A 70,766-nucleotide genomic window follows, 5' to 3' on the forward strand; every position below is an offset into this window, starting at 1 on the left:
AGTCAGTCAGTCAGTCAATTGACTTCTATCCCACCCTTAAAATGCAGTCCAGGGTGGATTACAACCATCTATTAGGACTAATAAAAGGAAACACTTCTTCACGCAACGTGTGATTGGTGTTTGGAATATGCTGCCTCAGGAGGTGGTGATGGCCACTCACCTGGATAGCTTTAAAAGGGGCTTGGGCAGATGTATGGAGGAGAAGTCAATCTATGGCTACCAATCTTGATCCTCCTTGATCTGAGATTGCAAATGCCTTAACAGACCAGGTGATCAGGAGCAACAGCAGCAGAAGGCCATTGCTTTCACCTCCTGCACGTGAGCTCCCAAAGGCACCTGGTGGGCCACTGCGAGTAGCAGAATGCTGGACTAGATGGACTCTGGTCTGATCCAGCTGGCTTGTTCTTATGTTCTTATGTTCTTAGTGTTCTTTGGTTTCCAGGCTGTCTGGCCGTGTTCTGGTAGCATTTTCTCCTGACGTTTCGGCTGCGTCCGTGGCTGGCATCTTCAGAGGACCTTAAGGGGCAGAAAGAGAAGATTAACAGAAGGGGTGGCAGGATGGAGAGAGAGAGAGAGAGAGGATCCAGCTTTGCGAACAACTGTCTTCTAGCGCCCCCTCTTGGACTGATGATGCAACCCCATTTGGAACACCTTGTGCAGTTTTGGCCACTGATTCTCAGAAAGGACATTGCAGAGCTGGAAAAACAACCGGGGGGGCGGGGGGGGCGGGGGGGGAACCAAGATGCTTAGTGGATTGGAACACCTCCCCAGTGAGGAAAGGCTAGAGAGTCTGAGATTTCTCAATTTAGAAAAAGAGATGACCAAGGACATGAAAGAGTTTTATAACATATCGGGGTGGAGAGAGTTGACAAAGCGAACCTTTCCCCAAATACTGGAGCTCGAGGGTGTCCAGTTGTTGCCACGGAAGGTCGCAGGCAGGCGTACCCAACTCCCGACAGGAGGAATGGGGAATATCAAGAGGCAAGAGCAGTGGTGGGATCCAAAAATTTTAGTAACAGGTTCCCATGGTGGTGGGATTCAAACTGTGGCGTAGCGCCAATGGGGCTGGATGGGGGCACAAGGGGGGCGTGGCCGGGAATTCTGGGGGCAGGGCATTCCTAGGCGGGGCTGTGGCAAGGATGCAGCCGCTGTGCCGGTCCTTGGGCGGGAAACGAATGCATGCAGGCGCAGGCTGCCATGCACGCCGGTGCACCTCCTGCTAGACTGCTTCCAGTTCTGCGTGCTGCTGCTGAGAGGAGGGGCGTAACTAAGGCAAAAATCAGGTGGCAAAATCACCCATTAGTCACCCCCCCTCGGCACACACCAATAATTAGGAACCTACTCTCGGGAACCGGTGAGAACCTGCTGGATCCCACCTCTGGGCAAGAGGCTTGAGAATCATTCAAGAACATTTTATTGAATCCGACCACACCTCTGGTAGCAACTGTCGGGGATCAACGAACTGTTGAAAAGCAGAGGGGTTTATAGGAAAAGGTATGGGAGGGAATGTCTCCGAGACAATGCAAACATCTGAACATTAATGCATCCATCTGCAGATTATCGACACCTTGATGACAACATTTAAGATTATGACATCTGTTCTGTCAGTCAGTACCTGGACATCCTGGTTTCTTGATGATATTGCTACTGGTAACAAAGGGACACTTTATATCACTCAGAGGTACTTTACAAATGCAGATGCTTGCTGTACTTGAGGGTTAAGTGCATTTGATTGAAGAAGGCTATGTGCAGTGGTGGGTTTCAAATAATTTAACAATCGGTCCCAGTGGTGGGATTCAAATAATTTAACAACTGGTTGTTTACAAGCACCATTTTAACAATCGGTTCTGCCGAAGTGGTGCGAACCGGCTAAATCCCACCACTGGCTACATATATCCTCTGGCAACATTGGGAAAGAGGCAGGGCAGCTTATCAGAGGCTGATTCCCCACTGGCAGAGTCGATCTAGGTTCGACCTAGGTTCGTCCCAGCAACTACCCACTGCTGCTGAGTTTGACCTGGGTTCGTTTCAGTTCTGCCCCCCTCAGAACTGGAATTTCTGATTCCAGTTCTGAGGTACAGCTTTTTCCCCGAACCTAGGTCAAAATCAGTTGGAAGCTAGACAGTGGGGAATCGTCCGTGGTGACTCTCCTGTTCAGCCAATCAAGAGCTGTGTTTTGGGCATCCACAGAACTGGAGAGTCACGGTGGGGAAAAGCACGCCTTTAAAAATTTTTAACTGCTATTTTCAAAGCCACATAGCTGCAACATTTTTTTAAAAAGCCAATCGGGAACGAGGAGCAAAAGAGGTACCGAAGATGATCCCGCCCTCTGAGCTCTGTTCAAGTTGGACGAAATGAGTTGAACTCAGTTGCTGTGGGGAGTGCCGAGAGTCGACCCTAGGTCAGTACCAGTTAAAGGAACCGTGTCGAACCAAAATCGACTATGCAGTGGGGAATCAGCCAGAGAGACAGAAATTCTACTTCAGTTTAACAAGCATTCCATAAGTCATCTTCATCTCAATTAACAAGCGAGTAATATCACAAGCATCATTTTCCTACAAAATGCGAGCATACAAAAATAGAAATACAATGTGTTAAAATGGGGACATCAGGGTCTTCGGGACTGAAAGAACGGATCCTTTGAACAAAATAAAATAATTCCTCTTTAGGCACACACCCGGTATTCTCAGGGGCCCCGTGGGGCAGACTACCTGGGTCTGGGGTGCATTCCTTCAAGGGGGTGTTATGTATTCTGCAAGTCAAAAGGACCTCTTAATCTTCCATGGTCTTTTGTTATCACATCCTTGCTTGTCAGCACTCAGATGGGGTAGGGGTTTTTGAGCTGAGTATGGCTCCATGTGGGATTCTGGGATATAATGTTGGCCGACTTAATTAAAATAAGAGAGAAATGATTATGTGGTTACACAATGAAGCTGACAGGCTGGAGGTTCAGGACAGACAAAAGGAAACGGTTGTCTACACAGAGAATGATCAAGATGTGGGATTTGCTTCCAGAGGAGGAAGTGATGGTCAAAGGCACAGACAGCTTTGAAAGGGACTGGTGGACAGATCGAAGAAGAAGAAGGAGGAGGAGGAGGAGGAGGAGGAGGAGGAGGTGGTGGAGTTTGGATTTATATCCCCCCTTTCTCTCCTGCAGGAGACTCAAAGGGGCTGACAATCTCCTTGCCCTTCCCCCCTCACAACAAACACCCTGTGAGGTAGGTGGGGCTGAGAGAGCTCTGAGAAGCTGTGACTAGCCCAAGGTCACCCAGCTGGCATGTGTGGGAGTGCGCAGGCTAATCTGAATTCCCCAGATAAGCCTCCACAGCTCAGGCGGCAGAGCTGGGAATCAAACCCGGTTCCTGCAGATTAGATACACAAGCTCTTAACCTCCTACGCCACTGCTGCTCCTACCAGCGGCTCCTGGCAAGAGTGACTGGAGGGAACCTCCACATCCACAGGCCGTCAACCTCTGGATCCCAGGGCCAGGAGGCAGCGTCAGGGGAAGGCCTTGGCCTCCACGCCCTGTTCCTCTTCCAGAGGAGCCGACCACTGTGTGAGGCCGAATGTTGGATGATACAGACTGAAGACCACGGCTCTGATTCTCATGGCCTTGTTTCCTTGCGCTCTTTCTCCCTCTCTCTTTAATCAAACCCTGTTGCTGTAATTTAAATCGAATCAGTTTTGTTTGCCAAGAAGCAAACATTACTATTTCCTATAAATTCCACTTGAATGACTGCATGGAAATGGTTGATTTCAGCGTCTGCAATTATGCCGTCACATGAGCAAAGTAACAAATAATCAAAATCAACATTAAAGTAAACAACAGTGTATGAGCCCAAAATGTTAACTCTTCATGGCCGGGGAAGACTGGGGAAGACGAAGGAAAGGCGCCTCAGTGGGTGAAGTGGCGCCTGGGTGCGAGCTCTGCTCTCCCACCACAAAACTCGCCAGACGGTGCCGGGGACTCTTCAAGAAGAAGAAGAAGAAGAAGAAGAGGAAGAAGAGGAGGAGGAGGAGGAGGAGTTTGGATTTATATCCCCCCTTTCTCTCCTGCAGGAGACTCAACGGGGCTGACAATCTCCTTGCCCTTCCCCCCCTTACAACAAACACCCTGTGAGGTGGGTGGAGCTGAGAGAGCTCCGAGAAGCTGTGACTAGCCCAAGGTCACCCAGCTGGCGTGTGTGGGAGTGCACAGGCTAATCTGAATTCCCCAGATAAGCCTCCACAGCTCAGGCGGCAGAGCGGGGAATCAAACCCAGTTCCTCCAGATTAGATACACGAGCTCTTAACCTCCTACGCCACTGCTGCTCCTTCAGCTGCCCCTCGGCTCTTCCTCATGCAAAACATCTGCAGGTGCAGCCCACCCCCAAGGATTCCTCAGTAACTGCTTGGTGGTGGGGGAGGGGCACCAGCCCAACTCAATGCCCCCCCCCCAAGACAGGGACATGGAAGGTGGCTGCGGCTTCTTGCCTCCTAGGGGTCCAGGGAAGGATGAGGAGAGGGTAGTGTGGAGGGTGGGTGGGGGTGGGGCTGCTTCTCACCCCAGGGGGAAGGGGAGGGGCAGGGCTGTGGCATGCTGATTGGATGAGAGATTGGAGGGAAGAGGACGGGGGTGGGCATCTTCCCACCTCCTGGCAGCCCAGCAGGAGAAAGAGTTCAGCTGACCCCCACGGGCTCAGTCAATATGAAGGGGACCACCACAAGTGTGTGAATGGGCAGTGCTGTTCTCCCCTTTGAGCGGAAGTGGCGAGGGGGGGAGGGGTATCAGTGCTCTCACCTCAGAGACCGCATTACCCCATTTGTCCCTACTCGGCCTCTGCGCTCAGCAGAGGCCAATTTGCTGGTGGTTCCCGGCCCCTCAATGATGCGGCTGGCCTCCACACGGCCCAGGACTTTCACAGCCCTGGCCCCGGCCTGGTGGAACACCCTTCCTCCAGCTGTCCGGGCCCTGCGGGACCTTGGTGAATTTTGCAGGGCCTGTAAGACTGAGTTGTTCCACCGGGCCTTTGGAGTGTCCAGTCGTTGAAATGTGCGCCCCCCTCTCTATATTCGATTACCACCATATGCTACCCTCTTAGAGGGGAGTCCGGCCGTTCCCTTTCCTTAGGGAGCCCTCTAATTAAATTGGGTTTGGGGGTGCCTGATATCTTTTTACTGACCGCTGCTTTTAATAGATTTTAATAGATTTTATTGGTTTAATAATTTTACTGATTGTAATGAATATTGTTGTGCACCGCCCAGAGCCCCCCGGGGATGGGACAGTCTACAAATTCAATGAATGAATGAATGAATGAATGAATGAATGAATGAATGAATGAATGAATGAATGAATGAAAATGAATGAATGAATGAATGAATGAATAAATAAATAAATAAATAAATAAATAAATAAATAAATAAATATTGGTAATGGCCTGACATTTTCTCTTTGAAGCGGTGGGCTTTGCTGTTCCAGGTCTCTTTCCTGCTCCCAGATTAGAGAAACACGGTTGATAGAGGCCAAATTAAGAAACGAAATTAAAAGGATGCCTGGCCCTTTACTGAAAGGATCCCCACTCACTATGCCCTGCAACGCTGACCTGAGCGCCTGCTCGTGGGGCACCGGGGGCGGGTAAGCGCCCAGGTCTCCTCACCCTCCGAAGCACTCTCGGCTGCCTCGTTTGCAGAGCTGTTTTCACTGTTGTTCGCTGAGCCCTCTGCAAACACTCCCCACCGCTGAAAAGGCAGCCGGCCTCATTCCCCAGGCAGCTCAGGCAAGCCAATTAACACCACCGTGGAGGCTGCGGCAGGCCGCTGCCGGATCAGACAGGCAGCCCCGTGTTGGGGAAGAGCGAGGTGGGCCGGCTGCGCCCACAGTAGCCCGTCTGCGGCTCTCTTCAAAGGCTGCAATCTCATTAGGAGTCACAGGGCGCCGTGTGCTCGGCATCACTCGCTTCCCTTATGCAAAATATGTCATCTACAAACGCTGGTGAACTGAAGCGGGTGCGAGGCAAAGCCCAGCCTACCTGGTGTCTACAGGAGCAGGACTGAGCAAAGAAGTCCTTGTGAGGCGGTCCACGGCTCAGGTGGTCCACGGCTCAGCAGCAAAATGCTCTCATATCATGATCCATGGCCCAGCTGCAAAGGGCTCTCATGTCATGATCCTGGCCCAGCTGCAAAGGGCTCTCATGTCATGATCCTGGCCCAGCTGCAAAGGGCTCTCATGTCATGATCCCTGGCCCAGCTGCAAAGGGCTCTCATGTCATGATCCCTGGCCCAGCTGCAAAGGGCTCTCATGTCATGATCCCTGGCCCAGCTGCAAAGGGCTCTCATGTCATGATCCCTGGCCCAGCTGCAAAGGGCTCTCATGTCATGATCCATGGCCCAGCTGCAAAGGGCTCTCATGTCATGATCCATGGCCCAGCTGCAAAGGGCTCTCATGTCATGATCCATGGCCCAGCTGCAAAGGGCTCTCATGTCATGATCCTGGCTCCAGCGTGCACGAGGCTAATTCATGTCATGATCCGTGGCCCAGCTGCAAAGGGCTCTCATGTCATGATCCATGGCCCAGCTGCAAAGGGCTCTCATGTCATGATCCATGGCCCAGCTGCAAAGGGCTCTCATGTCATGATCCATGGCCCAGCTGCAAAGGGCTCTCATGTCATGATCCTGGCCCAGCTGCAAAGGGCTCTCATGTCATGATCCCTGGCCCAGCTGCAAAGGGCTCTCATGTCATGATCCCTGGCCCAGCTGCAAAGGGCTCTCATGTCATGATCCCTGGCCCAGCTGCAAAAGGCGCTCGTAGTGTTCATGATCCATGGCCCAGCTGCAAAGGGCTCTCATGTCAGCGATCCATGGCCCCAGCTGCAAAGAGAATGCTCTCATGTCATGATCCATGGCCCATTGCTGCACCAAAGAAGGGGCTCTCATGTCATGATCCATGGCCCCTGGCTGCAAAGGGCTCTCATGTCATGATCCTTGGCCCATTGCTGCAAAGGGCTCAGCCATGTCATGATCCATGGCCCAGCTGGCAAAGGGCTCGTAGTAAGCATGTCATGATCCGCGGGCCCAGCTGCAAAGGGGCTTTCTCATGTCCATGATCCGCGGGCTCCAGCTGCAAAGGGCTCTCATGTCATGATCCCTGGCCCAGCTGCAAAGGGCTCTCATGTCATGATCCCTGGCCCAGCTGCAAAGGGCTCTCATGTCATGATCCCTGGCCCAGCTGCAAAGGGCTCTCATGTCATGATCCCTGGCCCAGCTGCAAAGGGCTCTCATGTCATGATCCCTGGCCCAGCTGCAAAGGGCTCTCATGTCATGATCCTGGCCCAGCTGCAAAGGGCTCTCATGTCATGATCCATGGCCCAGCTGCAAAGGGCTCTCATGTCATGATCCTGGCCCAGCTGCAAAGGGCTCTCATGTCATGATCCATGGCCCAGCTGCAAAGGGCTCTCATGTCATGATCCCTGGCCCAGCTGCAAAGGGCTCTCATGTCATGATCCTGGCCCAGCTGCAAAGGGCTCTCATGTCATGATCCCTGGCCCAGCTGCAAAGGGCTCTCATGTCATGATCCGTGGCTGGCTGCAAAGGAAAATATCGCCGTAAGCTGATCCGTGGCTGCAAAGGAATATAAATGTCATGATCCCTGGCCCAGCTGCAAAGGGCTCTCATGTCATGATCCCTGGCCCAGCTGCCAAGGGCTCTCATGTCATGCTCCCTGGCCCATGCTTCACAAAGGGCTCTCATGTCATGATCCCTGGCCCAGCTGCAAAGGGCTCTCATGTCATGATCCCTGGCCCAGCTGCAACGGGCTCTCATGTCATGATCCATGGCCCAGCTGCAAAGGGCTCTCATGTCATGGTCCCTGGCCCAGCTGCAAAGGGCTCTCGTGTCATGGTCCCTGGCCCAGCTGCAACGGGCTCTCATATCATGATCCATGGCCCAGCTGCAAAGGGCTCTCATGTCATGGTCCCTGGCCCAGCTGCAAAGGGCTCTCGTGTCATGGTCCCTGGCCCAGCTGCAACGGGCTCTCATATCATGATCCATGGCCCAGCTGCAAAGGGCTCTTGTGTCATGATCCATGGCCCAGCTGCAAAGGGCCCACTGTCCGGCCCGAGGGCCTGTTCTCATGAAGGCGGCAGCCAGGGGCATACCACCCATGAGAACATAGGGGGTCATATGTCCCCAGCAGCCGCCATTTAGTCACGTGAGGGCGGACAATCGCCCCCTTCTCCTTTTTCCTGGGCCCCTCTGGATTTTTCTTTAAATTTCTGTTTAGAACGGGGATCAAAGAAAACGATCCTGGAGGTGCAGCAGGGCCCGATCCAGGCACATGAGCCCAGGCCACAGCCCTTCCACATTCCAGTCCGCCCTCACCCCAGACCAAGAACGCCCTCACCGCAGTCCGCCCTCACCCCAGTCCAAGAACAGCCCCAGCATGTCAGCTGGGTGCAGCCCTGTAGCCCACCCTGCTGGGGGACCATGAAGAGGAGGAGGAGGGCCAGCTCCAGAGGTGCGTCCTGCTGCTCCACCTTCTCCGCCTCAGCAGGAAGGAAGCCTGGCCACCACCGCCACTTCCTGGGCAAACTTCCCAGCCTGCGGGCAGTCCCCAAGGCAAAGAGGTACGGCCACCCCGCTGCGAGGTATTGTGCAAAAGCCGGGCCAACTCTCCCCAGTGGCTGCCCATCAACCCTCCACCCTCCAGTGACCTCCTGTCAGGAACGACCCCCGCCCCAGCGCTGCCACAACCAAATGCCCTGGCTTGAGGCATGGGCCATTATGGGGAAGGACCATAGTCAGGATTTGGCCCCAACAAGGCCCTGCTCTAGACCAAGCCTCCCGCCTGACTCTGCAGCTTTCCTAGGCACCAGGGGAGGGGCCCAAATCCCCTCCACCATGCCCACGTATCGACACAAATGGAGCCCAGAGCAAGAAATACGTTTTCCGCCAGGTGGTGGGGGAGGGCGCGGAGCGGGCAGAAGACTCATTTCTTGCCCCAGGCTCCATCGTAAAACATGAGGAATAAATCAAAAACTTCAGCATCCTCCTCACCTCCTCTTATTTTCTCTTTTCTGTCCTGTTTTTATTATAAAAAGTAAAAAAAAATACAACTGAAAAAAAGACCCTCGTCCTTTTCATCCTTCCGTGGGTTCAAAACAATGACAGAAAACGAAGAAGAAAGTTGCACATAAAATATTACAATCCATGATCTACTAATTAATAAACAGTACGTGGTAATAACTGTTAAAAAGTATGTAGTATAATAATGAACACTGAATAATTATTGTTGTTATAGACTAACAAAAATCATATAACACCCTTTCCAGTATCTGATGTAGCTGATGATGAGGCTACTCCTATATGATGGGTTATGACATAATAAGATGATAAAGACGAATAATATTTAAGAACATAAGAACTAGCCTGCTGGATCAGACCAGAGTCCATCTAGTCCAGCATTCTGTTACTCGCAGTGGCCCACCAGGTGCCTTTGGGAGCTCACATGCAGGAGGTGAAAGCAATGGCCTTCTTATACATTTCTAAAGATATTTCCCAATTTTTAAAAAATAAAATCCATATTATTGTATTATCATAATCTATTCACAAAGTTTGTTAGCTTTGCCATTACGGCACATTCAGCTAGTTTACTTGTGCTGCTTTCCATTTGGCCGCCGTTGTCACCTATCGAAACAGTTCTTGTGATTTTTTTGGAATTTATTTTGGCAACATGCCTAATAGCATACTCTTGGCACCAATAGCAAATTTATTTATTTTTTTCTGAATTTCAGCATGTATTTCTTTCCAATTTTTGTTTTTCTACACATCCGCCACATATGGGAAAAAGTACCACCCACTTCTTTGCATTTCCACCATGATCCCTGGCCCAGCTGCAAAGGGCTCTCATATCATGATCCCTGGCCCAGCTGCAAAGGGCTCATATCATGACCCATGGCCCAGCTGCAAAGGGCTCTCATATCATGACCCATGGCCCAGCTGCAAAGGGCTCTCATATCATGACCCATGGCCCAGCTGCAAAGGGCTCGCTGTCCAGCCCGAGGGCCTGTTCCCGTGAAGGCTTGTCTATCTCAATATCCTGTATAGAGTGATGTAGAGTGATGTAGATGACATATTTACCTGCAATAATGCATCTTATACCAATTTTCTCTTAATGTTTGGTTGGCTGTGAATGTTAGACGTTGTCCCTGTGGTTTCCCACTGTTGAAGAGATGTTTCTTCCCCAAATTTTGCATCCATCCTTCCGTACATGTTTTAACTTGTTCTGTTTCTGTACCAAATTAAAGTAACAACTTGTAGATTCATCCTAATATTATTTTTTGTTGCGGTATCATCTGTCCAAATTCAATCAGCACCGATATTACATATCTTCCAGTGTGAATAACCTTTTTGAGTCTTGAAACTAGTTTAAAATATAACAGCCTTTGTACATTGTTACCTTCATCCTTTACCTTTTGTCAAGACTTAATTTCCCCTTGAGAGTTTATTGTATCTCCATATATTATAGAAATCATTATTTTTTTCCTCACATACTTATCATAATATGCCTCTGTGGGCGATATTAAAGGGGATACTGGAGGACTTATTCTTCTTAGGGTGGATTTTCAAATCCCAAGTAGTCCATCTCTGATTACATGGCTTTTCTTCTGCATTGTATCTTCCTTTAACTGACTTTTTAAGTCCATAGATAATTAGGTAGACTTTCTTCCAAGTCTGTCGTTTCCAATTTTATTACTCTCTGCTCTGAGTTTTGAGTACAACCCACAATCCAGGCCACTGGCTGCTTGATAAAATAAGCTAATATTGGGTACAGCAAGCCTCCTTCACCCTTTCTCTCATCTTGTAAAACCTCTAATCTAATTCTCAGCCTTTTGTTTTTCCATGTGAACTTAGAAAAGCTGAGATATTAAAGGGAATTGAAGCTCCCACCTTCGACGGGGTTCAGCTGACCCCATGGGCTCAGTCAAGAGCCACCAGGCTACACTGAGAAGTTAGTTCACCCAGCTGTGAAAATGCTTCCACTCAGCCCCATTTCACCTGAAAGACGGCTCCCTCCCTCTGCTCCCCCAGTCGGGGCATATGGATCCAGGCCACGGTGACTCTGAGACTATGGCCATGCAGTGGAGAGGGGGGTGGCTCAGTGGGGGGGGGGTCCAGGGTGAGGGGCTAAGGCATTGGACAACCCCTCCCCACCTCCTGGCAGCCCAGCAGGAGAAAGAGGAGCTGAGCACCCTCTCCCCAGGCATCTAAAGCAGAGCCATGCAGAGCCATGCATTCATTTGAGGTGGCCAGCACGTGCCCCGTGAAGTCGTTACAAATCAGCCGCAAAGGAATGGCCGAGGGCAGCAGCTGATATCATCCCGGTGGAGAGAAATAGCCAGTGGCGATGTAAGCGTGATCGATGGATCCTGGCTAATCTACTGCCGAGCTGGGGTCCCTGGCACCTTTTATTTACCATAGGTTTAGGGGAGGCGGGAAATTTGGAGAAGGTTGCGCATAATTCATAGCCTGCTTGGGGGGAGAATTATGCGTGCAGGAAGAAGCGTCTCCCGTCTCCAGGTCGTTGCACATCTAGGGTCTTACTTGACTTGCATGGCTCAGAGCATCCTGGTGACCACCAGTGAGTCAGGGGGATCTCGTGATGTGCGTACGTGGAAGCCCAGGAGGGCACAGATGGCGCAGGCATTCCTGTGCACTTTCTGAGGCTCTACTGAGTCCTGCTGATGCATCCCTACACCCCGGGAGCCATTTTCTTCAGGTCCGCCACTGCAAAGCATATTGCTCCTTGTAACACTCCTCCAACCTTCTGCCTGGGGGAGAAGGACTCTGAGGTCTCCATTCCAGCTGGTATCTGATGAAGGAAGCTTTGATGCTCGAAAGCTCTCTCTCTCTCTCTCTCTCTCTCTCTCTCTCTCTCTCTCACACACACACACACACACACACACACACACACACACACACACAGCCCTCTTGGTCTCTGGAGGTGAATCCAGCTGTTCTGCAGACCCACACAGCCACTCTCTGAAACTGTGACTGTCAGGTGGATTAAAAGGGCCAGCAGCAGCTCACCTGTTACGCTCTGGTGCTGAGGCTCCGTCAGAGTTATTGGTTGTGTGGAGGGTCTGTCTCCAGGAGCCGCATCATGCTTCCCTTCCTGGGAACGATCTGTGAGATTCCTGTGTGTTGGATCCGAGGGTCAAACAAGAATCTTGCAATCTGTGGCAAACCTGGGTATTAATTTTGAAAATAAGGAAGGAACCCAAGTAGTAGATTTGTGAAAATCCCTGATAATCTTCAGGGCTTGTCCTGCTCGGGTGCAAACAGCCGAAACAGCAGACACCGCGGTTCCTGAGCGACAATGTGGGTTTCAAAAAGAAATTACACTTGGAATTCCTGATGCCATATTTTTGTTGAAGTTGTGGCTCCCTCCTTACCTCATCCCTGGAAGGAGTGTTGTGAATGAGGCCGGTCCCTTACAGAGACCCTCACACTTCTGCACCCCCCAAGTGCCCTCTAATGTAGCTGCTAAAGCCCTGCATAAAATGAGGTTGGCTTGCGATCAAAACAGCGGCCCCTGGCCTGGCACAGACGCCCTCCAAACAGGCTGGAGCAGGAGCGCTCACCTGCCGGAGTGCTGCAAACAGCACATTGATTAAAGGCCTATTATCCGCAGTGTCCAGTTACACTCAAGACTGATTGACTCGGGATTGCCGGTTAATAGCCTCGAGCCACAGGCCTCTTCCTCGTCCAGCCGCCACAGCAATTCGATTCCGAACCTCGGGGAATATCGTCAAGTTACTGCTCGGCCTTTGTAGGACCTGTCAGGGCCGTTCTCCGGTTCTGCTAAATCAATCGCCTCACTTAAACACCTTTTTTCTCCCTCGTGCGCTTCGTACCCCGCAATCTTGATTTAAGCCTGCCGGTGGACCATCCTCCCCAAAGCCCTCAAAAGGGGGCATCTCAGGCCCCCACAACGTTGTCCTCTGTGCTGCTTCCGGTGCTGCCTTCGGGATTCTAGCCCCTCCCAAGGAGCAGCAGTGGAGTCGGAGGTTAAGAGCTCGTGTATCTAATCTGGAGGAACCGGGTTTGATTCCCAGCTCTGCCGCCTGAGCTGTGGAGGCTTCTCTGGGCAATTCAGATTAGCCTGGGCACTCCCACACACGCCAGCTGGGTGACCTTGGGCTAGGCACAGTTCTTCGGAGCTCTCTCAGCCCCACCCACCTCACAGGGTGTTGGTTGTGAGGGGGGAAGGGCAAGGAGATTGTAAGCCCCTTTGAGTCTCCTGCAGGAGAGAAAGGGGGGAAATAAATCCAAACTCTTATTCTTCTTCATGTTGGGTTTTGTATCCAAGCAGAGGCAGGGGGGGAATGGTGCCCAGAGCAACACCTGCTCCAGGCACCCCACCCCCATGCCCCCCCTCACGCCCCACTTTCATTAGCCAGCAGGAGCCGGTCGTCCCTCTTCCCTGCCCCACAGAGGCCGAAGGAGCTGTCTGGTGGGGCTGGGTCAAGGGGAGGGATGTGGGGGCAATTCTTTGCCCCCCATGTGACCAGCTGGCGTGCGCCCAGGGACGTGTGACCCCACCTGTCCCCGTGAGCACTTCGCCTCTGCATCCAGGTCGGCTTCCCCAGCCTTGCAGCTCAGTTGCTTCCTGTTGCTGATTCCCTAAAATGCCTCCCTTTGGTCCTGGCCTGGCTCCCCCACCCCACCCCACCCCCACCCCGCCAAGCCAGCTTCCCTTCTTTCCTGCCCTGGATCACAGACAACGGATAATGCATGATTCCCTCTCCACCCTTTATTTCCCCTGAGAGTTCATGTTCGCACTTTGATTGGGCAACAACCAAGGGAGGCAGAGTCGGGACCGCAGAGCTGTGTGTGTTGCAACCTTGTTTTCTGTTTTTACTTTCCGTACGTGTCGTCGTTTGGAGCCTGGGGTCTTGCGAGGGGAATAAGGATCCGTTTTGAGATTCTGTGTCTCAGTTTTCCTTCCCCATCAGAGTGCTCAACCCAGGTATACACCAGGCCGTTTGACCCCAAAATAGTTGCTCTGGTGATGCCGTCTGACCCTACACGTGTAAAGGACGTGGTGTCTGTTATGAGCCTTGCTCGTGTATCTATTCGGACAACTGGTGCCATTGTAAACTAGCACAGAGCACCTAGGTAGAGAATTGTCAGGGAGATGGTATTTATGTGATTGAGGTGAATCCGTAATCCAATGTAACCGCTTTAACCAAACAAAACAATACTGCTAAAAGGTATATGTAACCAGTCTGCTCAATGTAACCGCTGCCACCTGGGGCATTCTTTCCTTGATCTTTACTTTATGGCTTCACATGCTTTGTTGATAACTAGGCTTCCCCTAACACCCCAGGCCCATGAGAAAAAGAATTACATCTGTTATCTTGTGGGGCAGGAAGCCAGGTGGCTCTCTTCCACTATCTGCCGGCGACCTTGGGGGCACCTCAACTCCAGGGGCTGTTTTTCACAACTTCTTGAGAAAGCGGGAGCGGGGACTTGCTATGGGGATAAAGGGAATGACAAAGGCCGGGTTTGTCAGAACTGGCTTTGCCAAGCTTTGGTACTTTGATGCCTCATCAATAAACGCCACCAATCAACACTCCAGAGTTTCTTTATTGGCTTAAGGTTCCGAGACCTAACATTGTGAGGCAGGTGGCCCATTTCAGCTGTACAGTCTCCAAGGCATTCCGGCATACATCTCTGGAAGGCTGCAGGTGCATTGGTCAGTCCAAAGGGAATACCAGCCCAAGGTGGAGCAAAGGTATTCAGGTTGAGCCTTTGTTATGAGATGTTTCCTTGTCGATCTCTAAAATGCCACTGAACTCCAAGGCAGCTATTTAATGGAGGCTGCAGCACGATCCTAACATGGTCACTTGGTCATCCCTTGAGAAGGGGAAGCCGCTGCAGCTTTTGTGCAAATGCAGGGTCAGGAGTTGCTTCTGGGAAGGTAAACAGGAAGTACTTCTGTCTCTAATCCAGCAGCTTGACAAGGAAATCTTGGGGGGGCTCCTGGGGTTCTTCTACTGGTTTTGTTGACATGAAGCACAGTTGTATTGCATCTTTTTTCTTGATAACAAGGACTCAACCAGAGGTGGGATCCAGCAGGTTCTCACAGGTTCCCGAGAGTAGGTTACTCATTATTTGTGTGTGCCGAGAGGGGGTTACTAATGGGTGATTTTGCCACGTGATTTTTGCCTTAGTGACGCCCCTCCTCTCAGCAGTAGCGCGCAGAACTTGGAGCAGTCTAGCAGGAGGTGCACCGGCGTGCGTGGCAGCCTGCGCCTGCGCATGCATTCAGTTCCCGCCCAAGGACCGGCGCAGCAGCTGCGTCCTTGCTACAGCCCCGCCCAGGAATGCCCCGCCCCCAGAATGCCCAGCCATGCCCCTGCTGTGCCCCGCCCAGCCCCATTGGCGCTACGCCACAGTTTGAATCCCACCACCATGGGAACCTGTTACTAAAATGTTTGGATCCCATCACTGGACTCAACATATACAACCAGCATGGTGTTATGGTTAAGACTGACAGACTCTAATCTGGGGAACCAAGTTTGATTCCCTACCCCTCCACATGAGTGGCGGACTCTTATCTGATGAACTGGATTTGTTTCCCTGCTCCTACACATGAAGCCTGCTGAGTGACCTTGGGCCAGTCACAGTTCTCTCAGAACTCTCTCAGCCCCACCTGCCTCACCAGGTGTCTGTTGTGGGGAGAGGAAAGGAAAAGTAGTTTGTAAGTTGCCTTGAGACTCCTTATGGTTGAGAAAGCCAGGGTATAAATCCAAAAACTCTTCTTCTTCCATTTGTGGAGCTGAGATCCTTCCTTTCTCCTTCCAAATAATCCCTGAGATGAAGGCGAGGAAAAATTGCCTTGATGACAGTTTCTACGACCTCTGCCTCGCTGTACCCTTTTAAAACTCCACTTCTAGCTAAAATTCAGCCTCTCTCTTTACTGAAGGCTGCCACTTATTTTGAAATCTTCACCCTGGATCGCTTGCAGCCCCTCCAGCAGCCTCCGATTTTTTTCCTGTTTATCTCTTTTACCTTTCCCACCCCCCCTGAAATGGAGCCTCCAAAAGTTCCTCCACTCCTTCCCTCGGCTACAGCACCGAACTCTGCAACCTGCTCTTTATGTTCCAGTCATGCAGACATATCCTCTGACCCTCTTGTTCTTTAGGTCAGCCCCGTTCAAAGGCTGCACTATATTTTTGAGCAAGGCAAAGGGGCTCGATGGGGCAGTCTCATAGCAACCTGCTGCCCCAGAAAGGCCGAGCAGTTTGCCCGGATGCTTCAGACTCCTTCGCTCGTCTGCGAGGCCTCTTTGCCTCTGAGGTTCCCTCCACAGCTTTGTAAATTCATCTTTGGGTGGTTAAAATCCCCTCATTACAAACCCTCCTGGCTAGCCTGGCAAACGTTATACATTCAGTTGGGGGAGGGGGCGGGAAATGTCATGAATGTCCCAATTTGTTTCTTAAAACATGAACCACAAACAGAGGTGGGATCCAGCAGGTTCTCACAGGTTCCCGAGAGTAGGTTACTAGTTATTTGTGTGTGCCGAGAGGGGGTTACTAATTGGTGATTTTGCCACGTGATTTTTGCCTTAGTTACACCCCTCCTCTCAGCAGTAGCGCGCAGAACATGGAGCAGTCTAGCAGGAGGTGCACTGGCGTGCGTGGCAGCCTGCACCTGCGTGCATTTGTTTCCCACCCAAGGACCGGCCACAGCCCCACCCAGGAATGCCCCGCCCCTGGAATGCCCGGCCACGCCCCCATCGTTCCCCGCCCAGCCCCATTGGTGCTACGCCACAGTTTGAATCCCACCACCATGGGAACCTGTTACTAAATTTTTTGGATCCCACCACTGCTCTGACAGCTAAGTGAAATTGAGTCTGGGACTCTGTTTCCTTTCCCAGCCACCCTCGGCCTGCCAATTCCTTCCTGGGAAGTAGGGCCCGGATTTCATCATGACCCCATTGCAGAGGACGAGCTGCTGTTCCCTAAGAATAATATCCCTTTCAGCATCCCTTCAGGCTTGCTTATTTATTTATTAAACTTATCTCTGCCCTTCCCTGGGAATCACAGAGCAGTTTTCAACATTTAATAAAACAGTATAAAAACATAATAAATACTTTAAAACAATCCTACAAAATCATATAAATGGAAGAGGAGGGTATGATAGATTACCTCCCACAAGGCACTTTATATTCAGGAAGTGTCGACACTCAGTAATCTATTTCTGTCCGTCAGAGAAACATTAAATTGGCACCAGAGGCATGCAGAGTTCAAACAAAGATTTAGACCTTTCTTTATTTACAAAGAACTTGAAGTAAACCAGGAAGGGTTTTAAGCCAAAAATTTGCATTAATAAGTATATACAAGAAGCTGGTTCAGAAAAGATACTCATTTACAAAATTGGCCATCTGTCAGGGGTGCTTTGATTATGTGTTCCTGCATTGCAGAGGCTTGGACTTGATGGCCCTTGGGGGTCTCTTCCAACTCTTATGATTCTATGATTCTAAGATGTTACAGTATCTTTAAATTGCTATTGCAAGGGTAAAACTGGTCACTAACTCCAATGCCTTCAAGTTTGTCAGTCACTTAGGAAAAAACTACCTAATCCTCCAGAAGTGGGGGGAGGGGTTTACTGTTTGGAAATCTCTAGTTCTCATGCTCATAAGACTTAATTCTTCGCTGAAGTTAAGAATAACCAACACAGGTCCTACACCACTAACTCCTATGCCAGGGGTGGCCAACCTATGGCACTCCAGATGTTCATGGACTACAATTCCCATCAGCCCCTGCCAGCACCATGCTGGCAGGGGCTGATTGGAATTGCAGTCCATGAACATCTGGAGTGCCATGGGTTGGCCACCCCTGGCCTAGGCTATCTCCCTTATCTGAGACGTCTGTTTCAAATGGTGCTTACCAGAGAAGGACTTGTGATTTTCCTCCAGAAAACCTAATCTTTTCTCTGTTTACACTTCCAGCACCCTGAGGAGCTTCCCTGCCCCATATCTGGGTGAATCCTCCTCAAAGAAACCAAACCGAGTCACCAGTGGGATTAACTAGAATCTCTGTGTGATGGTTACCTACAGGACCCTGGCCCAGATCTCTTTACAGAAATCCGCTCTCTCGCGTAACTGAAGGCAGCGCGCGTGAGTGAAGGCAGCGCGCCCATTACTATTTTGACTTCCTTAGCCAACCCCAGTAAACATACGCGTATTTTGGCCTCTGCACTTGTGGACTCAGGTTGCTCCCACTGTCTTATGAGACCGCAAGAGTGGCCGAGGAACTCGGTTTAGACCGAGGGATTCACGCTTGGTGAAAGCCATCTTCCTTTCACCCAAATGGGCCGGTATTTGCACCACTGATTGGCGAGTCCAGCCGGTTCAAAACCAACCCGGTACTTCTCGTTGCAGCGATCATTTGGGAAAAGATTAGTTTCATTCTTGCTCAGTTACCGAAAGCACTCTCCATTGTAATGATAGGTATGCCATGGCTTCACTTTTACCTGCGAACCAACCCTTCCGTTTGGAAGGAGACGAGATCCTTCAATTCTCAAGATTCCCCTCTGCGGAGATCCCATGGATGGGGAAGATCGTCATCGGTAGGGAGGGAAGCAGCCAGCGCCATACAGCTTTCAATGTACTGTCGGCTCCTTGCTGTAGAAATACCACCAAAGAGGCGTTAATCAAGACCTATCAGAGTTTTCCAGGAACAGGAGTGTGATCAGCTTCCCCCATAGAGATACGATTGCCCAAAGATCCTGCTAACAACCCGGAACCCAATTACCTAAGGGAGTAGGATCCTATCGCGCCATGAGTCCACACCGAAGAAAAGGAGCTCCAGCCTTCTTAAGATAAAGAATTTAGCCCATGGATTCATCACGGCCGAGCCACAAAACTACACCCATGCAGCCCTGTTTTATTTTGTTAAAGAAAAAAAAACCGATTCGTTTAAAAGACTTTGTACCCTGATTATCGTGTAAGACTAAATGCTGTTTTCCATCCTCCAACAAATATCCTTTGCCCATAATAAAGGACCTCTTGGAATTGCCCTAGGCAAAGGCGGATTTTTTACCAAGTGGATTTTCGCGGGAAGCTTATTATGCGATGTCCGCGCCATGCGAAGTCCACGAACATTTAACAGCATTTAATACGAAAATTCAGGGCAATGTGAGATATTTAATAATGCCCATGAGGATTAGCTGGGGCCCCAGGGCTTTCATGGCCCTCATAAGCGAAGTATTACATGATTTTGTTGGCGCTGCACAAAGGGGTAGTAGTCGTATATTTGGATGATGTTTTGATTTACTCACAGACCCTGGAAGAGCATGAGGCTTTTAGTCCGAGGAAGTTTTACAGCGTTTACTTGATAACTCACCTCTTTGCCAAGTTGTCAAAGTGCTGTTTTCACCAATCCTCCATAGACTACCTGGGCTTATCGAATAATCCTCTGACAGTCCTAGAAATGGATTACCCGACACAAAGTGGCATGCCCAGTGGATTGACTGGCCTGCCCCCCACCAATAGAAGGGAATTGCAATCTTTTCTTGGGGCTTTGCATAACTTCTATCGTGACTTCGTTCCCCATTTTGCCAAACTTTATACGGCTCACTGATCTTTTAAGCTTTCTAAAGGGAAAGGGCGTAGCGGCCAAGCCAAGGAGCCCCTCACATAATTAGCAGGAATGCCAATTAGCGTTCCAGCAGCTGAAAACAGCTTTCTAGCCAACTGAGCCAATTCTGACACATCCCGACCACTGGAAGCTTCCTTTCATGCGTTCCGCGTGGACGCAGCGGACAAAGTAGCACCAGGCTGCCCTCTTGCAGAAAAATAAAGACAATAATGAAATTGGTACGTGTGCTTATTTATCCAAAAAATTTTCTGGTTCCTTCAAACTTAAATTGGACATATCGGAGATAAGGACGCAGCTACCCATGCCATCAAACTTCGCGTTGAGCACTTGGCAGCCATTAGGTTAGAAGGATGCCAAGCACCCCTTTCAAGTCTGGTCGGATCATAAAATTTGGCTGCGCTTTCCACCACGCCTCAAAGATGTCAGCTAAACAATTCGTTGGGGCTGATTTTACTCGCTTTTCGCTTTACGGTCAACATTTTTTCCCTGAGTAAAGGAAAGCAATAAGCTGGCTGATGCACGTTGTCCGCCTCCCCGGGGAGGGGGGAGACGCATCCCTACGGGATATTCCACGCGCCGTTCTCTCTCCCTCCCAGCTTCAGGATTGGCTGTCCACCAGCTCACAATCCTCTATGTCACCTTACGCCCATCCCAGCCATCGTCTCCCCCCTTCCTCCAGGAATTCAAGGAGGCGGATGATTACGCGAGCTGCCAACAGAGGAAAAAGATGCAGCCTTCGGCGGAGGATGAATTAATGTCTGGAAAAGGGGTGTTGAGTACCGTTCCTACTCCTCCGAAAGCTTAGGAGTTCTTCAGAAGCATGCCATGACTGCTGCGTCAGGCTGGAGCAACCGGGTTTGTGAAAACCGCTTCATCCTAGCCCGCCCGCCATGGATTTTGAGTGGCGCTCTATCGCGCAAGGGCGGTTGAAGTGCTTACATTAAAGAATTGTTCCATATGTGCGGAGGCCAAGTCAATACGGGGAAAGCCTCATGGGTTACTGAAGAACTATCGTTGCCTCCCGACCCTGGCAGTTTCTTTCAATGGATTTTTTATCCACTGACTTGCCGAGGAACCAGTCCGCGGGAACTTTTGTTTTGTGGGTGGTGAGTGGATCCTCTTTTCCAAACAGAAGGCATTTCATTCCCTTGCACCACCATACCTTCAGCTCCCCAAAACTAATGCCCGGTTGTTCATTCAACGCTTACATCTACCGTCTACATTCCTCTCCTGAGGAAGGTGGTATGGAGGATCGTATGGCCCTCAATTCATTTCTCGATTTTTGGAAGTCTTTCCTGGAGTTATATTTGGGAACCACACCAGCAGTTAAAGCAGCCCTACCACGTTCAAAGTGGCGGGGCAAAGTGAAGACGGACGAACAAGAACACTAGAGCAATATTTGCGTTGTTATACAAAACTACCATCAGGACAACTGGCTTTAATTGAATTGGCTACAACCTACGCCATGAGTATAGCTTACAATGAAATTGCAATTCATAGCAGTGCGCAGAAAAACCATTAGCGAAATAGTCTCTGGCCGATCCTTCCCGCCGTTGCCCCAGCTGCCCGAAACGGAATGTTAATACCAGAATTCAATCAATGGATTTTGTCACTAGCTGAAGGCTGGAAAGACGAAAGTTCAGTCTGCACCTTAAAACAGGCTCAAGAAGCCCAAAAGTTTCGAAGGCGATAAACACGGCTCAAAATTCCCCTTCACATTAATTTAGGGGCTTGGGTTCCATGTTGTCCCACTAAAACCTTCAAGAAGTGCACAAATACTCAAAACTTGGCAAGAAATTTGTGGGTCCCTTTCAGATTTACAAAAGTGATCAATGATGTTACTGCTAAAACTTAGATCTGCCCTGAATTCACTAAGTAACATTCATCCCGTCTTTCATTTCCAGCTTGCTCAAGGAGGGCTCCCGCTTCAGATGCCTGGCCACGCGACCACTCCGGAGACACACCCGCCAGTTATAATTGAGTGGACATAAGCATTATGAAATAGATGCTACTTCATCCTGGACTCTAAGCTTCTTTGATAGCGTCTACAATATCATCTGAGTGTGCATGGGTTGCGCTATTCTTCTGGCCATAATCAATAGGGTGTATAAGGAAGAATATCGATGCCCCCTCTTTGTTGCTGCATTTCACCAAGCTTTTCCGGACAAACCGGAGAGGAAAAAAGGAGATTTCTTTTAGGAGAGAGCCAAGAGTGTAAGGATCTCAGTCGATTCTTGTTCCCTTACAGCCTAACTTACTGGCGCTTGTGGAAATTCTCTTTTGGCCGGAGCGTCGGGCCGGGATACTGCACCAACCTTGTGAGAATGCTTATCTCGCTGTTGCGCCATAGTAGAATTCAGTTCTCTCGCTGAGGCCAGGGCAGGGAGGATGGGTTAGTCAGCATTATAACCTGTTGTTTGAGCGGGGTTGCTCATTCCTGCCATGTCGTGTGTGTGTGCTTTCCAGGATGTCTGAATAAACGGACTTATAATCAAAAGCCTTTTTATTTCTGCTCCTTGGAATTCCTTACATTATCAGAATAACTCAGTCACTCTGGCGTCCTCTGCACCAACGGCACCCAGGAATTCTCTTTATCCAGTCAGGCTGAGGTCTCCAATAACTGTTTAGGGTCACAACATTCTAAGGTCAGAATGAGCTTAAGTGGCAGTATATATTACAGAGGGGAATAAAGAAGAAGAAGAAGAAGACGAGGAGTTTGGATTTATATCCCCCCTTTCTCTCCTGCAGGAGACTCAAAGGGCTCACAATCTCCTTGCCCTTCCCCACCTCTGGCTCTTAGAGCACCACTGAGTGGTGGGTGGGAGCTGAAAGGAAACTTCCAAGAGAAAGCTGTGACTAGCTTAAAAGGTCCACCCCAGCTGGCGTGTGTGGGAGTGCACAGGCTAATTTGAATTCCCCAGATAAGCCTCCACAGCTCAGGCGGCAGAGCTGGGAATCAAACCTGGTTCCTCCAGATTAGATACACGGGCTCTTAACCTCCTACGCCACTGCTGTAAAATGGGAAGAAACAAAAAAGGAGAGATGGGGCAGGGGAAGAGGATGGAGGAAGGGAGTCAGTCGGAGGGGGAAAGGAAGGGGAGTTCCCTGCCACCTGTGGCAGTGAGTGAGGCATCCAAGGCTGAGGTTTCAGCCAGTGAGTCTGTGACGTCCACGCAGAGCCTCTTTGGCAGGGCCTCTGAGCAGAGAAAGGGTCCTTGTTTCCCCGACAGACGCCTCGCTGTCCTCATAGGTTCCTCGCCACTCATTCATGGGATTTAGCACAAGGCATCGACTGTGTGCAATCAGTAGCTGAAATAGCTCAACACCACGACCCCGAATCAATCTGAACAAGAAGCATTTTCAGACTCCACTGAAGAAGCTAAAAAGCCCTGCAGACAGAGGCAGAGAGGTGGGTGGGATACTCTGGACCAGGTGAAGACCCGGAACGGCAGGTGCAGCGGCCAGGGGCCTCCTGTCGGCCTGTCTATTCTGGAGCCAGCCCGGCAACTTCCTCTTGAGGGGGCCGAGGCGTGTAAAGAGAAGCCCCCCAACCATCTTTGCAAAGGCTCAAAAGCAGCAGGGATCACGTGAATCAGGAAGGCAAGAGGGAGATTTATTTAATTTGTTTTAATTGCTAGTTGCCTCAAGCAGGAGAGGCAGCGTTGGCCAATGTCAATCAGTGAAGCTCTGGCCAGAACTTCCACTGATCCACGCCCCTCCTCAAGCCCTCCACAGCTGGAGACGGTTCAAGAGAAGGACACCTCCCTTTCAACGCTGCTTCTGAGGGAAGGAGTGCAACCCCCACCCCTTCTCACTGGTCTTTTGCACACGCCAACCAAACACCTTGGGGGGGGGAGGAGGAGGAGGAGGAGGAGGAGGAGGAGGAGGAGGAGGAGGAGAAGAAGAAGAAGAAGAAGAAGAAGAAGAAGAAGCAGAAGCAGAAGCAGAAGCAGAAGCAGAAGCAGAAGCAGAAGCAGAAGCAGAAGCAGAAGAAGAAGAAGAAGAAGAAGAAGGAAGAAGGAGGGAAGGAGAAGAGGGAGGGAGGAGGAGGGAGGGAGGGAGGGAGGGAGGGAGGAGGAGGAGTTTGGATTTATATTCCCCCTTTCTCTCCTGCAGGAGACTCAAAGGGGGCTCGACAATCTCCTTGCCCTTCCCCCCTCACAACAAACACCCTGTGAGGTGGGTGGGGCTGAGAGAGCTCCGAGAAGCTGTGACTAGCCCAAGGTCACCCAGCTGGCGTGTGTGGGAGTGCCCAGGCTAATCTGAATCCCCCAGATAAGCCTCCACAGCTCAAGCAGCAGAGCTGGGAATCAAGCCCGGTTTCTCCAGATCAGAGTGCACCTGCTCTTAACCACTATGCCACTACGCCACTGCGTAATCTGAGTGGAAGTCACTTGCCCAGATAGCCAAATCCATTTTTGCCCTGCCAAACAGCTCCGCCCCTTCATGGAGCTATGCTTTCTTCACAGCGGAGCCATTTGGCTCTCCTGCTTTGGATGTGAAGCTGCACTGTGTCCTTGGCTGCCTCCTCTGGAGCTGTTGCTGGGCAGCAGAGAAGCACGTCGGTCGTTTGCAGCTGGCCCTTTGAAAGTTTGGCTGAGCAGGGCAGGGGACCTGGAAGTCCCGGTAGACTTCAGGATAGCTCCATGCCATTCCTGGAGAACATCAGCTAAGATTTCCCCCACCTGAAGCCTCTGTTCACACAGCAGAGTGGGGGTGTCAGGCCTGTTCAGATCCTGCAATTGAAAAAAAACAGAAAGGCACCGCTAGATTGGGTCAAACAAGAGTCCAAAGCATTCAGCTTGCGTGGGCCACCCACTACAAGCCCTCCTGAAATCAAGTGAGAGCAGGGGCAAGCAGCGGCTGCAAGCACTCCCAAGGGACCAGTGGGGACAATTGGACTCAGATCCCTGCTCTCTGGGTGACATTGGGCCCGCCACAGTCTCTTACCTTCATCTACCTTGCAAGATCATTGTTGTTGTGGGGAAAGAGCGGAGGAGGGGAGAACAAAACGATCAGCGGGTTTGGGTCTGGCCCCCAGTAGTGTAAATACATAAAATAAGCCGGAGTTTGCCCACTCCTGCCCCATCACTGATGCTAGGAGGTACTGGAAAAGGTGCCGGTCCAACTCTATGTGTCCTGCCTCTGTTGGTGCTTCTGTAACCTCTCTCTGTGGGTTCTGTGGGGCAGAACTTGGAATGAGTTTGCAACAACAAATTTAAGAAAAACAAAATGGTTTACTTTCTTAACATATAACATCAACATCAACATTTAACATCACACTTCAAGTTCCTGTTCAGGTTGCATTTTCAAGTCCTTCTAGTTACAGTCTACTGATATTGCCAAATCCAATTCTTCCTGCAAGTGGGTTGGCTCCTGAAGACTCCAAGGGCTTGAGGAACAGGATTCAACATGAGGAAGGTTTCCAGGAGAACTCTCACCCATTACAACCACAAAAAGAAACCCTGAAACAATAAACTCCAACATTTACAACATAGCAAAAATAAACAACTCCCTTCCCACTAGTTCCCAACAACATTGCAGCTACCTTAACAAGGTGTTCAGGGTTTATGCAAACCAAGATCCGAGTCTGGTAGCCTCGTCTCCTCCAAACTACATGAGCTCTGCAGCCTCTTGCTGCTTTGAGTCTCCACCCCTTTCTGGGTCAACCCATTCTGAGCATGGGGGTTACACTTCACCACACAGGTAGGCTGCCTCGGAACATGGAGGGTCCTTCCAGTTCCTAGGGCTAATTGGCATACTCCACAGATCTTTCAAAAGCCATCAGAACCTTGAATACATCAGGAAAAAATACAATTGTGAAGATATCACTGTTGGTTATGACACCTAAGGGGGAAAAAATAACTATTATATGGAATGCCTTTTCTCTTTATTTGGCTAGATGATAGATTGTCAAGGAATATAATTATAAAATATATTTTATAATATCTTTTTATTGGGCAGATATTGGGCAAGAGGATTGGATCATTTGGTTTGTGTTTTTCATTAATAACAGTCAAAAGTCTTGTATTTATTTTTACAATATAACATAAGCAATCAATATGGATTGGATATTGTAAGGACATGCAACTGTTTGATTCCATAGATCTCTTTATTTTGTTTTGAAATGTAGTTACTTGTTGAATGGGAATAAAGTTTTGGAACTGGGAAAACAAAAGTCATCAGAATCAATGGCCACCTCTACATCTTGTGGCAGGGAGTTCTCTCTGCTAATTGCATCAAATACCTTTTGGTGGCCCTGGGCCTCCTGCCGATCAGTTTTCATTACGACCCTGAATCCTAGTTTTGCGAACCAGGAAGAGAAATCTGTCTATCCACTTTCGCCACACTGGGCATAACTGTATAAACCTTTTTCATACCCCCACTTACTTTGACTGCCCTCTTAAGGAAAGCCTCTAAATGAGTCTGGGGGCTATTTTGGTACCTTTTTCAGAGCTACAATGCCCCTTTCTGAGGGGCACTGACCAAGGGCCTTTCCCCACTTACCTTAAGCCCCGCGCTACTTGAGGAGAGTAGCGCGGGGTCCCCCCGGCACTCCCCACGAGAGGGGCGGCAACAGCACAGCCGCCCCGATGCTGCCGCTGTTGCGTCCCCTCAGTGCGCGGCATCCCTGGCGCTCTTGCAAAAAGCATGGGGACGCCCGGGTGTGTGCCAGGGATGCCGCACGCTGAGAGCAGCGCTCGGCATAAGGGGGATCATGCTGAGTGGGGAAACGCCCCAAAACTACATCGATGATGCCCAATGCAGCCATGCAACCAAGCTACCCACTACACTATGGGCCATTCCTTTAATCCTTTCTATAATTCCTTTAGTCCTTTCTATAATTCCTAGCATACAGCTGACCTTTTCCATCACTGCTGCATTCAAAACTGCACATGCTGTCTACAGATGCTGATGAGGAAGAAATTGAAAGCTTTTATGGAAGTGTCTAGGAAGAAATTGATCACACGCCTAAACAAGATGTGCTGATATCCTAGGCAACTGGAACACAAAAGTAGCAAGCAAAGCAGAATCAAATATTGAGGTGTTGTGGGGTTTCCGGACTGTACAGCCGTGTTCCAGCGGAATTTTCTCCTGACGTTTTGCCTGCATCTGTGGCCGGCATCTTCAGAGGATCTGCCAGCCACAGATGCAGGCGAAACGGAAGGAGAAAATGCCCCTGGAACAGGGCCGTGCAGCCCAGAAACCCCACAACACCCCAGTGATTCCAGCTGGGAAAGCCTCCGACCATACATAGAATCAAATATTGTCGGCAGGTTTGGGGTAGGAGCAGCAACTCACAGGATGTTGTGAAGACAACAAATTGTTAATTGCAAACACGTATTTCAGGCTCCAAATAGACACAAGACAAACAGTTTGGAAATCAAATTATATTATTGGAAGCAGAAGATGTAAAAGCTCTGCTCTCCCTCTCTCTCTCTCTCTCTCTCTCTCTCTCTCTCTGGCCCTTTCCGCACACGCAAACTAATGCATTTTCAAACCACTTTCACAACTGTTTGCAAGAGGATTTTGCCATTCTGCACAGCTTCAAAGAGCACTGAAAGCAGTTTGAAAGTGCATTATTCTGCATGTGCAGAATGAGCCTCTCTCTCTCTCTCTCTCTCTCTCTCTCTCTCTCTCTCTCTCTCTCTCTCTCTCTCTCTCTCTCTCGCTCCTAAAACAAGATCAGGAGGCAACTGTGGGGCAGACCATGAATTGTTAATATTGAAAATTAGAGTGAAGTTGGAGAAAAACACCAGAACATTCATAGGGCCCAAATAAATGTTAAGCAGCATTCCTGGAGAGCTTAAAGTCCATCTGAAGATCAGGTTTGCATTTCTAAGTTGGAGTGAACGTGAACCAGGAAACCCACGGGTTGAGACCAGAGATAATATCAGGCAGAAATGCTCACTATTCCTGTAATCAAAAGAAATGAAAAGCCTCAGTGGACGACTGAAGAAACTCTTAAGATGGTTGCAGACAGAAGCAGAAGTCTGAGCGCAGCGCTCCAGTCAGTGACTCCCCAGCAACGACAAACAGAACTATTATAATAGCCAGAGTGAAGAAATAGAAGAGAGCCAGAAGAAAGAGAAGAGGAGTTCTGTTCTGCAAGATCCAAGCCATCAAAGGGACATCTGAAGCCTGGTTAGGCATGCTGAAAGATCGACATGAAACAGGGCAAAATAAAGAAAAGGCTCTTTTGCCTGTCCTTTTTCTTCCCTCAGCTGGACAGATGTTTTGATGGCATTTGCCCCGAATGCTCAAGAGAGAATCATTGTAAAGGTTTCAATGGTGTTGATTCTCCAAAACTTTACAGCCGCTTGTGGCCTTGACTCAGAATTCCATAGGACTTCGAGGCTGATGGAAGCCCAGAAGCGGCGGCTATTACTCTGGTAGAGGCCTTATCTCACAGAAAGAGATGAGAATGCCGTTCCCATGAGAATGGGACTGGGGAAACCGGGAGAGGGATGATAAGGACGGAGAAGGTTACCTTTAACCTGTGGTTCTGTAGGAGGAGACTTCCATTTCCCTGTCCGCGTCGTGTCGCGCATTAAAAGAGGCTTTCTAAGATGTCTGAATAAACGGTCTTTCAACCCAAAAAGCCTTTTATTTCTGCTCTATGGAATTCCTTACATTGTGACAGGAATCAAATCTTCATCTTCCTTCCCTGAAATATCAGTGGACCTCTGGTGTTCGGCATGCAAGAGTTGAATATTCCCCTATGAAACTGTGGAGCACGGTATAGCCCCATAGAGGGGCTCCGAACCTTCCCTTCCTGACTTAAAACGGAAGAACCAGCGGGAGAGCGGAGTCCTGCGCTGGTAGCTAACTCTCCCGATCCTCGCCTGCGACCGAGAGTCTTCTACGCCACCCGTTTGGGATGAGGGGCGGAAGCGATCATCTTGGAGTTGCATGTGGAGATGCGTTTGGGGCGCTGTCTATGGATCGTCTGCGCCTATGGATCCGGATCTACCCGTTTTAGGTGTGGATTACAAACCTCCCAGATTGCAACCTGTCACCGGAGGAGATGGGTCTGACCACCTTTCATCGCGGCAACGGCAGGGAAGTACGATTGAAGGCGGTTCGCTTGTACTTCGTATTTCGATGAGTACCCCCAAGAATCCACAGTGGCATAGCACCGGGGCTGCCGTCCCAAGACGCTTGATTGATACGGGACTTTAAGCGGGATCGAGGGGATTAGGAGGGGTTTCAGACGGCTCTAACCAGGCCCTTCAGATCGGACGTAATTATAGCTGAAGCACAAAGAGCCCGATGGAGCCGTAGGTGGTGGACTTGAGGTGCTGCTCTCCGATGAGGAGGAATCGAAGAAAGTCCTGACTCCCCATCAGGATTTGTTTCCCCTCCCGTCAAAAGAAGCGCTGGAAGGAGGAAGTGGCCCGGGACTCATGGAGATGCCCAAGAAGCGTGGGGCCCGTGAAACGCTCTTCAACTATGGGAGGAGGAACGAGAACAGCGCTGCAAAAGAGCGTAGAGAACCTGCAAAGAGACTCGTGAACAACAGCGCCAGAACATCCAACTTTCGAACTAGAGCCGAAGACCTAAAGACGGCGTTGCAGCGGCTTAATATAATGCAGGATTATCGGTCATCCGCCATGATAAGCGGAGTCCTGGAAGGGCACTCTAGTAATGGACCTGGAGCGATCCAACGGCCTTGAAGGCATTAAAGCCATCCGAGCGCCGAAAGTGTAGAACTGAACTGGCAGCCACCATGCAACGGAGACGAATTAGCCAAATTGGACCGAGAAAAGCGGCCCTTTGCCATGCGCATCCACGAGATGCCTTGACTGCGCCAAAGGAGAGGGAATTAGCTGTCTTGGAACAGGAGTTGGAAAGAGAACGAAGCGGGATAGGATGCCCCGAAAGTTGGTACTCTACGCCTTCACCCAAGCGTGAACACCAATGCCCCTCCTATCGGAGCGACGCTTCTAGGTCCTGCTACTCGCGCACCTGCCGCCTCCCAAGGTCACTTGCTCGCCAAAGAGGCCAGCGGCGCCAGGCCCCGATGCCTCCACCCGATTCCTGCTCTTCCCGGCTCCGCGCCGCCCTCAACCCAAGCAAACGCCATTAGCCCCAGCGGGCTCAAAGGGCCATGGAGAGGGATACTGACAGGCTCCCCGATCCCTGCACCACGTTTCGACGGGACCGCTTCTAAACTTCCCTACTTCATTCTGCAACTTCGAAGTGGCCACATATGGGAGGAGTATAACAACTTATATCGATCTGCAGGCGTGAGAAAATCGCTGCCCGGGACATCGGGTCATGTCCTGGATAGGGGTGGCTGCTTGGACTAGGTTTGTAGAGCTCTTTTTTTGAGCTCACCAAAAGCGGATGATACTTGCGCACAGTAGGCTGCGTTTCTTCTTCTGCAAGCCTTACGGAGCCCGGGCTTCCAAGATCCGGACGCTGAAAATGCCGAAGCCATCCGGCACCATAAAATCTATTCAGCAGGGCAACCGTACTTTTGCCGAATTTGCTCGTGAATTCCACGTCGCGGGCGGCTGCTCGACTTCCTCCTGAGAGTGGCCTGAACGCGCCATGAAATGTGAATACTTCTCCTGATGCCATTGACATCAAACTTCGAGAATTCGGTGTTTCTCATCCAGTAGTCCAGCGCACTAATCGCTGAATGGATCGAATTGGGATCTCTCAAGTGGCGGCTTTCGTTTGGATTACGCTGCTCGGGCGTCAGCGCTCAAACCCGCTACTATGACCAATACCTTCTGCGAGCTTCGCCAAGTAGCCCAAAGCCCAAGCCGTCTCTACCGAGAACCACCTCCGAACGCATACGTCTGGCGTTTGGGTTATTGTGCCTCTATTGCAGAGGACCAGGCCGTCTGGCTGCCAACTGCCCTGAAAAAACAGAAATCCACCGGCTCCGACCCCACGCATCTACCCCTCTGCCAAGCCACCATGGAGATCCGGTCCTCCTCCAACGGGCTCGTATAAAGCTGTTACCGAAGGTGATTCTGAGGAGGGGGAAGTGGCGATTTGGCTTCCTCATCAGGCACCCATGGATGTGGATCCTGCTCCCGAGATGCGCAGTGAGTGAAGGCAGCGCCCATTACTGTTCAAAGCGGTTCTGGCCAACCCTGCTAAACATACCTGTATTAATTAGCCTCAGCCCTCGTGAGATTCTGGTTACCCCATTGCTTAATGCGAAGCCCCAAAAGTGGGCTGAAAGAGCTGCGGTTTGACCGGTTCCACCTATGCTAAAAGCCCATACTGCATTTCCACACCAAATGGACTGGCAGCCCACTTTCGGAGCCGAGGGCCCGGCTCGATCCTTCAAAACGCCAACCTGTCCTTCTTCTCGCTAAGTGCGCTGGACCATTGGGAGAAGATTAGTTTTATACTTGCTCCAGTGGCCAAACATTCCATTTGTCCTGGGCATGCCATGGTTATTGTTACATGAACCGGAAATATTATTTATTTGGAAAGAACGGATTCTAGAATTCGCACTGATCCCCCATGTGGAGAGCATATGCATTGGGGGACAGCCCACCATCCAATCAGACACAAAACCCCTGGTTTCTTCGGGGTTTGGTGCCACATCCCAATGACTTTTCAATTCCACAGGCATTCCACCAGCTTACCAGGACTTAGCCAGAGTGTTTCAACAGAACAGGAATGTGTGATCAACTGCCCCCCCATAGAGACACTGACTGCAAAATCATATTACAGCCCGGGGCTCAACTACCCAAGGAATTAGAATCTATCGTGATGAGTCTCCAACGAAGAGAAGTTGAACTCCGTGCAACTTCTGTAGATAGTAAAACACTTTGCTCGCATGTGATTCATGCGTAAGGAGCTACCAAACATACGCACGCTGCTCCTGTCACTATTTGTAAAGAAAAAAGGGCCGGGTCTTTAAAAGACTTTGTACTGATTACCGAAGGATTAAATGCTGTTTCCATTGTCAATAAATACCCTTTGCCCTTAATCAAGGACCTCTTAGATGCATTTGGGCAAAGGGACGAATTTTTACTAAAGTTAGCGGATTTAGGGAGGGAAGCCTACTACAGAGTCAGGATTGCAGAAGGCTACGAACATTTAACAGCATTTAATACTAAATTTGGACAGTATGAATATTTAATTATGCCATTCGGGTTAGCTGGGGCAACGCCGCATTCATGGCCCTCATCAATGAAGTTTTGCATGACTTACTATATAAAGGAGTAGTTGTGTACTTAGACGATGTTTTAATTTATTCACAAACCATGGAGGAGCATGAGGCTTTGGTTCGGGAAGTATTGCAACGTTTACTCAACAACTCCCTCTTCGCAAAACTGTCTAAGTGCTGTTTTCATCAATCCTCCATAGACTATTTAGGCTACAGGATCTCATCTGAGGGTTTAAAAATGGATCCTGCGAAGATTGACGCAGTCCTCCAATGGCCTGCCCCCACCAACCGGAAAGAGCTCCAATCCTTCCTAGGATTTGCTAATTTTTATCGTGATTTTATACCCCAATTTGCTGAACTAACCCTTCCACTCACAGACCTCTTACGCACTAAGGGTAAAGACTCACAGGCTGCCAAGCCCGGAGCTCCCCTCCCTTGGTCTCAGGAATGTCAAACAGCCTTCCAGCTTTTGAAATCAGCTTTCACTACCGAGCCTGTCTTAAAACACCCTGACCCAGACCTTCCTTTCATGGTTCACGTGGATGCTTTGGACAAGGCGCTTGGCGCAGCCCTGTTGCAGAGAAATAAAGATGGTAGGCTTGTTCCGTATGCTTATTTATCAAAAAAATTCTCCGGCTCAGAACTCAACTGGACCGTAGGGGATAAAGAGACTGCTGCCATCAAGGTAGCGCTTTCCACTTAGCGTCACTGGCTTGAGGGGGCTAAACACCCCTTCCAGGTTTGGTCGGATCACAAGAACTTGGCTGCCCTCTCCACCCCCCTCAGAATGTCTGCAAAACAACTACGTTGGGCCGATTTCTTTTCCCGTTTTTCTTTCACTGTCCATTTTTTCCCCGGAAAAACCAATAAACTGGCTGATGCACTGTTGCGCCTTCCCAGGGAGGGGGGTGGAGCTGCTTTACGAGACATCCCGCGCACTGTTCTCTCCCCCTCCCAACTAGGGCTGGCCGTCACTCGATCACAGACATCCGCTCCTCCTCCATCGCCCGTTCCCAGCCTGGTCTCCCCTTCCTCGCGGGAACCGAGGAGGCTGGTCTTCGAGCCGGGCGGAGGAAGGCGACTTCAGCTGGCAGCGGTGAATGGTGTTTGGAAGCGGGGGGATTGTTGGTACGTGCCTCCCCTCGTGAAAGCAAGTTCTCGGCCTGTCATGATGCCCTTCGGCTGGACATTTTGGCTTTCTCAAAGACACTGCATTTAGCCTGCCGTCAATTCTGGTGGCGCGCCATGCGCAAAGACATTGAGGCTTATATCAAGGGGTGCTCTGTTTGTGCGGAGGCCAAATCCATTCAGGGAAAGCCCCATGGACTGTTAAAACCTCTCCCGGTTGCCTCCCGTCCCTGGGAAGTTATCTCAATGGATTTTATTACGGATTTACCAGAGAGCCAAGGAAACACAGTCTTGTGGGTGGTGGTGGACCTATTCTCCAAACAAGCCCATTTCATCCCCTGCACCTCCATTCCCTCCGCTCCTAAATTAGCGCGACTGTTCATTCAACATATATATCGTCTACACTCCTCCCCCCTCAAGGTGGTGTCCGACCGCGGGCCTCAATTCATTTCAAAATTCTTGAAAGCTTTCCTGGGCTTATTGGGGGCCACCCCGGCGGTTGCCGCCCCCTACCACGTTCAAAGTGACGGTGAGTCGGAAAGAACGAACAGAACTCTCGAACAGTATTTACGTTGTTACACCAACTATCACCAAGACAACTGGTGCGATTTAATTCCGTTTGCAGAATATGCCTACAACAATGCCGTTCATAGCAGTACGCAAAAAAACCCCTTCGAAATTGTGTCTGGCCGCTCCTTCCTGCCATTGCCCCAACTACCCGCGGAGGCGCTGCATCCTCCAGAATTCCAGCAATGGATTTCATCTCTGGCTGAGGGGTGGAAAACGGTTCAGACTGCTTTGCAACAAGCTAAAGATTCCCAAAAGTTCCAGGCGGATAAACATCGTTCTAGACTTTCCTTTGCGTGTTGGGGCTTGGGTCTATTTGTCTCTGAAAAAACCTCAGAGACGTACATAAATTCTCAAAACTGGGCAAAAAGTTCGTGGGACCTTTTAGAATTACGAAAGTGATTAATGATGTTACTGCCCGGTTAGATTTGCCTAATTCTTTAAGTAATATCCATCCTGTCTTTCATTCCAGCTTGCTCAAGGAGGCTCCCGCTTCCGATGCCTGGCACAACCCTCCGGAGGTACCCCCGCCGACTATAATTGATGGCCACAAGCATTATGAAATTGACGCCATCCTGGACTCTCGTTTTAATCGCAATCGTGTGCAATACTTGGTTTCTTGGGTGGGGTATTCCTCTGGGTATAATCAATGGGTGTATTCAGAAAATATTGACGCCCCCTCCCTTATTTCTGCTTTCCATCTTACCTTCCGCTTTCAAACCAGGGGGAGAAGTTTTTCTTAGGGGAGGCAGAGTGTAAAGGTTTCAATGGTGTTGATTCTCAGCACAGCCGCTTGGCCTTGACTGAATTCCAGGACTCGGGCGATGGGCCAGAAGCGGCGGCTATTACTCTGGTAGAGGCCTTATCTCACAGAAAGAGATGAGAATGCCGTTCCCATGAGAATGGGACTGGGGAAACCGGGAGGGGGATGGGACGGAAAAGCTTATAACCTGTGGTTCTGGCGGGAGACTTCATTCCTGTCACGGCGTGTACGTGAGCTTTCTAAGATGTCTGAATAAACGGTCTTTCAACCCAAAAAGCCTTTTATTTCTGCTCTATGGAATTCCTTACAATCATAGAATCATAGAGTTGGAAGAGGCCAGCAGGGCCATCAAGTCCAACACCCCCCCCCCCCGGCCGCCATGCAGCAAGACACAAAGCACCCTTGACAGATGACCAGGGGGCATTCAGGGGGCATTCATAGAACCAGGGGGCATCCATTGAAAATGTCGGGGGGAAGAATTAGGACTAATAAAAGGAAACACTTCTTCACGCAACGTGTGATTGGTGTTTGGAATATGCTGCCACAGGAGGTGGTGATGGCCACTAACCTGGATAGCTTTAAAAGGGGCTTGGACAGATTTATGGAGGAGAAGTCAATTTATGGCTCCCAATCTTGATCCTCCTTGATCTGAGATTGCAAATGCCTTAACAGACCAGGTGCTCAGGAGCAGCAGCAGCAGCAGAAGGCCATTGCATTCACATCCTGCATGTGAGCTCCCAAAGGCACCTGGTGGGCCACTGCGAGTAGCAGAGAGCTGGACTAGATGGACTTTGGTCTGATCCAGCTGGCTTGTTCTTATGTTCTTATGTTCTTATGACCACGTGTCGGTATTTGGCGAGTGCCAGTCACACAATCCAGTAATGAAGGAGTTAATTTAATGTGAGGTCAGTGAGGTCAGAAGTCACTGACCAGGTCATTGATCCCTTTTGGTCAAGCAGACCTGGCATGGGCTACATGCGAGTCTGCACGTAGGCTACAGGCTTACATTCTTTGTTACTCTCCAAACTCTTCTTCTTCTCTTCTTAACGGCTTGTGGGCGCTTTCCTGCCGTGCCACCTTTTTCTTGCTGTCTCTCAGACCACCATTCCTGCAGCCTTGTGGACGTCCTCTTCGCGGATTGGCAGAGGGGCCTGCCCCATCTCCTCACCCCCTGACCCACTCTGCCTGGAGCAATTCTCCCAGAGCAAAGGGCCTCTCCCCACTTCACCCCCCTCCCCCCACCTCCACAAGTAGCTCCAAAACTGGGCGGGGGGGGGTGTTCCCTGCAAATGTCCCATCGTTTGCTCAGAGGCAATTGAAATTTGCATTATTAATACACTGGTTAACCTTTGCACAAGCCTGCTCTGTCGCCCGTGATTGCTTCTCCCCTCTCCTTTTTCCTCTCCCGTAAATGTGTGACTAATTTTGGCTGCCATTTGCTCTTCCTGAGAGGGATTTGAGCTGCCAGCGGCACACGTCTCCGCCTTGGGTGATGAGCGGGGCTCTTGTTCAAGGACGCGGCCCCGGAACGGTCTGTCCTCCTTCACCCCTCCCGCTATCCCCAGAGTTCCAGGGAGTCGGAGGGAAGAGCCTGCCACCCACAGTGCCAACTTGGAGGGTGCAGAGTGGTCCCGAAAGAACGGGAGGCTTTGCTCCTCTGCTGGAGCGTCAGCAGTGGATCAGGTTCTCCACTGGGTGATGTGGATGAGCAGGCTGAGAGGAAAGGGGTGGCGAAAACAGTCAGATCCAAAAGTCCACGGAAGGCAGCCTGGACGTCCTGTGACGTTTCTGTCAGAAACTTCACAGGGAAAGCACAGCAATCCTTGGTGGGGCAGCTGCAGCTGAGGGCAGGGTAGGAGCTCTCAAGAGTCCAAGCTCCCAGCCTCAGAAGGTGCTATCGGTGCTCCAGGACTCACACCTGGCTGCTCTACTGCCTTCTGAAACTATCTCCTTGGGTCATGTGGCTGGCCACTGTTGGAAACAGGATGCCTACGTTGATGGCTTTGGGGTCTGATCCAGAAGGGCTGTTCTTACGTTCTTGTGCAGTCTGGGAATCCTAGAATCATGGAGTTGGAAGAGACCACAAGGACCATCAAGTCCAACTCCCCACCACGCAGGGACACATAATCCACGAGAGGCATCCCAGCATACTTGGAGTTCACCCTTTCCACATTCAGCTTGTGGACAACCTTTCTGAGAGTGAGTGCTGCGTCTTGTTTTCTCACAGTGTGAACCTCTACTCCCCTGCAGGGAAATTGTGAATTCCAAGGGGTGTGTGTGTGTGTGTGTTGCCTGGTTACTGCCAGGAAAATAGCCAAAATATGTTCCTGAGTCGAGTTACCTGACTACACTGGCTCCAGGTCAGGACACAGAGACCTGTGTGGTTCAGAAGCCTCCATAAGGCTTGCAAAGGACATATATATGTGATTATGCCAATGTTTTACAGGGTTTCCCCCTGGCCTTTACCCCTTTTAGGATATAATGAAAGCCCTTTAGTGTTGAATTTACTATTTGCCCATTGTCTAGGATTATATTTTAGCTAGGTTTTCCAGTTGATTTAAGGTTTTGCTATTGTTAATTTAGGATATTCTTGCCTGTAAGTATATGTGCTTGTACTCTTTAAGGTTTTCTCTAATGTTTAAGTTTAGAAATGTTATTTTTGATATTTGTGTTTGTTAGTAAAAGCAATAGCCTGTAGAAGCTGATATTAAGGGACAAGGAAGTTAGCCCTGGAATTCAGCTTAGACCAACACCCAGCCGACTCCTCAGCAAAGACAAAGACCCCTTTGGTTTTGCAAATCAAATCTGATGACAGCACCCAGATGTCCCAGCCGTTGGAAAATGTGTCGGGACCACCATTGGACAGTTTGAACTTTCTTTTGTTGCAGAACTGAGGCGCGGGAGCCTCAGGTCATAACTCAAGGAAATAGCCCGTCTGATAACAGAGATAACTGGGTGCGGTAGCAGGCCCACCCAATTCTATGAATGGACCTTCTCTGCTCTCCTTTCAGCACCATCGTAAAGTCTCGCGGGAAGAAGCTTGACAGCGGGATTTCATGGTCCCATTCACAAAAGTTGTAATTGTATCTTTCTTTTGTATTGATGTTTCTTTATTGGTGTTCGGTAAGGGACCTGCCCCCTTACCTTCCCCCTTTACCTGCCCCTTTGCCCCTTTTGATGTAGGTGTATAAAAGTCCTTGCGCTTGGTTTAGAGAGCACGATTCTCCTGCCCGAGCTGTCACCACCACTTCCGAATAAAATACTTTGCCTTGAAGGAACACCGGCTTCCTGCGCCTCACTACGTTGCTTGAGCTGAAATCACTTATTGTTACCCGAGCAGCAGCGGTAACAGCCTCTCCACCCCAACCCCAATTTGTTCATCTGTAGTCTAAACATAAGAGCTCAACAAAGTGAGGTTGTTGTTTTTCTTGTGGTTTTTTTCAAAACACCCCCCCACTACCACCTCCGCCTTTCTCTCCTGCCCATAAAGCAGAACTTTTTTCCATTTTCATGCATGGGGGAGACCAGCATCCCCGGCTCTTGTTGGCCTCCCGGAGGGGAGGGGTTCAGCCCAAGAGACCAGCAAGAAGCTCTTTGCTGCCCCTTCATTAACATTATTACCCTTTGCCTCTGTTGTCCCCCACCATTTCATGGCCTCCTGGAGACAGAGTCTGGAGACAGAAGACCTGGGCCCACCTGAACCCCCACCCCGAGCCCCCTTCAAAGGCCTCAGTAGCAGTGGGGGTGAAGCAGAGTACACACCCCAGGACATAGAGCCCCTGCTTGGGCCCTGCTCCATCCTGCGACTCAGAGTCACCTCCATGTTCTGGGCAGCAGTGGCGTAGGAGGTCAAGACCTCGTGTATCTAATCTGGAGGAACCGGGTTTGATTCCCAGCTCTGCCGCCTGAGCTGTGGAGGCTTCTCTGGGGAATTCAGATTAGCCTGTGCACTCCCACACACGGCAGCTGGGTGACCTTGGGCTAGTCACAGCTTCTCGGAGCTCTCTCAGCCCCACCCACCTCACAGGGTGTTTGTTGTGAGGGGGGAAGGGCAAGGAGATTGTCAGCCCCTTTGAGTCTCCTCCAGGAGAGAAAGGGGGGATATAAATCCAAACTCTTCTTCTTCTTCTTCTTCTTCTTCTTCTTCTTCTTCTTCTTCTTCTTCTTCTTCTTCTTCTTCTTCTTCTTCTTCTTCTTCTTCTTCTTCTTCTTCTTCTTCTTCTTCTTCTTCTTCTTCTTCTTCTTCTTCTTCTTCTTCTTCTTCTTCTTCTTCTTCTTCTTCTTCTTCTTCTTCTTCTACCTCACAGGGTGTTAGTTGTGAGGGGGGAAGGGCAAGGAGATTGTAAGCCCCTTTGAGTCTCCTGCAGGAGAGAAAGGGGGGGATATAAATCCAAACTCTTCTTCTTCTTCTTCTACCTCACAGGGTGTTAGTTGTGAGGGGGGAAGGGAAAGGAGATTGTCAGCCCCTTTGAGTCTCCTCACAGGAGAGAAAGGTGGGGTATACATTATAATAAATAAAACTAGGAGGTTTAAGAGCTCGTGTATCTAATCTGGAGGAACCAGGTTTGATTCCCAGCTCTGCCACCTGAGCTGTGGAGGCTTATCTGTGGAATTCAGATTAGCCTGTGCACTCCCTCACATGCCAGCTGGGTGACCTTGGGCTAGTCACAGCTTCTAGGAACTCTCTCAGCCCCACCTACCTCACAGGGTGTTTGTTGTGAGGGGGGAAGGGCAAGGAGATTGTGAGCCCCTTTGAGTCTCCTGCAGGAGAGAAAAGGGGGATATACATCCAAACTCTTCTTCTTCATCATCCCACCCTGGTGAGTCTCACTACCTCATTCCAGACCCGCCCCCCCAGAAGGCAACGGGCCCAAAGCTGCCGTCTGAGTGCCTGCCCAGCGGCAAGGGGCCTCCTTTCTGCTGGGTCTCCTCAGGAGGAAGGACACCACTAAATCCACCAGAACAGCCAGAGACGTGAAAACCAGACTGTGAAGTCTCACCTCCTCCCAGATGCCACTCCTCGCCCTGAGTCTAGCCAGGGGGCTGCTCATCGCCCCGCAGAAGGCCACGATCCTGGGCTGGCTGAAGCTGCCGAAAACCAAGACTAGCGTTGAAGCACCACCAGGCCTCTGGGGGCACCTCAGATCCACACACTCACAGGCTCCGGGGCTGCTCCTGTCATGAAGGTTTATTGAGAAGGAGGAGGAGGAGGAGGAGGAGGGGGGCCTTTGGGCCTGACGGGCCTAGGGGAAACGAGGGGGCCTGGAAGGCGGGCATGAGCAGCAGTAGAAGAGGACATCGCTCAGGGCTGTCTCATCCTCCTGCTCCTGGGGGGTCTGCACCTTGGTCTGGATGCCACAGATGCCCCCTTGCAGGCACACGGGGCTCCAGCCTCCGAGCACACCCTCAGGCAGCCCATCCCCCACCAGGGGGCTGCTAGAGGAGGAGCACGTGAACGCCACGTTGGTCACGGCCATGTTGTCCTGATGAGAGGCTGGCTCTTGGGTCTGCAAGGCAAAGGAGTCCAGGTAGCCGACGGGGCACAGCCGAGCGGAGGTCCACGCTCCCCACCTGAAGAACAAGAAGAAAGAAGGGGGGAATGGGATAGGACTGGATCAGTGGTGGGATTCGCACCCACACCCCGCCAAGCCCCCCTGCCATGCGCCCCCTGTCGCAGAGTTGAGTTTACGCTAGAGAAAGCCTGCTCTACAGAGGCCAGCAAGATGCGGCTAAGCCAGGGGTAGGGAACCTGCGGCTCTCCAGATGTTCAGGAACTACAATTCCCATCAGCCTCTGTCAGCATGGCCAATTGGCCATGCTGGTAGGGGCTGATGGGAATTGTAGTTCCTGAACATCTGGAGAGCCGCAGGTTCCCTACCCCTGGTAAGCACTGGCTGAGCACAGCTGAAAGCAATTACCACTGCACGCAGAAGTTTTACTGCGAGGAAAAACTTTATCAACAGTGCAGATCTTTACAGTGCCTAAGCAGTGGTGGCGAACCTTTGGCACTCCAGATATTATGGACTACAATTCCCATCAGCCCTTGCCAGCAAAGCCAATTGGCCATGGCGGCAGGGGCTGATGGGAGTTGTAGTCCATAACATCTGGAGTGCCAAAGGTTCGCCACCACAGGCCTACAGGAACTCAAACAGCAAACGGGCAGCATGCCCTGCAGCAATAGGCAACCCCTCAGAGCTAGTGCTGGGAAGCAAGCACCTCTTTTCTATAACAAGAAACCAACCATAACGAAGAACAGCTGACTGGTTTCAGCTGGTTCTGACAAGGTGCTGGGAGGAGCAGCTGTCAGACTAGATCAGCTTGATCTACTTGTCTGCTCTCAAGATGTGTGCAGGGATTTTGGATACTGTAACACCCCCCCCCCCTCCGCTGCACACACTTACTTGCTGCAGAGGAACTTCTTGTGGGGGTGCCTTGCCGCCCCTGCTCTGAAAGCCCCCTCGCTCCCCCGGGAGAGGGGGCTCCAGTGCTTCTAGCGCCTCAGAGCAGCCGAGGGGCGAGGTGTCCGGCTGCTCCGGAGCTCTGAAAGCGGCTGTTAACAACCAGTTCTCCAAACTCAACAAAAAATTAGGTGCCGGTTCTACCGAACTGGTGCAAACTGGCTGAATCCCACCACTGGGCTGGGTGTGATGTGACCAGTTGAATCTGGCCGTGAAAGCCTTCGACAATACAATGCGATGTGAGTTTGCGGTTTGATTGCAGGGAACGGCTCTATGGCTACACCGAGGGTGGGTAGTGTGGTGGCCAAGTTTGCGGGCAATGAGGATGATTGTAGGGTGGTGAGGACCACAAAGGATTGCGAAGAGCTCCAAGCGGACCTTGATAAATTAGGTGAGTGGGCTAAGAAATGGCAAATGCAGTTCAACGTAGCAAAATGCAAAGTGATGCACATAGGGGCAAAAAATCCAAACTTCACATACACGCTATAGGGGTCAGTGCTATCAGTCACAGACCAGGAAAGGGATTTAGGCGTCTTAGTTGATAGTTCCATGGGAATGTCAATGCATGGCAGCTGTGAAAAAGGCAAACTCTGTGCTGAGGATAATTAGGAAAGGAGTTGATAATAAAACTGCAAAGATTGTCATGCCCTTATATAAAGCAGTGGTGCGACCGCACTTGGAGTACAGTGTTCAGTTCTGGTCACCACATCTCAAAAAGGATATCGAGGAGATAGAAAAAGTGCAGAGAAGGGCAATGAGGATGATTGAGGGACTGGAGCACCTTCCCTATGAGGAGAGGCTGCAGCGTTTGGGACTCTTTAGTTTGGAGAGGGAGATGTCTGAGAGATATGATTGAAGTCTATAAAAAAAATTATGCGGGGTAGAAAATGTTGACAGAGACATTTTCTCTCTTTCTCTAATACTAGAACCAGGGGCATTCATTGAAAATGCTGGGGAGAATTAGGACTAATAAAAGGAAACACTTCTTCACACAACATGTGATTGGTGTTTGGAATATGCTGCCACAGGAGGTGGTGATGGCCACTAACCTGGATAGCTTTATGGAGGAGAAGTTGATTTATGGCTACCATAAATTTATGGCTATGGTTTGTTACCACTGTGAACTGTGCATTCTTCCCTTGAAATGCTTTAAGGCTTTGCATGCTTTGTAGTAAACTAGGCCTCCCCTGCATCTCCTGTCTCATGAGAAAAGAACGACAACTGTTATCTTGCTGAGGGTAGAAGACCTGGTGGCTCCTTCGCTATCTGTTGCTGACCTTGGGGCAGTCTCGGTTCCAGAGTGTAGTCGACCCACGCGGTCAGCGTAAGAACGAGACGAGACGCGGAGATAACATCTGGTGGAGATCGCCAGCAGCGGGAGGCCGGAGGTCCGTGTTCCTAGCCCGAGTCTCCCGTCTGCGGTTCCTGGCACCTTTGTATTACTCTATAAAGGCGTGTAGGAGGAGGGCTGGGGAGTTCGAGGCGGGAGGTCGGGAGATCATCATGATGTATGATCTCATCTGGCTACGTCGCGAGAGGGCGTCTGGCGTCTGAGCCTAATCCTCACCTGGGGCAAGACCATTGTCCCTGCGCCCGATGATTGAGCCAGACAGTTCACGACCTGTGACTCATGGGGGATGAGAGTGGGGTGCGTCACGACCCGGCAAGGCCGCCGAGTCGCTTCAGCGTCCCCAACGTTCTACTACGGCACTGCTGGAGTGCGGCAGTGCACTACTACATCTCCTTTTACATTTTGAGGGCGAAGCGCTAGGGCTGATTTAAAGGGGCAGCTTGTCTCCTCCGCCCGTTTGGTTAGTTGGCCAAACTGCTTGTGCAACATTAGAACAGTTGCGGGGTAGGAAATGCGAGGGGTTTCTTACACCGCGTTACAGGCAATATTAGACACGCATTGAGCGAGGAAGCAAGATCCGATAACCAAAGGCACACAATTAAACCAATGCAGAGCTGTAGCACTCAACCACCATCACTCGGCAGCCAGCTCAGAGGGCTGACCACCAATGAGCAAGAACACATCATACTTCAGATTAGATACAACTTCTTGCAGCTCACGCACTTTCGTATTGGATCAACTGGGAATTATCAGAAAGATTAAAACAACACATATTATGTACATTCTCACAACCTTGGTGATGTAACAACAACAAATAATCAATAGCGGCACGATTGTCTAGGGTAAGCTTGGCCGAGTTCACTGCTGCTTTCGAGCCAGGGCATCCCAGGCGGTGGAGGTAGAGGATTGATGGACCATGGGGGCACAGGCCAACCGGCCAATAGTCTTAGCATTGTAGGAAGGCGGTCCGGGGACCCCACTAGGGAGGCTCGGGAGGCGAACTCAGCAGACCCCGTCGCTCCGACAGGAGGGTCCGAGAGCAGAGCGGCGGTGTAAATTCCATAGAAGCAGAAATAAAAGGCTTTTGGAGTAAAAGTCCATTTATTAAGACATCTTAGAAAGTCAAATACGCAGTGGCAGATGACACTTCCCGCCAGAAGCACCGGTTATAATACCAGTCACCCCCACCCCCCTTCCTGCTTCCCATGGGAACAGAGGCTTCATCTCCAGCGCCAAAGATAAAGTCTCGCCCGATGCATCTGTGCCCATCGCCCGGGCTGTGGAATGCACTCAAGGTTACCTCACCATCAACACCATTGAATCCTTTACACTCTGCCTCCCTAAAGAAGACCCCTTCCCCAGGTTTGTCGGAGCTGGCGGTGGAAAGCAGCAATAGGGTGGGGGCTTCAATGTTTTGAATAAACCCATTGATTATACCGAGGAATATCGCGAAACTAAATATTGCAAGCGTTTGCGATTAAGCGGGGAAGTCAGGATAAGCGTCAATTTAAGTAGTGTTTGTAGCCATCAATAATAGTCGGTGGGGCCTCTCCGGTCGTGCCGAACGGCATCGGGCGGGAGCCTCCTTGAGCAAGCTGGAATGGAAGACAGGATGGATGTTACTTACTAAGAGTTAGGCAAATCTAAGCGGGCAGTGACATCATTAATCACTTTAGTAATCTGAAAAAAGGTCCCACAAATCTCTTGCCAAGTGTGGAAAATTTATGCCGTCTCTAAGATTTTTTTGTAGATAAATACACCCAGGAGCCCACCGCGAGAAATCCGGCGGTGTTTATCCGCCTGCAGTTTTGGGAGTCCTTTGCTTGTTGTAAGAGGTCTGGACGACTTCCATCCCCTCGGCTAGGGATGAAATCCATTGATGAAATTCTGGGGTGCTTGCCAGCTCGCGGGTAGTTGTGGCAGCGGCGGGAAAGGCTGACCGAACCTGACACAATTTCAAAGGGTTTTCTTTAACTTCTATGAACCGCATTGTTATAGGCATTACTCCTTAAGCGGAATAAGTTAAGCAGTGTCTTGGTGGTAGTTGGTGTAACAACGTAAAATACTGCTCCTAGGGTTCTGTTCGTTCTCTCCGTCTCGCCCGTCACTTTAGTGGTAGAGGCGGCGGCGAAGCGGCCCCAACAACCCCAAGCAGCTTTCCAAAACTTTGAGATGAATTGGGGGCGGCGATTGAGGAACCACGAGGAATGGAGGCGGTAAACATGTTGAATAAACAGCCGTGCCAACTTAGGAGGCGGAGGGATGGAAGCACATGGAATAAAATGGGCTTGCTTAGAGAATAAATTCACCACCCATAAAACTGTGTTGCCATGACTTTTCGGGCAAGTCTGTAATAAAGTCCATAGAGATGACCTCCCAAAGAGGGCAGGAGGCTACGGGGAGAGGTTTCAGCAGTCCATGGGGCTTTCCCGGTATGGCTTTGGCTTGTTCACAAACCGATCAGCCTTTAATGTATGCCTCAATGTCTTTGCGCATTGCGGCCACCAGAACTGCGGCGGGCTAAATGCAGAAGTTTTCAAAAAGCAAAATGTCAGCTGAGCGGGCATCGTGGCAAGCCTCCAAAGAACCTGCTTGCGGGAGGGAGAGCGCGTGCAACATTCCCCACTCCGTAAACTCCCGTTCTCCAAAGCGCCAATTGGGAGTCTCCTTCGGCTGCTGGAGGCTCGTTTAGCCCACGCCTCCTCCAGTTCCGCGGAGAAAGGAGAGCGAGACTGGGAATGGGGAATTGGAGAGAAGCGGGCGTTTGAGATCGGGTGACAATAACCCCAACTGGGAGGGGGGGGGGAAAAGAACAGTCGCGTGGAATGTCACCGTAGGTGGCTCCACCCCCCCTCGGGTAAGCCCGGCGTCAGCAGTTGTTGGTTTTCCTGGAAAAATGGACTGTAAAGAAGCGAAGAAATGCATTGCGTAGTTGTTTTGGCGGACATCTTGAGGGTGGAAAAGAGCTGCCGGTTTTATGATCCGACCAAACTTGAAGGGTGCTTAGCCTCCAGCGCCAAGTGGAGAAGTGCTACTTTTGATGGCGCAGTCTCTTTGTCTCCACAGTCCAGTTGAGTTGGCACCAGAGAACTTTTAGACAAATAAATACCGCGGAACCAGCTACCATCTTTTATTTTTCTGCAGGGCTGCCCCAAGTGCTTTGTCCGAGGCATCCGCGTGAACCACAAGCGAGGGAGATCACCAGGTCAGGGTGCTTTAGGATAGGTTCAGTGGTAAAAGCAGATTTTAACAGTTGAAAGGCTGTTTGACATTCCTCAGACCAGGAAGGGGGGGGGCCCGGGCTTGGCGGATAGTGGATCCTTACCCTTAGATGCGTAGAGGTCTGTGAGAGGAGGGATTGGATTCAGCGGGTGGGTATAAAGTCCACGATAGAAATTAGCAAAACCAGAAATGACTGGAGTTCTTTGCGGTTGGTGGGGGGCAGGCCATTGGAGGACTCTGCGTCAATTTTAGCAGGATCCATTTTAAGCCCTCAGGCGAGATCGGTAACTTAAATAGTCAATGGAGGTCTGATGGAAACAGCATTTGGAAGTTTAGCAAGAGAGAGTTATCAACAGCGTTCAATACCTCTCGAACCAACATTTCATGCTCTTCTATGGTTTGTGAGTAAATTAAAGCGTCATCTAAGTATTACAACAACTCCTTTGTACAGTAAATCATGGAGAACACTTCGTTGATAAGGGCCATAAAGCTCCGGGGCCCCGCAGCGAATGGCATTATTAAATATTCAACTGTCAAACTTGTGTTAGCGCAGTCAGGTGTTCATAGCCTTCAGCAATTCTGACTCTGTAGTAAGCTTCTCTCAAGTCAATTTAGTAAAAATCGTCCTTTGCGGAGTGCATCCAAAGGTCATGATCAAAGGCAAAGGATATTTATTGGACAGGGAACGCGTGGACCTCGATAATCTGTGCAAGCCGTAGGAGCCCATCTTTCTTTGACAAACAAAGCAGGGCTGGCGTGGGTGTGTTTGGTAGCCCGCCCCATTATGAACCCTTTGAGCAAGGTTCTTGTCTAAGAAGACGCGGGTTCCTTCTCCTCATTGGGACTCATCGCGGTAGATTCTACCCTTGGGTAGTTGTGCCCCTGGTTGTATGACAATTTTACAGTCAGTGTCTCTGTGGGGTGGCAACTGATGGCATTCCTGCTCCTGAAAAACTCTGGCTAGATCATGATATGCAGGTGGAATGTAATAGAATCGGGCAATCACTGAGGAAGCCAGGGGAGGGATGTGTCGGTAAGCGTTGGGTTTTCTTCCCAATTCATGTGTTCACCGCGAGGGAGGGTCAGTGAATTCTAGGATTCTTTCTTTCCAAATGAATTTTGGTTCATGTAACAATAACCAAGGCATGCCCAAAACTATGGAGTGTTTGGCCACTGGCGTAAACAATCTTCTCCCAATGGTGGTACGGAGAGAACCGGCTGTGTTTGTACTGGGCGGTCCTTACGTTCGAGGGCTGCGATCCCGGCAGGTGAAAGGTATGGGCTTAGCCAGGGGAGTCGGTCCAGACCTAAGCTCCTCCCGCCACCTGATTAAGCAATAGGAGCGGAATCCACACAAGGGCGAGGCTATAATGCGGTGTGTTTAGCGGGGGTTTGGCCAGAAATGCTTGAACAGTAATAGGAAGCGCTGCATCACTCACGTGATAGAATTAGGGCCCATGTCCATGGAGATGAAGAAGGCAAACAGCTGCTTCCCCTCCTCTGGGTGTAGCCGGTAACTGGCACAGAGCGAGAGCCAGTCAGGGCCCGACCCTGACCTGCGTGGTGGTTTGAGCAGTCTTGTGGGCTGGAGGCGGTTGGTTTTGTTTCTTGGGACAGTTAGTGACTAGATGACCTGGCCCTCGCGGTAAGACACAATCGGCGGCGGTTCAGAGAGGTGGTTTTGTTGGGGCTTGACTTGGTGGACACAGTAGTGGTTTTGAAGTAGGCTGACTATCGTAGCAGCATATTCCAAGCGAGGAGGCGGCTACTTAGGTTAACTGGATCAATCTGCAATAAAGGAACCCGAATTAAAAGGCCGTTTCCGCATGTACGCGTCCACAGCATCTGAGAAGTATTAGCATTTCATGCGTTCAGGCCACTCAGGAGAGTCGAGGGCAGCGCCGCTGAAATTCCTGCGGACAAATTCTGCAAGCGGGCGGTTGCCTTGCTGGATGGTTTTGATAGATGCCCGGTAAGCTTCATTCTCGGCGCCTGGATCTTGGCGGCTCTTAAGGCTTGGAGAATCACGGGCATAATGCGAAGTCCCTCTCCTGCAAGTCAAAATGATCCTGAACGTCGGCTGCTACCATCCAGGACTGAGCGATGTCCGTATTTTCGCTCAGACGGTATAAATCATCATATGGTCTTCAAGTGGGCATTGAGTTACCAAAGATAAGCGGAAGTTTGGAAGCAGTCCCATCAAGCGGGCTGGTGCCGGAGGCCGATAGTAGCCCGTTATTGGCTCCCCTTGGCGCCAGGTTGCCCAGGAGCTGGGGAGGTGGATTCTTGTGAGTTGAGAGCAGGTTGGGCAGGCAGCTGTTATGCAGGCGAGTCGAGCTGGCGGTGCGCTGGATTTGGGTAGCAGGTTGAATAAATGGCACCGTGATCAGTAACAGCATAACTCAACTCAGGGCTTCGGTCTGCTGCCTAGCACAGTTCCCTCTCCAGCATAGCCAGCTCCTCTCCTTGCGAGCCAATGCATCTAGTGCGCATGCAAAAGCAGCTTTTTACCGTTTCAATTTAGCCAGTTAGGTCGTTTAAGGGCTAGTGAGCTCACTTTAGCGTGCTTAAGAACCTGAAGCAGCACCGGCGTTGCGTTGTAAATCAGTCTGGAACGTTCAGGACTTTGTCATGGACTGACCCGATTCTGGGCATATTGTAGTTGGAGGCCCGTCCTTGGCGGTCAACTTCGAGCTACTTCTTTAGTTGCTGTTCCGGTCCCTCTGCAGGTTTAGCTCTTGCTGCAGGCATGCCCGTTCCTCCTCCCATAGCTGGCGTTCCGCGGTTCCCATGCGGCAGAAGTCTGTGATGAATCACTTCCTCATCCCAGTCCTCTCGATGGGAGAGGAAGCAGTCGGCTGGGAAGGCAGGCTTTCTTCCGGACTCTTAAGAGTAGGTCTGGGGCGAATTATCCCGGAGAGCACGTAGCGCCAGCCACCCGGTGGCTCCCGAGAGGCACCTCAGGATGGAGTTGCTGGCCGGGATTAGGGGTCGATTAGAGGCTGATACCGGATACCCCTCCCAATTCGGTTTAGTCGGTGTCCTTTGGGCGGGCCCCAGTGCTGTGCCCGCGGTGGTTCTTCGGGAGCATCACGCAAAATCACGAGTCCAGGAATGGATTCAATGGATTCCTGGAGTTTGCCGCATGAAGGTGGTCAAGCCGTCTCCTCCATGACAGGTTGCGTAGTTTGTAATCACGAGCGGGTAGAGATCCGATCCTGGCTTTCGATCCGCAGACAGCGCCCCAAGCGACTCATGGGAAGTCCCATGGTGGAAGTCGTCCGTCCCTGGATTCCAGCGGTAAAGGAAGACTTCGTGCTGATAGAGGGGCGGAAAGAGCCACCAGCGAGGCCGTTCTCCTGCTGGTTCCTCCAGATCAGAAGGGAAGGTCAGACCCTCTTTGGGGGCTACCGCTTTTTATCGCAGTAACATTCAACCTCTCCATCGCAGACAAAGGGTTTTCACACAGGAGTATAGATGAATTAAGTTCCTGCCACAATGTAAGGAATTCCATAGAAGCAGAAATAAAAGGCTTTGGGTAAAGTCCATTTATTAAGACATCTTAAACAAATACACGCGAGTGGGAATGACACTTCCGCCAGAAGCACCCGGTTATAATACCGGTCACCCCATCCCTTCCTGCTTCCCGTAGAGACGAGGCTTTCATCTCCAGCACTTAAAGATAAAGTCTCCGCCCGATGCATCTGGCCCATCGCCGAGACTGTGGAATGCACTCAAGTTACCTCACCATCAACACCATTGAATCCTTTACAGTCCAGGCTCGGGGAGCCTGGGGTGGGGCTAATGGTGGCGTGAGGCAACAAGAGTTCGACGAAGTCGGTGAGGATGTAGTTAAGCGTCCTCTCCCGCGGGTCAGAACCAGCCCTGGGGAGCAGGATGTTTCGAACTACGGGGAATGTCCTCCATGTGATGATGCAGTTCCAACTGGCGAGCGGCGAATGGGCCGAGATTACGGTTCCCGTTCGGCTGCGCCCGGTGATGCGGCGGGTGTTGGATTCGTGGTTAGCGACGTCTTGGTGACAAAGAGGCAGCCAGCCGGAGGGTTTGGGCCAGCCGGGTCCCCAGTGCGGCTCATAGAATATCTGATGGATGAGGCATTCATGGGGAGGGCTCAGCAGACTCGCTAGGAAGTCTCGGGTGCTTTGCAGGCGGGGAGCAGGCAGGAACTCAGCAGGCTCGACTCCTAGGTACTGGCCAGGCAGAAGGATGAGGCGTTGGCAGCGGCAGCAAACTGCTCCCAGATGTTGGTCTGGTGAAAGCTTGCCAGGGGTGGCCGATAAGCCATCGGTAAGGAGGCAGCAAACGGGCAAGGATGGTGGTCGCTGACTTGGTGGTGATGATGTCATAAAGAAGCGGCACAGAAGGTTCGGTCTCGGGGTGGTCTTGCTGGCGCAGCGGCGTAGGAGGCCTGGCGGTCGCCTTAATCTCCCAGGTCATTAGGGTCTTTGGCGTTGGCGTGGCGTTCCTGCTGGGATAAGCTGGGCGGGATCCTCTGAGAGATGCGTTCCATCTCCGGGATGGGGAGTTAGTTTCCTCCTGGCGCCATTCCATGGGCTGGCCATAATCATGGCGAATCCCGAGTCAGGGAACCTGTAGGAAGAGGAACTGAAACACACCCCTTTCCCGGAGTTAAGCTCAGTTCTAAGCGGATGGCGGTGGGATCCCGAGGATTAGTGTTTAGATTTAATATGGGAAGGAAGAAGGCTTGTTTTGCAGCCTGTGAAGGTTGCTTTTAATGCAACCCTCCTGGGGCCTACACTCCTCTTTCTTTAGTTGTTTGACAGGAGGGCAGGAGGTAAAGGCGACCCTGGTGGGAATTAGCTGGCGTCATCAGAAGTGCGCGCGAACCTCGAGGGGAGGGAACGAAGGCGAGTCCTGGGGAGTTGTGGGTATGCATACTTAATCAGCAACACAAAAGGGGCTTTGGAGCGCACCTTTTGGGGATAGATTGCATCGAGATAATGAAGCAATCAGGCAATAGAGGCAAATTCCTTGTACACACAAAGGGAGAAAAGAAAGGGGGGTTTCTTTGCAAGGGAGTTGTACTACCGCGGACCTTGGTGGCTAATGCAGGAAGCTGGATGGTGCTAAATTTTGTGATCGAATTATCTTGGGAATTGCAGCCGCCGAGACGCTCCTTAAAGGCGAAGCCGACTGGCGCCAACGCTTTAATGTGGTACTGATAAAGTTGCCAGAAGCTGGGCATAACCCAAACGGGTTTGGATTATTAAGCGGCATAATGGCAGCCCCCTTTTAAACTGGGCCTGTCCTGACAGTGCTGCGGTATCAGGGCGGGCCCAGATTTTTTAATCAGGGAGGAGCCAGTCAGCCAGTGGCTCCGCCTTTACTGGTCGAAAAACAGAAGGAAAAGGGAGGGAGAGGAAACAGATTTCCTGTGGAAGTGGGAGGCAACTCGAAGGCGATTGGAATCAATGATCCGCGGACGGCTTTACTCCATCCCAGACCAGAGTCGCTTTTAACCTGACTCATGAGGTCTCTTCCCAGAAGACATGGATGTCTACAAACGATGGGGCGGACTGAGCTGCCGCTCAAGTCCTGGGCTGTTGACCGCGGCCGGATGCTCATCGCCTTGGTTTGTCTCCCAGATGTCGCGGGCAATCGCCACTGAATTGAACCACTCGCTGCCATCTGATGACGGTAACATCAGCGCCCGGTGTCCACACCAGGCCCTTAAACTTGCGCCAACTATGGCGAAGCTCCAGATATGGACGGAGGCTCGATAGAGTCTCCACGCTCGCGGCCGGTGGTGTAGGCTGCGCCATGTTGGCACTGGGGCTAAGTAGCCTTTATTGAGCGGGCAGCGCGGGGCAAGAGAATCCAGCTGGCGCAGCTGGCTCGGCGGGCAGCTCCTGTAGGATGTTTGTCAGACCTGGAGGTGGATGGGTCGCCCAGTGCGTGGAGTGCGATCCTCCGGGGGCGATGAACAATCTGTTCAGCGAGGCCTTTGGCAGCACCAGCCCAATTGTCCCGGTAGGGATGGGCTCGTCATACTGGGTTGGGGCGACAAGAACCTCGTGGGGAACCAAAGGAGATGGGCTGGGTGCATGCGAGCGAGATGCCACGGAGGTGGTTTGGCCTTGGCGTTTGAGTCTGCTCTGGTGCCTCTCCTCCCTTCTTGGTCCTGGGCAGGAGTTTCCGGCAGACGGTCGTTTCTCCAGTGGAAGCCCTTCAGCAGCGTGGGCACCGGTTTAGGTGGCCTTCTCACTCCTGGGGAGACCCTCCTCCATCGGGGTTGTAGGCCCCCCCGAGACTGCCTACCTCGCCGGAGTGCCGGGTCTGCGCGGTTAAGCAGTCGTCTGAGACTGTCTCCGCGGTGGAAGTGCTGCGGCGAGGAGGCTAGCAGTGGGCGGAGGACCCAATGTCCTGGCAAGCCTTAAGCATGTCGGCCAGTTCAGGATTTTGCCTAGGCCCGTGATTGCCCTGCTGGCACTCCATGGAAGCGTTCTCCTTTGCGGCGCATGAGGGGCTCGTTTGGGCCTCCTCGCTATCTACCTCTTGGCCTTCCTGGAGCCTGTTCACAAATTCAGCATAGGGCTCTTGGGGTTTCTGCCGGATGGAGGAGAAACTCTGGGTTGGCTGGCCCGGCATTGGGGACTTTGACAAAATGCCTTCTCTCGGCCTCAGAAGCGTAAGGGTGGCCTCGAAACGGAACCCCAATCGTCGCTGGGATTGGCAAAAGCGCCGAAGCGTAAAAGCTGAGCTGGCCGGTGTGAAGCGCCCGCCAGAGGTGGCTGCTCTGTTGAAGCATTGCTGGCCGAGACTCACTTTCCCCAGACCACAAGTGCGCGGGGCTCAGGAGCATCTGCGAAGGTGGTTTTCCAGTCATCTGGAACCATTAGGTGGTTCCCTTCGCGATGGCTTCCAGCATGCCTCTCACGTAGGGGCTAGTGACTCTTCGCCCGCATTGCTGGAGCTCGGTAAGGATATTATTATAGCTCAGGGCGATTACTAACTATGCCATCCTCACCGGTATCTGTAAAGTGGATGGGGCACAATGCGAGAATCTCGGCATCGATCTTCCGTCAGAGTTCTTTTCTTCTGCAGATGCGTGGCTATCTCATTCTGCGAAGTTTTGAAACCAGCGCCAAATGCGGGCGCTGGCGGAGGTGCAGTGGCCGAAAAATGAAGCGAACAGGAGAGCAGCTGAGCAGGGAAGTTGAAAATGGCTGGAGGAGCAAGGGGCAGAAAGGAGGACAGGCGGCCCAATTTAGTGGATAGAGAAAATTCGGGGTTGAAATTGAAGGTGAAAGATCGAAAGGAGGGCGGCTACTACAGCAAGGGAGCCATAGGTCTGCAGGCTGATGGCGACAAAACATTGTCTCCGTCTGTAGCAGCGACATCGGTAGCGAAGGCTCTGTCGCGAAGAGTGCGCCCGATGTTTTCCCAGTCCTTAAGATTCAATGTCCCCCTCTGGGTACCATGGACACTGAGCTTCAATCTCCTCAACCAATTTCGCCATCCTTCTCTTCTGAGGACTCCTGCCGCATTTAGTTAAACTTTCAGTTAGATCAACGTGCTTGTCATAAGCCCTGCTTTTGCAAGCTCCCATACTCACCGGTGTTCGTCCGGACGAGAGAGTGTCTAGAGATAGCGTGTCTCTGGATGCGCCGATCAGAGGACGAATACCGCATTGGTCCCTGGATGCGCCCGATCCAGCGGACTTCGGTATCGCCCTTCTGAAGCTGACGGTGAGCAGGTGGAGGTTCGAGGATTCGAGGGTTTCGGCACCAGCTTGTAGTCGACCCGCCGTCAGCGTAAGGAAACGAGGAAGCGAGAGCGGAGATAACATCTGGTGGAGATGTCGCCAGCAGCGCAGACCGAGGTCCGTGTTCCTAGCGAAGTCTCCCGTCTGCGGTTCCTGGCACCTTTTATTGTTACTCTATCGGTGTAGGAGGGAGGGCTGGGGGAGTTCCGGGAGGGGAGGTCGGGAGATCATCATGTGATGTATGATCTCATCTGGCTACGTGCGGAGAGGAGCATACGCGTCTGAGCCTAATCCTCACCTGGGGGCAAGACCATTGTCCCTGCGCCCGGTGATTGAGCCAGACAGTTCACGACCTGTGACTCATGGGGGGATGAGGAGTGGGGGTGCGATGCGACCGGCAAGGCCGCAGGTCCGCTGGCGTCCCAACGTTCTACTACGGCACTGCTGGGTCGGCAGTGCACTACTACACCAGAGGCCGCCTCAGGGGGAGTTGGGAGGGGGGACTTGTTAGGGGATATATGGTTCTGCAAATACCAGCTTCTTTAGAGCTGACGTTGCCAAGTATGGAGCTTTGATACCTCATCAATAAATGCTGCTGATTGATACTTCAGAGTTTGTTTATTCGCTTAAGGTTCTGGGACCTGACGCAGCCACAGGAAAGGAGGATCAGGCAGTCCATGTGAAAGATCTCCTGAAGACCTGGGGAACTGCTGCCTGCTATGGAGACGCTGCCCTTTGGGTCTGGTGGCCAATGCTCGATTCAGCAGAGTGCAGTTTGATGTGTTCATGCGCATTCCCTGGCCATCCTGCAGTTGCCCTGGCTGGGGAAATGGACTTGCCCTGTATATGCTGCATTGTGCATAGAGATGGGTCAAACAACTCTAGAAACCTTGGCATGGATAAGGGCCATCAAATATTGGCTGCATATACATTTTCTAGTGGGATCCAATAGCTATATTCCCTCTCTGTTTATCAGATCACTTTATTTCAGAATGGTATACTTTGATCTTTAGAAAGGTTGAAGCTATTGGTTTCCCCTTGGAATCGCTCCTTATGCTCACAAAGGTGGAAGCCTTCAGACTAGTTAAGAATAGGCTCTTGGATCTTGATTTTCATAATTTGACTCTTGCTGCCAAGACAACCTGTTCTCCGACTACATTATTAGAACATAAGAACATAAGAACAAGCCAGCTGGATCAGACCAGAGTCCATCTAGTCCAGCACTCTGCTACTCGCAGTGGCCCACCAGGTGCCTTTGGGAGCTCACATGCAGGAGGTGAAAGCAATGGCCTTCTGCGGGTGTTGCTCCCGATCACCTGGTCTGTTAAGGCATTTGCAATCTCAGATCAAGGAGGATCAAGATTGGTAGCCATAAATCGACTTCTCCTCCATAAATCTGTCCAAGCCCCTTTTAAAGCTATCCACGCGAGCGTGGAATTATGGCAGCATATCTTCGTCTGCTGATTAATCCCACCCAGAGGAGAGCCTCGGCTACTGCAAGATGTAATGTGCTGCCATCAGCTCTGCTGGAGGGAAGATTTAAGAATATGGGACGTTCTAAAAGAGCTTGTTCATGTGATATGACTACGGTTGAAACACTTGACCATTCTCTGTTTCGATGCCCTAAATACAATAAGATACGCATGAAATACATGAATTCCATTTTCTTGCAATGTTCTCAGTGGCATGAGTGTTATAAGATACCCAATCTCCTGAACAGCTCTGATGTGCTCTTTTGTGAAACTGTTGCAAATTTTATACTGGAAATTAGTAGTTTTGACTGCATTTCTTAACCTTGTTTTGTTTTGAAATTTTGTCTTGTTTTATATGCCAATAAAGGCTTGTGTTGTGACTTGCCCTGTATAAATGGTGGAACTCTTCTCAAGAGTCATCCAAGCAGTTGTGTGGCAGACTGACTGCAGGAGCAAGCAAGAGCTTTGCTTGTATACGCAGGGAGATGGCATGGCAGGCAAGGGAACAAAGCAGCAGTTTCTATGAAGGCACAGGGAGCTGCCTGGTACTAAATCAGGCCTTTTGTCTACTTAGACGGGCAACAGCTCTCCAGAGTCTCAGATTGCACTCTTTCATGCCCCCAATGGCCAGGGGTGTTGAACCTTTCTGCATGGCAAGCAGGGAGCCTCTTGGCCTCTCCACCATCTTGCCCAATCCCCTCCCCGCAGGCCTGGCATGTTTGAAAAGAAGCTTCTGTCTGGAAGCAGCAAAGAACAGGTATCAGCTCTGCCCCCGCCCCGCCCCCCCCCATGTGAGCCCACTCAGCAGGGGAGATGGAAGGCATTGGGATGTCCCTCTGCACAGTTTAGCGGATCCCTCTCATGAGGGCTCAAATTCTTCTTCTTCTTCTTCTTCTTCTTCTTCTTCTTCTTATTATTATTATTATTATTATTATTATTATTATTATTATTATTATTATTATTATTATTATTATTATTATTATTATTAAATCAATCAGTCAATCAGTCAATCAACCAATCAATCAATCAATCAATTAATTAATTAATTGAATTTGATAAACCGCCCACCCCCGGAGGGCTCTGGGCGGTGTACAACAAAATCACAACTAAAACAATGTGCCCAATAAATAAGTGATAAGTAGTTAAAATACAAAACTCAGAATAAGCAGCCTTCTAAAACCCAGAAAAAACAATATTAATAATACTAATACTAAAAACAATATTAATAATACTAAGTTCCTGGAAGTTTCCTCCAAATTGGATGGAGAGAAAGAAATAAGATCTAAAAATGTGTGATGTCTCTGATTAACTCCAGAGCGGGAAATTGGGGGCGGGGGGGAGGGGCGGGTGTAGGGTCCTTTGGGCGAGGGAAACAGCTTCTGAGGATTTCATTCCAGTTGCCTGGGAGACAACACAAAAAAAAAATACATCTGGGAGCGTGTTGATCATTGAAACCGGTGCAAATGTCACGCAAATGTAATAAGATCTCTGCACACCTGATCTAACGAGGATATTAATGAATCCAGCGTTTTAAGGAACAAAACAAACGGCCCTCATTCTGTGCACTTTCCCCCAAATGTGTCAGTGACTGCCAATCTGCCCGTTGCGTCGCTTTCAAACATAGAATGCCTGTTTGCAAATGTCGCTTCCAAAATTGTTCCGCGCACACATGGCGCTCACGTCCCCACCAAGCCGTCGTGAAAGAGGCATTTCTCATGTGGCTGCCAGGGAGTTTAACACCCGGGCTGTGAGTCGATTGGCGGCTTGCTCAGATTTTCACTTCAGGGGGGGCCAAAGACTGAAATTCAACCACCTACTCAAGTTCAGGAGAGGAAGAGAAGGTCTTTAGTCCCATTTTTTCTCTACCTTAAGGAGTCTCAGAATGGCTGACACTCACAATCCCCACAACAGGCACCTTGCGAGAGAGGTGAGAACTGTTCTGAGAGAGTTCTGAGAGAACTGCAGCAAGCCCAAGGTCACCCAGCAGGCTTCATGTGCAGGAGCACGGAAATTAATCCAGTTCACCAGACAGGAGTCCGCCGCTCACATGGAGGAGTGGGGAATCGAACCCAGAAGAGAAGAAGAAGAAGAGGAGTTTGGATTTATATCCCCCCTTTCTCTCCTGCAGGAGACTCAAAGGGGCTGACAATCTCCTTGCCCTTCCCCCCTCACAACAAACACCCTGTGAGGTAGAAGAAGAAGAAGAAGAGTTTGGATTTATATCCCCCCTTTCTCTCCTGTAGGAGACTCAAAGGGGCTGACAATCTCCTTTCCCTTCCCCCCTCACAACAAACACCCTGTGAGGTGGGTGGGGCTGAGAGAGCTCCGAGAAGCTGTGACTAGCCCAAGGTCACCCAGCTGGCATGTGTGGGAGTGCACAGGCTAATCTGAATTCCCCAGATCAGCCTCCACAGCTCAGGCGGCAGAGCTGGGAATCAAACCCGGTTCCTCACGGTTAGATACACGAGATCTTAACCTCCTACGCCACTGCTGCTCCCAGTTTGGTTTTATACTCTGCCTTTCCCTCCTGTAAGGAGGCTCACGGGAGCTTGCAAATGCCTATCCTTTTCCCTCCCCACAACAGACACTTCGTGAGGCAGGTGGGACTGAGAGAGTTCTGAGAGAACTGTGTGGCCCAAGGCCACCCAGCAGGCTTCAAGTGGAGGAGCAGGGAAACATGTCCGGTTCACGTCCACCAGATTAGAGCCCCCTGCTCATGTGGAGGAGTGGGGAATTGAGCCCAGTTCTCCGGCTCAGAGTCCATCCCTCTTAGCCACTGTACCAGGCCGGCTTAGAGCCCAACACTCTCAACTGCAGCACTAGACCAGTTCAGGACCAGGACAGGGAAGGGATGCAGCAAAAGGGACTTTTTCCTCCTTCCGCTCCACTGCCCCCTTCTCCACAGAGCAGCCACACGACTGAGGAGACCGGAGCAGATGGGTCTGGACAGCCAGAGGCCGGCTGATCTGGTCTGTGTGCAGGCAGGGTGGGCCTCTCGTGGTTCCTTTGCTGAAAGAGCCCCACCCGACCCCACCCGGTGGTGGGATCCAAACATTTTAGGAACAGGTTCCCACAGTGGTGGGATTCAAACTGCGGCGTAGCGCCAATGGGGCTGGGCGGGGCACGACGGGGGCGTGGCCGGGCATTCCGGGGGCGGGGCGTTCCTGGGCGGGGCTGTGGCAAGGTCGCAGCCGCTGCGCCGGTCCTTGGGCGGGAAACGAATGCACGCAGGCACAGGCTGCCACGCACGCCGGTGCACCTCCTGCTAGACTGCTTCAAGTTCTGCGCGCTACTGCTGAGAGGAAGCGCGTAACTGAGCCCAAAATCATGTGGCAAAATCACCCATGAGTCACCCCCTCTCGGCACACACAAATAATGAGTAACCTACTCTCGGGAACCTGTGAGAACCGGCTGGATCCCACCTCTGACCCCACCCCACCTCCCAGGTTGCTCTCACTAGAGGGGGAAGAGCCCTGCTGCCTCCCCCCAAACTGTGCCCTGAGTTAGAAGAAGAAGTTACTCACGGCCCCACAGTGGAGGTGACGGTGGACAGATTGGAGCAGCGCAGCTTGATCCCGTTGACGCCCGTCTTGTCTGTGCCGTTGGCTGGTGAGTGAACCTTTGAAGGGGACAGAGAGAAAAGGGATGGGGGGGGTGTAGCGGGAGCTGCAGGGGTGTCACGAGCAAACCTCAAGGCCACGCCAGCAGCCACGTCTGAAGGTCCCTCCGCAGAGGCTGCCGGGAAAGAGGGCTCTGCCCAGGCTGCCCAAACGGCCGGGGGGCTTCCCTTCCAGCTGGAGCTCTGCTTGTGAGAGAGACCAAGGCATGGCTGCCCCCCCCCCCATCCTCAAATGGCACTACTGGGCTCAGTGGACTCCACCATGGGGTGCCGGGGGGGGGGCGATCATAGCATCAGACAAGTCTTAAGTTGGAAAGGGCGTCAGGACAACCCAGCTCACCCCCTGCACTGTGCAGTATGAGCTCAAGCAGCCCTGTCCAATAAGAAGAAGAAGAAGAGTTTGGGTTTATATCCCCCCTTTCTCTCCTGCAGGAGACTCAAAGGGGCTGACAATCTCCTTGCCCTTCCCCCCTCACAACAAACACCCTGTGAGGTGGGTGGGGCTGAGAGAGCCCCGAAGAGCTGTGACTAGCCCAAGGTCACCCAGCTGGCGTGTGTGGGAGTGCCCAGGCTAATCTGAATTCCCCAGATAAGCCTCCACAGCTCAGGCGGCAGAGCGGAGAATCAAACCCGGTTCCTCCAGATTAGATACACGAGCTCTAAACCTCCTACGCCACTGCTGCTCCACTTCAGTAGCTCCAGGAACGGAGCCTCCACCCTCGCCTTGAGCAGCCGATTCCACCGCTGAACAGGCTTCTCCAATATCCCACCGCCCAGTCTTGCCTTTGTCCCACGGCTGTGTCTCTCCCCTGGCTTCCACCCCCAACCCCGGTGGCAGGTTTCCCTTCTTTTCGCTGGCTTTCCCGCCCCCTTACACGCCCTTCTTCTCCCTCTTGGCTCACCTTCTTCCACTGCTGCGGCTGCAGGTAGGTGGACAACCCTGGCCTGACCAGCATTTCCCGCAGACCACCTTGGCTGAGGATTCAGGTCATTTCCCAGGAGGGGCCATCCAGTGGCAAGCACCTGTGAGCCCGTTCCTCCCTGCCCTCTGCATTGCCTTTCGCACACATACCTGCAGCTTAAAAGCATTGGCACAGGTGCCTTCTGGGCAGAATTCCGGCCTCCCCCAGGCACCCCACGGCCCTCCATTGCCAACACTGATGACCTGCTTGTCGTTCGGGGGCCTTCCGGCCTTTGCCAGGTGTTCGGATCCCACAGTGAGGCTGTGAACGAGGCAGAGGAGGATGCCCACAGAGGCGCGCATGATGTCGAGCTCCGGCAGCCTCTGTGCCCAGCTGGAAAGCAGGTTTTTGTCCTCAGCCGGCAACACCCACTTGTCCTGATGGCTAAGCAGAGCTCTTATCTCCCAGGCTGAGGTCGGAGTGTCCTGGGCTCCCTGAACACCTGCCCTGGAGGTCCACACAGAGGTCAGCAGCAGGCTCCAGGCTCCGTTCAGAAGACGCTGCTTTTATCTCGGAAGCTGTTGCTGGCCAAACAAGCAGCTGGGTGGGGAAGGACAGGAGGCCTCGAATGGCCACGGCTCGTGGCACAGACTGGCTCGTGGCCCTGGCCAGCCCCATGACTGCTCGAGGCAGCCACCTTTAGGGGTGCAAAGCTGTCAGGACTGAGCTTGTCGGTGCCAAATGGCAGGTAGGGCAGGGGGAGGCGGTTTACCATCCTTTGATGGGTAAGGTGACCAGATTGTCACCTTTGTAAACCGGGACCCAGGCGGGTGGGCAGCCGCGTGCGCACGCCCGCAGGAGCACACTGCCTTTTGGGGCGCTCCCCAGTTGCCCGCCCTGTGACAGGGCAGGAAAAGGGGAGCGCCCCAGAAAGAAGTGCGTCAGCCTTCCAAAAATCAGGACAGTTCAACAAACCCACGGGATGCGGGACAAATTGGTTTAAGGCGGGACTGTCCCACCAAAAGTGGAACGTCTGGTCACCTTGTTGATGTGGGACGAAAGTCCAGTGTCTTTCCCTTGGTGCCCCGGGGTACCCTGGGCACAGGTCTTATCAAGGGAAGGTGTGTCCTGTTTCCAGGCTCGCAGTGCTTTGTAGTAAATGCTTTGTAGTTTGTAGAGGGGAGTAGGGGCAGTTTGAATCTGTGGGAGGGGGCAATGGGATATAGGTAGTGGGTTTGCGCGGGAATCGCCAGATTCCTCTTTCTAAGATGTTACCTACATTCTGAAATAAAGGCTTTAGAACTAATCTACAGTTTCTGTTGTTTCCAGATCTGAGGTCTGACAAAAACTCAGAGAGACCTCCAGGAACCCCTTGCAATGCCCGGTCTGAATTCTTGTTGGGGCACAATTGCACGTCGCCTGAGTGACCAGCATCCTGTGGGCAGACTATTAAATGTCATTATTAAATAGATGAGGGTCACATGGCAGACCCCTGGTGCCCTTCGGGGTGTGTCCTGCAAAGAGACCTCAGAAGCCATTCCTTCCCTGGGAGAAGCCCACGTGGTCCATTTGTAGGAGTCCCAAATGTCACCAAGGACGCCTGGACGGTGAGTGCATTTATTCATTAACCCGCTTTTCTCCCCAGTTGGGGCTCAATGCAGTTCATAACATCATTCTCCCCGTCTCCATTTTCCTGGAACAGCAACCCTGCAAGTAGGCCATGCTGAGACTCTGTGACAGGCCCAGGGCCACCCGATGAGATACTGTGGTAGAAATGGGGATTCGAGCCCAGATCTTCCGGGATTCTGTCCCACCGCTCCGTCCACTCTGCTACACCTACTCCCAAAGGCTAGCATACTACATCTGGGGCCACTGATTTCATCGTGGGAGGCTGCCTCTGCGAACTTGTGGGATTTAAAATATAACCATGGACAGGGCTGGGGCCCACCCAGCAACCTCCCCCACCCATTCACACTGCCCTGGCAAGCTGGTTGTGCCCCTGTTGCCGTGGGGCAGGGCGACACCCATGCATCACCAGTCCCTGCCCCCCCCGCCCCCTCCTCATTGCCCGTCTCCCTGTCTCGTCTCTCCTCTGAAGCCAGTACGATCCCCCTTTCCCTTCGGAGGGGCAAAGGCCTCTCAGGTGTCAATCATTAACTGGGATTGTTTACTTAGCAGACCTTTTTGTGTTGGGTTGGATGCGTAACTTTGCTTTTGTTTATTTTTGTTATCTGGCTTATATGGAGGTATGGATCTTTGACTTGGTGAGGCTGCAACACACCCGTCAGCAGAATGGAGGAGGTGTCATAATAACATAAGAACATAAGAACAAGCCAGCTGGATCAGACCAGAGTCCATCTAGTCCAGCTCTCTGCTACTCGCAGTGGCCCACCAGGTGCCTTTGGGAGCTCACAGGCAGGAGGTGAAAGCAATGGCCTTCTGCTGCTGCTGCTGCTGCTCCCGAGCGCCTGGTCTGCTAAGGCATTTGCAATCTCAGATCAAAGTGGATCAAGATTGGTAGCCATAGATCGACTTCTCCTCCATCAATCTGTCCAAGCCCCTTTTAAAGCTATCCAGGTTAGTGGCCATCACCACCTCCTGTGGCAGCATATTCCAAACACCAATCACACGTTGCATGAAGAAGTGTTTCCTTTTATTAGTTCTAATTCTTCCCCCCAGCATTTTCAATGGATGCCCCCTGGTTCTAGTATTGTGAGAAAGAGAAAAATTTCTCTCTGTCAACATTTTCTACCCCATGCATAATTTTATAGACTTCAGTCATATCCCTCCTCAGACGTCTCCTCTCAGAATCCCAAACTCTGCAGCCTCTCCTCATAAGGAAGGTGCTCCAATCCCTCAATCATCCTCATTGCCCTTCTCTGCACTTTTTCTATCTCTTCAATATCCTTTTTGAGATGTGGCAACCAGAACTGAACACAGTACTCCAAGTGCGGTCGCACCACGGCTTTATATAAGGGCATGACAATCCTTGCAGTTTTATAATCAACCTTTCCTAATTATCCCCAGCATAGAGTTTGGAGGCTTATCTGGTGGACCAGCATAGAATTATCCCCAGCATTGTGTCCTCTCTGAGGGTGCTGGTTAAAGTCAGGGAACCAGGTCCAGGGGTCACAGAAATCTCTCCCCTCCCTACCACCCTGACGTATCATAACAGCAGACCCCAAACCCCTGTGGATCCCCACCCCACTCGAAACACACACACACACACACCCCTGCCCTCTCTTTGGTTCCCACCATGCCTGCCTGCCTGCTTGCAATGAGTCAGGGCTGGATCTCCATCTGGAGTCCTCTCTGTGTCCTGAGGCTCTTGGCCTGGGCAAGGAAGATGGCTGACTGGACCAACCTTTAGTGCTGAGCTCTGCACAGGGGGGATGAATGGCTCCTCGCTGATTAGTTGGAGAAAAGCTAAAATAAGAAGCAAGAGGGTAGGAATCACTTCTGTAATGCAAAGTAATTGCCATTGCTTTCCCATCCTGCATGTGAGCTCCCAAAGGCACCTGGTGGGCCACTGCGAGTAGCAGAGAGCTGGACTAGATGGACTCTGGTCTGACCCAGCTGGCTTGTTCTTATGTTCTTATGTTCTCTAGGTTAGGAGAGACCTAGACCAGGTGCTCAGGAGCAGCAGCAGCAGAAGGCCATTGCTTTCCCATCCTGCACGTGAGCTCCCAAAGGCACCTGGTGGGCCACTGCGAGTAGCAGAGAGCTGGACTAGATGGACTCTGGTCTGATCCAGCTGGCTTGTTCTGATGTTCTTATGTTCTCTAGGTTAGGAGAGACTCTAGACCAGGTGCTCAGGAGCAGCAGCAGCAGAAGGCCATTGCTTTCCCATCCTGCACGTGAGCTCCCAAAGGCACCTGGTGGGCCACTGCGAGTAGCAGAGAGCTGGACTAGATGGACTCTGGTCTGATCCAGCTGGCTTGTTCTTATGTTCTTATGTTCTCTAGGTTAGGAGAGACCTAGACCAGGTGCTCAGGAGCAGCAGCCGCAGAAGGCCATTGTGTTCACATCCTACATGTGAGCTCCCCAAGGCACCTGGTGGGCCACTGCGAGTAGCAGAGAGCTGGACTAGATGGACTCTGGTCTGATCCAGCTGGCTTGTTCTTATGTTCTTAAGTCCTTGAGTGACACCAAAAGGCAGATGGGGGCAAAGGGCAGGCAGGCAGCCCCCACCCTGAGTCTCTCCTCAGCCCAAGAGAGCCACAGATGCCCAAGGACTTTCCAGCTAGAAGGGGGGAGGCAGCGGGGTGGGGGTGGCGGAAAGGCAGAGGGAGAAAACGTCACAGTTTGTGGAAGGAGGGTCCATTTTATACATGCTCAGGAGGAGGAAAGAGCCCACCGTAGCCCGAGAGAACAGCCATGTGCCCACGGTCCCGAGAAAGGAAAGGTGGGCCCCTCCCCCTTCCCGCCTTGCAGGTGGGGCAGGAAGCCAGGGTGTGAAGGGGCCTCTTTATACCATCCTGGGAGACATGTCTCTGCCCAGGGAAGAGGATGGGTATCTATTCCCACTTCTTTTGCCCTTGCTCAGCCTGTTGTGTTCCCCTGGGCAGCGTGTGCTTCCGACTTACTGGTTAAATTTCTTTCTACATTAAGCCCCATTCAGAAGCAGAAGCCCAGAGAGGAGGAGGAGGAGGAGGAGGAGGAGGAGGAGGAGGAGGAGGAGGAGGAGGAGGAGGAGGAGAAGAAGAAGAAGAAGAAGAAGAAGAAGAAGAAGAAGAAGAAGAAGAAGAAGAAGAAGAAGAAGAAGAAGAAGAAGAAGAAGAAGAAGAAGAAGAAGAAGAAGAAGAAGAAGAAGAAGAAGAAGAAGAAGAAGAAGAAGAAGAAGAAGAAGAAGAAGAAGAAGAAGAAGAAAAGTTAGTTTGGATTTATACCCCACCTTTCTCCCCTGTTAGGAGTCTCAAGGTGGTTTACAAACTCCTTTTCTCTTCCCACAGTAGACCCCTCATGAGGTTAGCAGGGTTGAGGGAGTCCTGAAAGAACCGTGACTGGCCCACTCAGCAGGCTTCATGTGCAGGAGCAGGGAAACAAACCCAGTTCACCAGATGAAGACTCCATCGTCCATGTGGAGGAGTGGGGAATCAAACCCGGTTCTCCAGATTAGAGTCCACCTGCTCTCAACCACTACGCACCATGCTGGAGAGACGGTCCAAGTCAGTTCTGAGCTCCCCTCTCTTGTCGGCTCCCCCAATATCCTGGGTTCGTCCTTGTGGTTGTCCCCTGTCACTGGAACCCAATGGTGACGCACCTCATAGCCTGGGCACTCCCATACACGCCAGCTGGGTGACCTCGGGCTAGTCACAGCTTCTCGGAGCTCTCTCAGGCCCACCTACCTCACAGGGCGTTTGTTGTGAGGGGGGAAGGGCAAGGAGATTGTCAGCCCCTTGGAGTCTCCTGCAGGAGAGAAAGGGGGGATATAAATCCAAACTCCTCCTCCTCCTCCTCCTCCTCCTCCTCCTCCTCCTCTTCTTCTTCTTCTTCTTCTTCTTCCTATTTAGTTCTGACTTTCACACTCCTCGGCGCTTCCCACCCAAGAGTCTCCTGCCTCTGCATAAGTTGCAGCTGCTGTTCCACCCTGAGAGGCAGCGTGGTGTAGTGGTTAAGAGCAGGTGCACTCTAATCTGGAGAACCAGGTTTGATTCCCAGCTCTACCACTTGAGCTGTGGAGGCTTATCTGGTGGACCAGATTTATTTCTTCACTTCTACATTCCTGCTGGGTGACCTTGGCTCCTAGCCACAGTTCTTCGGAGCTCTCTCAGCCGCACCCACCTAACAGGGTGTTTGTTGTGAGAGGGGAAGGGAAAAGAGATTGTAAGCCCCTCTGAATCTCCTCAGAAAGAAAGGGAGGGGGATATAAATCCAAACTCCTCCTCCTCCTCCTCCTCCTCTTCTTCTTCTTCTCCTCCTCCTCCTGCTCCTGCTCCTCCTCCTCCTCTTCTTCTTCTTCTCCTCCTCCTCCTCCTCCTCCTCCTCTTCCTCTTCTTCTTCTTCTTCTCCTCCTCCTCTTCTCCTTCTCCTTCTCCTTCTCCTCCTTCTTCTCCATCTTCTTCTCCTTCTCCTTCTCCTTCTTCTCCTTCTTCTCCTCCTTCTCCTTCTTCTCCTTCTTCTCCTTCTTCTCCTTCTCCTTCTCCTTCTCCTTCTCCTTCTTCTCCTTCTTCTCCTTCTTCTCCTTCTCCTTCTCCTTCTCCTCCTCCTCTTCTTCTTCTTCTCCTCCTCCTCCTCCTCCTCCTCTTCCTCTTCTTCTTCTTCTTCTCCTCCTCCTCTTCTCCTCCTCCTTCTCCTTCTCCTCCTTCTTCTCCATCTTCTTCTCCTTCTCCTTCTTCTCCTCCTTCTCCTCCTTCTCCTCCTTCTCCTTCTTCTCCTTCTTCTCCTTCTTCTCCTTCTCCTTCTCCTTCTCCTTCTTCTTCTTCTTCTTCTTCCTCCTCTGTGCCTAGGAATGCATTTTTCTTGGCCTTATGACACTCCTTTGTGTGATCCACAAGTGGGGACAGCCAAACTGCTGCTAACAATCCCCATGATTGTTCTGAATATCTTTCTTTCCCCTGCTGATAATCCTGTTTTGACTGCCGTGACGTCAGTTTTCATATCCAGAAATAATGGTGTTGGCACATTTAGTGATTATCTTGATTATAATAATTTTGATAGTTATAATTGTTTCAGGTTATTACTCTGACAACTAATTTCGATCATACAGACAGAGGAGTTGCCAAACGGAGGCTGCAGCCGTGTGGGCTGTCCTGATTATCGGATGTTTTGACAGCTGAAATTATTTTCCAGGACTGGGGTTAAACTTGGCAAACGGGTGGGAGATCTGAAGATGCATCACAGAGGCAGTTTTCACTTCAATGAGATGCCCTGATGGGAAGTTTAACCCTTTCCCTCCGAGCGATTTCCTCATCCTCTACATCCCCCTTACAGATGTCACTGGGAACACTGGTTGTAAAGTGGCTGTTTCCTACAGCAGTGGGGTGAAAATTCAGAGCGCTGTTAACCCTTTCCTCCCCCCTCTCGCATGTGCCCTGCACAGGCCCTCCCTGAGAAAGCTCTGGAGGGGTGTCGGCCACACTTCCCCGGTCTTTCAAGGAGCATCATCTTGACTTCTCTGAGCCGAGAGCGCTTGAAAAAGTGCCGGAACTCTCATCCTCCTGCCTCCCTCCTGAACTGAAGGCTCTTCCCCTCCCCAGCTACTTGTCAGCAAAGATTTGAGAGACGCCAACCGGTTGTTTAGCGCAAGCAGCGCATAATTGACATGCAATTAAAGCAACATTATTTGATCCAGGAAAAGCTGGATCCTACTCCAACTTCAAGGCCGTGGGCTTTGCAAATAATAAACGGGCACTGCTGCCGCCTCGCTTATTAGGAACGACATTCGGCTGTAATGATGGACCTAAATCAGCACTCAGCCGTGGACTCCGTTTGAAAAGGTCCTCAGTCTGCCGCCTCCAAAAGAACCGGAACCACCGACCGACAGAGAACCTGAGGCCCGGAGAGTGCAGGAAGAGCCTTTTCGGATGCAGTCTTGCAATCTGCCGCGTTCTGGAACCGGCCACTCAGCCCCAGCAACAACGCGCTGATTGCGTCAGCCGAAGGAGATTCTTCACCAACTTGCCTCTTCTCTGAAGCTTCCTCAAGATGGGACCACAAGGTGGCTGTTCAGGGACGGTGCCAGCCGGGCTGTTTGGCCGTGGTCCAGTGGATCTTGTTCCTAACATTTCACCTGCATCTGTGGCTGGCATCCTCAGAGGTGTACGAACAAGATCCGCCCGACCACGGCCACACAGCCTGGAAAACCCACCACAACCAGTGAGGGTCCATTTAGTCCTGCCTCCATTCTGACCCAGTGGCTAACCCGTCCCAACAACGGGCCGTGGAAGCCTTCTCCTGCTGGTGGCCCCTCCCCGCTCTGAGGTGAGCGGGAGGGGGCTGTGCCGAGGGCTTTCTCTGTGATAGCCCCCTCTTTATGGAATGCTCTCCCTTGAGGAAAACTCTATGCTGGGGATCATTAGGAAAGGAGTTGAGAATAAAACTGCAAAGATTGTCATGCCCTTATATAAAGCAGTGGTGCGACCGCACTTGGAGTCCTGTGTCCAGTTCTGGTCGCCGCATCTCAAAAAGGATATTGAGGAGATAGAAAAAGTGCAGAGAAGGGCAACGAGGATGATTGAAGGATTGGAGCACCTTCCTTATGAGGAGAGGCTGCAGCGTTCTGGGACTCTTTAGTTTGGAGAGGGAGACGTCTGAAGGGGATATGGACTGAAGCTCTATATAGGGCCAATTATGCATGGGGTAGAAAATGTTGACAGAGAGGAAATTTTTCTCTCTTTCTCCACCCGAAAAAGACTAGATCCAGGGGGGCATCCATTGAAAATGCTGGGGGGAAGAATTAGGACTAATAAAAGGAAACACTTCTTCACGCAACATGTGATTGCTGTTTGGAATATGCTGCCACAGGAGGTGGTGATGGCCACTAACCTGGATAGCTTTAAAAGGGGCTTGGACAGATTTATGGAGGAGAAGTCGATCTCTGGCTCCCAATCTTGATCCTCCTTGATCTGAGATTGCAAATGCCTTAGCAGACCAGGCGCTCGGGAGCAGCAGCAGCAGCAGCAGCAGAAGGCCATTGCTTTCGCCTCCTGCAGATGAGCTTCCAAAGGCACCTGGTGGGCCACTGCGAGTAGCAGAGGGCTGGACTAGATGGACTCTGGTCTGATTCAGCTGGCTTGTTCTTATGTTCTCTAGGTTAGGAGAGACCTAGACCAGGTGCTCAGGAGCAGCAGCAGCAGAAGGCCATTGCTTTCACCTCCTGCACGTGAGCTCCCAAAGGCACCTGGTGGGCCACTGCGAGTAGCAGAGAGCTGGACTAGATGGACTCTGGTCTGATCCAGCTGGCTTGCTCTTATGTTCTTATGAGAGGTCCAACAGGCACAGACATTATACATCTTTCAGCACCTGATTAAGTCCTCCATGTTTGCCCTGACATTGGACTGATTTATGCCTGCAACTCCCAGACCACTGACTTTTTGGAACCTGCCCTACACCTGCCCCTGCACCTGCAAGGTTGAATGACGGGGGGCAGGATTTTGGGGTATTGGTTTTTATTGTTCTTAGGAGAAACTTTATATGTTTTTTAGGAGATACTTTATATGTTTATGGCTCATTCCGCACATGCAGAATAAGGCACTTTCAAACTGCTTTCAGTGCTCTTTGAAGCTGTGCGGAACGGCAAAATCCGCTTGCAAACAGTTGTGAAAGTGGTTTGAAAATGCATTATTTTGCCTGTGCGGAAGGGGCCATTATGATTATGTTTTATTGCAGTGTTTAGATACATTTTTATATTGTGCAACCCACACTATTTTTTTTAATACAACAAAAAAATCAAGCTGCCGTTCCGCACTGTTCCAAGATGGAGTCACGGTGGCGCAGGTTTCTTTCGATCAGTCCTGAGCCTCTTTCTCAACAGCTTCGCTCGGTATCGGCTTGGAGACGTCACCCAGGGGGTGCTGCAGAGGCTTCTGGGGACGACGGACCCTAAAGGAGAGGGGGAGTTTTCAGACTGGACACGCCTGCATTTCCTGAAGCATCCAAACCAACATTTAAAAACTTTTAAAACAGTTTTTGTTAACAAATATATATATATATACCTGGCTGGAGGCTGGGAAGGGGGTGAGAGGAAATCCATGTGCTTGTTCGTTTGTTTGTTTTTCCTCCTAGAGGCCATCAGAGGTGGGCCCGGTCCTTACCTTGAAGAGCCCTGCTGGCGCCTGTGAGCATGAAAAGTTGTGCACCTTCCCAAGGCTGCGGTTTTCTCCTGGTGTGAGCGGAGGCACCCAGAGGGGGCTTCCAGAGGGGGCAAGTGTGGGGCGAGGAGGGGCTGCCTTGGCGAGGGACCTGCTGGGGACGAGGATAAACTTGCCAAAAGGCTCCCCTGTGACATCGGCAGGGATGAGGCCTCCTTACGCCGCCAGCAAGATGCTCTCTTCGATCGGCAGTGGCCACTCACACTGAGCCAGTGGAAACCCTGCTTTGTGCTGGATGGAAGACTTGTGGGTGAAGATGAATGGATTCCCCACTCACTCCCTCTGGGGTCTGGATGCGGCTGTACAGGCGCCGCTGCTCTGTTGGCTCCGTCTAAGTCAGTGATGGAGAACCTTTTCGAGGCCGAGTGCCCAAACTGCAACCCAAAACCCACTTATCCGTAGCAAAGTGCCAACACGGCAATTTAACCGGAATACTGAGGTTTTCGTTTACTCGGGAGTAAGCTTGGTGGTAGTCAGTGACTTTGCTTTGAAGCAACCGTGCAACTCTTCCAACGGGTGAATCACGACCCTAGGAGGGTTTACTCAGAAGCAAGCCCCATTGCCAGCAACCGAGCTTACTCCCAGGTTAAGGATCACACTTTAGTTCTTCGCATGAAAATCAGTGGGGTTTAACAGCGCTTAACAGGGTTACCTACACTGCTTCCCCAAAACTAGGTCTTAGGTTTAATGCTAATAATTGAGCCCAGCAGCCCAGGCCAGCCTAGATGTGAGTGGGGGGCACTCTGTTTGTGTGTGCCCACAGAGAGGGCTCTGAGTGCCACCTCTGGCACCCGTGCCATAGGTTCGCCACCACTGGTCTAAGTCAAGGGCAACCTTTTACATGCCATTAATTTCACCTTTTCATTACCATTCTGGAGAAGGTGGGGGGGTGCCCCTGCTGCTGCTGCCTCGAGTGAGCGCTTGGCTCCCCTCCCGTGGCAGAGAGAAGATGCGGGGGGGGGGCCCTCTGTTTGCCGGGGGCCGATTGCTGGTTGAGCCTTGAACGGTGAGGCTGCTTCTTGTCAGAAGGGTGAGCGCTCCACGGCTCTTGATCTGTAGCTCTTGGCCTGGGGGGCAGGACTGGGGCCCTGGAAGGAGCGAACAAGCTTTCCCATCAGCACACAAAGGAAATTCTGTGGCGAAGGAATCTACAGTGATTGCTTGGGCCCCTTTCCTGTCACCTGCTGCAGGGGAGACGTCGTGCTTGTTTTCCTCTCTGAGGATAAGATGGACTTCACTTGTCAAAAAGGTAAACTAATAGGTGCCTTTTTAGACGAAGAGGCTCAGTGACCAGAGGAAAGTGCAGAGAAGGGCAACGAGGATGATTGACGGACTGGAGCACCTTCCCTATGAGGAGAGGCTGCAGCGTTTGGGGCTCTTCAGTTTGGAGAGGAGACGTCTGAGGGGGGATAGGATGGAAGTCTATAAAATGATGCATGCGGTAGGAAATGTTGACAGAGAGACATTTTTCTCTCTTCCTCACAATACTAGAACCAGGGGGCATCCATTGAAAATGCTGGGGGGAAGAATTAGGACTAATAAAAGGAAACACTTCTTCACGCAACATGTGATTGGTGTTTGGAATATGCTGCCACAGGAGGGGGTGATGGCCACTCACCTGGATAGCTTTAAAAGGGGCTTGGACAGATTTATGGAGGAGAAGTCGATTTATGGCTACCAATCTTGATCCTCTTTGATCTGAGATTGCAAATGCCTTAACAGTCCAGGTGCTCGGGAGCAGCAGCCGCAGAAGGCCATTGCTTTCACATCCTGCACATGAGCTCCCAAAGGCACCTGGTGGGCCACTGCGAGTAGCAGAGTGCTGGACTAGATGGACTCTGGTCTGATCCAGCAGGCTAGTTGTTATGTTCTTATGTTCTTATGAAGGTGTAATAGCCATGAAACTTTCCACAGGTGACCACAAAATAAAAGGGAAG

At 51.3% G+C, this 70,766-nt stretch overlaps 1 protein-coding gene across 1 annotated transcript; it reads right to left on the reverse strand.

Annotated features, from left to right (window-relative positions):
* Positions 1-39,462: 39,462 nt before the first annotated feature.
* LOC125425736 (vitelline membrane outer layer protein 1-like) lies at positions 39,463-59,430 on the reverse strand. The gene is made up of 3 exons (XM_048483310.1): positions 59,188-59,430; positions 58,021-58,115; positions 39,463-39,817 (listed from the first exon to the last, which is right to left on the reverse strand). The coding sequence occupies exons 1-3, from the start codon at positions 59,377-59,379 to the stop codon at positions 39,490-39,492; spliced, it is 615 nt and encodes a 204-aa protein (XP_048339267.1). The 5' UTR covers positions 59,380-59,430; the 3' UTR covers positions 39,463-39,489.
* Between the last annotated feature and the right edge of the window lie 11,336 nt (positions 59,431-70,766).

The sequence above is a fragment of the Sphaerodactylus townsendi genome, linkage group LG02 (genome assembly GCF_021028975.2).
Source record: "Sphaerodactylus townsendi isolate TG3544 linkage group LG02, MPM_Stown_v2.3, whole genome shotgun sequence".
NCBI lineage: Eukaryota > Metazoa > Chordata > Lepidosauria > Squamata > Sphaerodactylidae > Sphaerodactylus > Sphaerodactylus townsendi.

Bases quoted from the DNA above. Each gene is read 5' to 3' on its own strand.
- LOC125425736 (XM_048483310.1), bottom strand. From the start codon at position 59,379: ATGCGCGCCTCTGTGGGCATCCTCCTCTGCCTCGTTCACAGCCTCACT. The intron at 58,116-59,187 runs GTATGTGTGCGA...TCCCCTTCAAAG, and splicing joins CCAATGCTTTTAAGCTGCAG to GTTCACTCACCAGCCAACGG. The intron at 39,818-58,020 runs GTGAGTAACTTC...CTTGTTCTTCAG, and splicing joins GTCACCTCCACTGTGGGGCC to GTGGGGAGCGTGGACCTCCG.